The 72089-nt window shown below is 35.3% G+C and overlaps 4 protein-coding genes, 2 long non-coding RNA genes and 1 pseudogene across 7 annotated transcripts; 2 read left to right on the top strand and 5 right to left on the bottom strand.

Moving 5' to 3' along the window:
• The first annotated feature begins 21055 nt into the window (after positions 1 to 21055).
• LOC131613907 (F-box/kelch-repeat protein At3g23880-like) lies at positions 21056 to 22800 on the top strand (annotated as a pseudogene).
• A 3150-nt stretch (positions 22801 to 25950) lies between these two features.
• Positions 25951 to 27666, bottom strand: LOC131613905 (uridine kinase-like protein 3). Its single transcript, XM_058885543.1, has 10 exons — positions 27658 to 27666; positions 27299 to 27493; positions 27112 to 27195; positions 26972 to 27032; positions 26823 to 26883; positions 26622 to 26712; positions 26454 to 26530; positions 26289 to 26345; positions 26135 to 26215; positions 25951 to 26020 (listed from the first exon to the last, which is right to left on the bottom strand). Exons 1-10 carry the CDS (start codon positions 27664 to 27666, stop codon positions 25951 to 25953), a joined length of 786 nt encoding a protein of 261 aa, XP_058741526.1.
• A 1124-nt stretch (positions 27667 to 28790) lies between these two features.
• LOC131613904 (protein FAR1-RELATED SEQUENCE 5-like) lies at positions 28791 to 29234 on the top strand. The gene has a single exon (XM_058885542.1). It carries the CDS (start codon positions 28791 to 28793, stop codon positions 29232 to 29234), a length of 444 nt encoding a protein of 147 aa, XP_058741525.1.
• A 3948-nt stretch (positions 29235 to 33182) lies between these two features.
• Positions 33183 to 36754, bottom strand: LOC131609242 (GDSL esterase/lipase EXL2-like). Of its 2 annotated transcripts, XM_058880918.1 has the most exons (7): positions 36434 to 36754; positions 35369 to 36328; positions 34753 to 34883; positions 34401 to 34634; positions 33968 to 34096; positions 33755 to 33830; positions 33183 to 33393 (listed from the first exon to the last, which is right to left on the bottom strand). In XM_058880918.1, exons 2-5 carry the CDS (start codon positions 35643 to 35645, stop codon positions 34076 to 34078), a joined length of 663 nt encoding a protein of 220 aa, XP_058736901.1. In that variant the 5' UTR covers positions 35646 to 36328; positions 36434 to 36754; the 3' UTR covers positions 33183 to 33393; positions 33755 to 33830; positions 33968 to 34075. The 2 variants fall into 2 exon arrangements, with proteins under 2 accessions (XP_058736901.1, XP_058736900.1); XM_058880917.1 differs by having other exon boundaries at positions 33968 to 34634.
• A 10890-nt stretch (positions 36755 to 47644) lies between these two features.
• On the bottom strand, positions 47645 to 53983 carry LOC131609241 (G-type lectin S-receptor-like serine/threonine-protein kinase At1g11300). The gene is made up of 7 exons (XM_058880916.1): positions 50817 to 53983; positions 50039 to 50146; positions 49513 to 49745; positions 49204 to 49414; positions 48772 to 49009; positions 48552 to 48702; positions 47645 to 48442 (listed from the first exon to the last, which is right to left on the bottom strand). Exons 1-7 carry the CDS (start codon positions 52099 to 52101, stop codon positions 48137 to 48139), a joined length of 2532 nt encoding a protein of 843 aa, XP_058736899.1. The 5' UTR covers positions 52102 to 53983; the 3' UTR covers positions 47645 to 48136.
• Positions 53984 to 56095: 2112 nt separating this feature from the next.
• On the bottom strand, positions 56096 to 56551 carry LOC131611685 (uncharacterized). The gene is made up of 2 exons (XR_009287088.1): positions 56450 to 56551; positions 56096 to 56332 (listed from the first exon to the last, which is right to left on the bottom strand). It is a non-coding gene; the product is annotated as an uncharacterized LOC131611685 (long non-coding RNA).
• Positions 56552 to 66381: 9830 nt separating this feature from the next.
• Positions 66382 to 66837, bottom strand: LOC131611684 (uncharacterized). Its single transcript, XR_009287087.1, has 2 exons — positions 66736 to 66837; positions 66382 to 66618 (listed from the first exon to the last, which is right to left on the bottom strand). It is a non-coding gene; the product is annotated as an uncharacterized LOC131611684 (long non-coding RNA).
• Between the last annotated feature and the right edge of the window lie 5252 nt (positions 66838 to 72089).

Here is a 72089-nt window from a genome sequence, read left to right as displayed (position 1 = left end):
ATTCTGAAGAATATCAGTATGGATTTATGCCCAGAATGAGAAGATGAGAAAATCTTATGTATGGCTATCTTCTGAAATGAGATTGGATTAATGTTTTATAAGAAGTTCTGATCTTAAATCAATTAGAAGTAGTGACTCGTTTATTACTAACGTTTCATTGTCTAAGTGGATTCAGAATATCTTTTAAAGTAAATACAGCTGTATCTAGCTTTCCAGATGGTAACACGTGTCTACCCTATTTGGACAAGCATGCGTGCAGTTGAGGAGGCGCCTTTCCTAGGTAACTGTTCTATCACTTCATTTGTCATAGTTTCTCTCTCCTCTTGTCACGTAACATTAAATGTCATTCATCATTTCCTTTACTTTCTTTTTTGTTTTATATCTTGTCAAACGTTTCCCTTCCCTAGAACGTTTCCTTCCCCACGTTTCCTTCCCCAAATATCGGGGATCGCTGACTTTGATTTCAAGACAGATCTCTCAAGATTCCAAGAAGTCTCAAGTCAGATCTCTTCTGTGATGCTGTTATCAACATTTATCCAAAGGAAGAAGACTTTCTTGAGATACTGGATGAAGTTAAGGATCATGTTCTTGACTTCTATGTTAAGAGAAAGCCCCATTTGCGACATTAGCTCTCTTTCTGTGAACTGTCTCTCACTTCCTCCTTGAATTCATGCATCTCTCCTACAGTGGAGGTTCAAGTCTGGACAGGCTTATGACTAGGCTAGGGTTGTAGTCCTTGTGTCCTTGTAGTTTTCTTTGCTTATTGCACGTGTGTATCAGCATACATCTTTTGTAATTCTGTTGGTTTAATCAATGAAAAGCTTTTTCTGCATAACTATTGTACTTCTGCTTATTTTATCAATGACTATTTGTTTCTCTTTCCATTTGTCCTGTGGTTACATCTGAATCTTTTACATTCTTTTTGATGTTATGACAAAAAGGGGGAGAAATAGTGATAAATGATTTGATTTATATTAGCAGTTGCTGGGAAGAAAGCCCCCACATTACTAACAGAAGCTGCAAGCTTCATATCTTTCTAAGTTGTTTTGCAGGATTGAAAGCTCAACATTAGAAGCAAAATCATGAGGAATCGCAAATTCTGTAAAAGGAATATGCTCATGGAAACTGAAGCAAGCTGAGTGCTATGAAGCTTTAGAATCAGAAGCAGGAAGAAAGAAGTGTGATGATATTCTGATAGAATATGAATTAACTTATTTTCTGTCCCTAACATGTTCTGATAATCCTATATCTTATCATATATAATCTGATGCATTGTGTATGTTCTGATATATATATATATATATATGTGTGTGATAAGTTATGATTTATTCATGCTACAACTTTTGTTGTGGAGTTTGTTCTGTAACATTTCAGAATGTAGAAGATGCTCTGATGATGCTCAAATACATTCAACAATGTTCTGATACAATCTAGCATGGAATAATTCAAGAAGAAATTCAAGCTCTGAAGCTGTCCGCTGGAAGCAAGAATCAAAAGCTGTGAATGTTCCGAGGATCAAAGAAATTCAAGTTCTGAAGCTGTCCGATGGAAGCGGGAATCAGAAGCTGTGAATGTTCTGAGGATCTAAAGAAATTCAATGTTCTGAAGCTGTCATATGGAAGCAGAAATCAGAAGCAGTGAATGTTCTAAAGTTCAAGCATATGTGAACGTCTCTACTGAAATACTCAGGGAAGTCTTTTATTTATAAAATTCGTCTAGTATTAATTTCAGGGGGAGATTATTTATCTCAGGGGGAGATTGTTAATCTCAGGGGGAGACACATTCACATTATGTTTATATGCTTATGCTATAACTGTGTAATTGTCTTTTGCCGTCTGTTATTCTGATTGCAAATTCATATCATTTATATATGTTTTTGTCATCATCAAAAAGGGGGAGATTGTTAGAACAAGAATTGTTCTGATCAATAATCTTAGTTTTGATGATAACAATGTATATGAATTTTGCTCAAGATAATGTGGTACTCTAATCCTATGCAATTTCCTTTTCGGGAAATATATAAAGAGTATGCACAAATCAGCGCTAAGAAGCTTTGACTCAGAAGGTTCAGTATGCAACTTCAGCACATGGTCTGGCAAGACATCAGAAGATGGTCAAGCAGAATCAGAACATGGTCTATTAGAAGCATCAGAAGAACTTGAGTTCAGAAGCAGAAGCACTGAAGTCATGGAATCACGCTCAGAAGCATATCAAGATCAGAAGATCAGAAGATGCTCTGCACCAAGCTGTTTGTACTCTAATGATATTCAACGTAGTATTTACAAAGAACAAATCAGAATCAAGTACTAGATGGCAAGCTACGCTGACTGACAAAAGGAACGTTAGAAGCTATTAACTGCAACGTCAGTAGTCACAGCAAACGCAAGGCTCGAGGTAGTTGACAAAAGAGTGAAACATTAAATGCAATGCTGTACGGAATACGCAAAGCATTAAATGCTCCCAACGGTCATCTTCTCAAAACGCCTATAAATATGAAGTTCTGATGAGAAGCAAGGTTACGAATTTTGGACGCACTTTGAACGAATTCTGAACTATCTCTGATACTATCTTGTTGTTCACTTCAAAAGCTATCAAACTTCATCTTCAACCTCACTACATTACTGTTGTAATACTTTAGTGAGTCTAAGCTTAAATCTGTAAGAGAAATATCACAGTTTGTGATTATCGCTTTTAAGAAGCAATTGTAATACTCTTAGAATTTGTTTACATTAAATTGTAAAGGACTAGAGTGATCGGGTTGTGATCAGTATACTCTAGAGAAGTCTTAGAAGGTCTCTAAGCAGTTGTTCCTAGAGTGATCAAGTTGTGATCAGAAGACTCTAGAAGACTTAGAAGTTGTCTAAGTGGAAAACCATTGTAATCTCGTGTGATTAGTGGATTAAATCCTCAGTTGAGGTAAATCACCTTGTATAGGGTGGACTGGAGTAGTTTAGTTAACAACGAACCAGGATAATAATACTTGTGCAAATTATTTTTATCTTACGAGTTTTTGAAACTACACTTATTCAAACCCCCCTTTCTAAGTGTTTTTCTATCCTTCAACTGTTGTCGTGGTGAAAATCAGGAGAGACACCAGATGCCTTTTATGGGCTCGGGCTCAAAAAATGATTTATTTTGTTTTTGGGTCACGACCAAACTTTTTATTGTTTCCAAAGCAGGAAAAGGGAAAAAAGTTGCACAAACCTTAAAAGATATGCAATGCAAATAATATAAAATTAAAAGCAATGCAAGGGGGAGAGATTCCGGGTAAGGGGTTGGTTATACGAAGGGAAGGTATTAGCACCCTACGTATCTATAGTACTCTATAGGATCCTTTGTTATACTTGTTTGTTTATTTCTTGCTATACTATTAGGGAAGTTTCTCCTTTATGAGATAGGTGGGGACCTAAATTATTTGTTTGATTATGCTCGCAAAGATTATCGCAATCTTCTGCATACATATCCCTTAGAGGGAATCAGAGCAATTGTAGCTCGAGGTTTACGGGAAGCTAAGGTTTGAATGGTTTGAGGGAGATAGAAGTATGCTCGCCAAGGATAAGAACTTGTGCCTACGTATTCTCAAAAGGATGTTGAGAAAGTCAGAGCAATCGTAGTTCCCACTTATGCTAGTGGAAGCAAAGGATAAGAGACGAATTTCATCTCAATGATCGATGTATCTAATCTATTTCATCACATACATCTGTTGATTTTGTTTGAATCTTTTCATTATAAGACCTGGGCTGTGCCACTTATGGTTCTTAGAATGATAAAGATGTTTTGTTTAGCCAGCCTTATGGAAAAAAGTATGATTAGCCAGCCTTGTGGAAAAAAGTTTGATGAGCCATCCGTGTGGTAAAAGGTTTAATTGTGATGATATAGAAGATATAATCCGGTCATAGAGATGATAAGTGTCTAATATCCTAGGGTATTTGGTTGTGATAGGGAATATCTTTTACGCAGGTAAAACTGCTAGAACCATAACAGGTAATCCGTTTTACGCAGGTAAGCTTGTTAGAACCATAGCAAGTATTCCCTTTTGCGCAGGTAAACTTGTTAGAACTATAACAGGTGATCCCTTCCCCATCTAGGATGTACACAAGGGCTTACTAGATATATAGTAAATCCTTCCCTTTACACAAATTACGAAAGCTTACTAGAACTATAGTAAGTAAATTGTTTACAAACTGCGAAGGCTTGCTAGTACTATAGCAAGTGGATCATCTTCTACACAACAAGCTGCGAGTCTTTGCTATGTAAGTCTCAGGATTTAGCGGGACGATTCTCTTCTTTCACAATCCAGTACAAGGTAAATTTAGGGGTCTTCTGATCGGTAAAATAGCAAGTGTACTATTTTGCCTCTGTAGTAATAATAGGGAAATTCCCCGAATGTCGATCTCAAGGACTGCACGTTAATATCGAGTTTAAATAATGGTTCAATTAAACAAAAAAACTATATTTGGAGTTTTGTTTGCAAATTGTGACTAAAAATAATTAAATTAAGCAGAAAAGTAAATTGGCTTTTTGACAAATATGAGTATTATGCTAGGGTAAAGTGTGTGATAGTTCCTGTAATAACCTTGGATTTAGATCTCTTCAACAAGTTCATAACCTTTAATTACCGCCCTTTAGATTATTTTCCCCTAAGTCCTTAGTGGGAAAACCTTTGAACATTCATCCTAAATCCTAAGTCCTTAGAGAATTATGATGAAATCAAGCCTTTATGTTATCAAGAGTTAACCGGTAACTATAGGGTATCCCTAGTCCTAGGTGATATCTACTATAGTCTAATCGTACAAAAACCTTAACAACCGCTGTCCAGCTGGTTGTTAACCGTAAATCAATCTTGTTGGTCCGACAAAGAAAGCATAAAAACCTTGTATAATTAAATTAAATAAGAAAACAAATCTATTGATGAACTCAGGAATTCAAAATCATTACAGAATCAAATCAGGGACACCCCCTAGCATTAGGGTTTAGTTACTCATATTGTTCAAAGAAAACAAAATATAAAATAGAGACATTACAAGAATTGAGATGAAAGTTGATCTTCAATCGCTTCCGTTCATGAAAACCTTCATCTCTCCCAAACCCTTGTTTTCTCCAATCTTCAATCTTGTATCTTCTCTCGGTCAAAAAGTCCCCTAATTCATCGTTAAAACTCTTCTAAATAGTGCAGACTCACTTAGGTTGGTTGGAAGTACCCAAAATGCCCCTTGGGTCAACACTTAATAAAAAATCACAAAAAATCAGCAAAATCAGCGTTTTAGCCAACACTGGCCGTGTCAGGCAACACGGGTGGCCGTGTTGGCCTCCTGAACTTAATTTTTCAAAATCACACTCAGCACTGCTAACACGGGTGACCGTGTTAGGTAACATGGGCCGTGTTGGTCCTTAACTTCAGAATTTGGATTTTCGTTCTTCATGAAAGTTGTAGCCCTCTTCGTTAGCAAAATTTTGCCACCGGAACCGCGTCATTCCGAGTTACGAAACTCCAGTTATGATCCAAATACTACACGCCTGTCACGATGAGAAACATGCTGAAAATTTCTAGATCTCACACTTGCTAACACGAGCCGTGTCAGCCCCATGAATTTCATCTCTTTTGCATTTTCTTGGTCACGCTTCATCCTAATACGGCCAGTTTTAGGTGACACAGGTGGTCGTGTCAGACCTCATGTAGCTTGATTTTTCACTTCCTTCGAAACTCTCCTTTTTGTACTTTTTCGCATTGATTTGTCTCGATTTATTCCTTTGAGCCTGCAAACAATAAAATACACAACCATAGCATAAAATGTAGAAGAATGAAGTAAAACACTTGACAATATAAAGCAAAGACGACTAAAATCAACGGTAAATAAACGTGTAAAAACCACTGATCAAACTCCCCCAAACTTAAACCGTTGCTTGACCTCAAGCGACAATTACAAAAGTTAATGAACTTCAAAGCACACGGTGTTCATACGTGAGATATCCGTCTGTATTGATCAAGAAACAGTTGGTTCGGCATTCACATGACGCGACGAGTTTCTGTTACCACATTAAACCTCAAGCTCCCGTTTCGGATACCTCTCCAACTATGCTTTGCACTCAAGTCTTTTTCCGATTTTCCTCCTCTTTCATTCGGACAATCATATTAAGGCACTGCATTTCTTATAATAATCATCACCTGCATGAGACGAATCGAGGCTTCTTATTTTCTTTTCTTGGCACCAAACTAGCAGCATTGGCTACTTTTTATTACCGTTGAAATTTTCAAACTTTGCAGTTATATATTGTCCTTTTGGACGACGTTTGGGGATCAATCTCCTTTGGGCTGAATAACCGGGTGAGGGTTACCCAACTTAGCGAGCCGATTGCCTTTTACCGCCTTTTCATCATTTGGTGCCAACTTTATATCTCTTTTTTTTTTCAACCAGTCATCATGCAAGTGAATCTGAATTATGCCAGACTGTATCAATAAACTACTCGAGAAGTACTTCTCAGGAGACAAGTACTATGGTGCAAATCTACACGTTAAACTCGTATCGCTTTTAGGGAATCAAGGGTGTTTAAACAAACCTCTTCTTGTCACATTATTCCGAACTTCCTGTCCTCAAACAATCCTCGCTTCATCTCTATATACTATTCCCGATCGCTCTTTAGGATCAAAAACTCTTCAACAAAAATTAAAATTTCGGTCAAAATTTGGGAAGAACTCAATGTTTGGTTTTACACATCATAACAAAAACATAAAAATAAAAATGCAAGAGTAAATTCTCCCCCAAACTTGAACTAAACATTGGCCCCAATGTTTAAGAACAAGCCCGAGAGGGGTGACTCACAGAGGGTAGTGCAACTCTAACTGCAACTTCCTAGCATTCACCAGAAAGTCTCCCTTTTTATTTCCTGAAACAAAAAAAACAAGCAAACACAAAAAGAAAAATAAGTTGTTAAAAGCATGGGTTGCCTCCCACGAAGCGCTTCGTTTAACGTCGCATGGCTCGACGATCCATTCCCCTTGTTAGGGTGGCATATATGACACAAAGAACACATCACCTTTTTTCTTTCTTTTGTTTGGTAGCAATCCCATGAACTTAAAGTACTGATGATGTTGCTGCCAAATCCATTTTAGATTGATTTTATTGAACAAGGCATAAATGTCTTCCAGTACTTTGTCAATTTCTTGTCTTTCATCTGCCTTGTTGTAAAAATAGTTTTTGGGGATACTCTCTTGTTGAAGATTTTCTTGTTGGGTGACCACATCTTCACAAATTAATAAATTTGTGGTTTTATCCAAAACTCGATCATCTTCAAGTTTCTTTATTTCTTCTTCCCTATATTTCTTTTCTACCTCAAATTCTTCTATTCTTACTGCATCCTCTTCATCTGATATTATGCATTTTTCTTCTGGTTCCACGTATTCTTCTTCCAACTCTAACTTTCTCCAAATAAACCTATCTGGATAAAAGTTAGCTTCCTTACATTCATTCATAAGGATTCTTACCTCTCTCTTATATGCTTTAAAAATTTTAGTCGCCTCTTCCAAGGTGACTCCTGAATCAGGCGACCAACATGCAGGAGATACAGGTGGCAATGTATCAAAACAATACATAGCTTCAAAACTCAGACAATTTGTTAGTAGCAAAGTATAGAAGAATTCATGAAACAAAAATAATCTGACTTTTTTTTCTTCTTTTTTTTTATAATAAAATCAAATTCAAATAAATAAAAACTGAAAACAAAATTTTAGTTGACAAGCAACAAAATTTCAATTGAACTAAAATTAAAACTCTATATTTTGGCAGTCCCCGGCAACGGCGCCAAAAACTTGATCGGTAAAATAGCAAGTGTACTATTTTGCCTCTGTAGTAATAATAGGGAAATTCCCCGAATGTCGATCTCAAGGACTGCACGTTAATATCGAGTTTAAATAATGGTTCAATTAAACAAAAAAACTATATTTGGAGTTTTGTTTGCAAATTGTGACTAAAAATAATTAAATTAAGCAGAAAAGTAAATTGGCTTTTTGACAAATATGAGTATTATGCTAGGGTAAAGTGTGTGATAGTTCCTGTAATAACCTTGGATTTAGATCTCTTCAACAAGTTCATAACCTTTAATTACCGCCCTTTAGATTATTTTCCCCTAAGTCCTTAGTGGGAAAACCTTTGAACATTCATCCTAAATCCTAAGTCCTTAGAGAATTATGATGAAATCAAGCCTTTATGTTATCAAGAGTTAACCGGTAACTATAGGGTATCCCTAGTCCTAGGTGATATCTACTATAGTCTAATCGTACAAAAACCTTAACAACCGCTGTCCAGCTGGTTGTTAACCGTAAATCAATCTTGTTGGTCCGACAAAGAAAGCATAAAAACCTTGTATAATTAAATTAAATAAGAAAACAAATCTATTGATGAACTCAGGAATTCAAAATCATTACAGAATCAAATCAGGGACACCCCCTAGCATTAGGGTTTAGTTACTCATATTGTTCAAAGAAAACAAAATATAAAATAGAGACATTACAAGAATTGAGATGAAAGTTGATCTTCAATCGCTTCCGTTCATGAAAACCTTCATCTCTCCCAAACCCTTGTTTTCTCCAATCTTCAATCTTGTATCTTCTCTCGGTCAAAAAGTCCCCTAATTCATCGTTAAAACTCTTCTAAATAGTGCAGACTCACTTAGGTTGGTTGGAAGTACCCAAAATGCCCCTTGGGTCAACACTTAATAAAAAATCACAAAAATCAGCAAAATCAGCGTTTTAGCCAACACTGGCCGTGTCAGGCAACACGGGTGGCCGTGTTGGCCTCCTGAACTTAATTTTTCAAAATCACACTCAGCACTGCTAACACGGGTGACCGTGTTAGGTAACACGGGCCGTGTTGGTCCTTAACTTCAGAATTTGGATTTTCGTTCTTCATGAAAGTTGTAGCCCTTTTCGTTAGCAAAATTTTGCCACCGGAACCGCGTCATTCCGAGTTACGAAACTCCAGTTATGATCCAAATACTACACGCCTGTCACGATGAGAAACATGCTGAAAATTTCTAGATCTCACACTTGCTAACACGAGCCGTGTCAGCCCCATGAATTTCATCTCTTTTGCATTTTCTTGGTCACGCTTCATCCTAATACGGCCAGTTTTAGGTGACACAGGTGGTCGTGTCAGACCTCATGTAGCTTGATTTTTCACTTCCTTCGAAACTCTCCTTTTTGTACTTTTTCGCATTGATTTGTCTCGATTTATTCCTTTGAGCCTGCAAACAATAAAATACACAACCATAGCATAAAATGTAGAAGAATGAAGTAAAACACTTGACAATATAAAGCAAAGACGAATAAAATCAACGGTAAATAAACGTGTAAAAACCACTGATCATCTTCCATTATTTAATAACTCTTCGATCCGAAAAGCGTGAGACCTGCGTATTCTCACGTCATCCGATCCAAGATAATTAAATAGGGGCAGCTGTCATACCCCAAAATTTACCTGATACGATTCACGTCTATTAATTTATTGCGGGTATCAAAATTAGAAGTTATGGGGTTTAACATTTGTATTGTTATACCAAATCTCTTATAAAAAAACCTTCTAATTGAATATGGGGGTGTATCTATAGGATGTCCTTTGAGCCCAATTGAAAATTTAGGCCCATTAACTTGTTTCTAATTTTTAATTTTTAATTTTTTGTTTATATTATATATTTCAGTTTTTCCCTATTTAAAACATTTTTTTTGGCAAAATACCCTTTTTCGTCCCTTAACTTTACCTCGGGGTCCATTTTGGTCCTTTAATTTTTAAAAAGTTCAAATAGATCCCTTATCTATTCAAAAGGTGGCACGTTAGTCCTTTCCGTCTGTTTGATGCAAACGGACGTTAAACAGTGCATACGTGGCGTTTGGTACATGTTTTGCACGCGTGGCTGGTTACGTGGCATAGGTTGTTTCCAAGGTTCAGAAAATATTCAAAAAATTTATCCTCACCAAGGTTCGAACTAGGGACCCTTTAGTAAAGGAAAACCTTGCTAAACCACTAGGCCAGGCACGCTTTTATGATTTAATTTACTTCTGTAACTACTTATTTAAAGACTACAACCATTTTCTATCACTCACCTTACAAAATCTTGACTATTATTATTATTATTATTATTATTATTATTATTATTATTATTAGTATTAAAATTTTGGAATAATAATAAATGGATGCAATATTATTACTATTTTATTATTATTATTATTATTATTATTATTATTATTATTATTATTATTATTATTAGTATTAGAATTTTGGAATAATAATAAATGGCTGCAATATTATTACTATTATTATTATTATTATTATTATTATTATTATTATTATTATTACTTTTATTATTATTATTAATATCATTAGAATTGTGGAATAATAATAAATGGCTGTAGTATTATTAATATTGTTATTAGTATTAGTACTTTTATTATTATTATTATTATTATTATTAGTCTTATTATTTCTATTATTATTACTATTTTAATTATTAATTATTATTATTATTATTATTATTATTATTATTACTATTATTAGAATTTTGGAATAATAATAAATGGCTGCAATATTATTACTATTATTATTATTATTATTATTATCATTATTATTATTATTATTATTATTATTATTATTATTATTATTATTATTATTAATATCATTAGAATTGTGGAATAATAATAAATGGCTGTAGTATTATTAATATTGTTATTAGTATTAGTACTTTTATTATTATTAATATTAGTCTTATTATTTCTATTATTATTACTATTTTAATTATTAATTATTATTATTATTATTATTACTATTATTTTTATTACTATTATTAGCATTATTACTATTGTTATTTTAATTGTTATTTTTAGTATTATTATTGTTAATATTATTATATATGAAAATGGAGTCAGTGCCTATTATAGTTCATTAATATGAAATGTGTCTCTCCCAGCGAATATGAAATATTATTACTGAAGTAGTTAATTATTATTAATATGAAATGTGCCTATTATAGTTTATTATTATTATTGCTGAAGTAGTTAAATAAATAGGTCCAGGCGGAATAAAAATCAATAAACATGCGCATGGCCTAGTGGTATTGCAAGTTTTTCTTTATCAAAGGTATCCTGAGTTCGAACCATGGTGTAGATAAAATTTTTGAATATTTTGTGAACCTTGGAAACAACCTATGCCACGTAACCAGCCACGCGTGCAAAACATGTACAAGTCAAATGCCACGTATGCGCTGTTTAACGTCCGTTTGCATCAAACAGACGGAAAGGACTAACGTGCCACCTTTTGAATAGATAAGGGATCTATTTGAACTTTTTAAAAATTAAAGGACCAAAATGGACCCCGAGGTAAAGTTAAGGGACGAAAAAGGGTATTTTGCCTTTTTTTTTCTAACATTAATTTCTTTTTATACAAACTATATATAAATTATTATCTTTATTTTATTATTTAGTTAGTATTATCATTAAAACCAAATTTATTATATCAATTATATTAATATTACTATTAATAATAATTATTAATAAAATCAAATCTTATTTCATGAATCAATTTACAACAAATCAAATATATTACAATCAAATACAAATCAATCTAATCTAATCAATCTAATTTACAACAAATTGAATCATTCCTAATATGAATTAACCATAAGGCTATAAATAAGAAACCCAAGTCTACAGAAAAGGGGATGAAGAAGAAACCCTAATCTAAAACACGGAGAAAGAGAGATCGGAGAAGGGTGTTGAAGCGCGAAGCCTTCAACCTTGCGCCGACACCTGCAAGCAAAAAAGAAGAGGATTAATAAGGAGATTGGAGTTACACGATCCAAAATTCAAGATAAAAGGTAACCCGAGACACTTAGCTTAGGTTTTTATGTCGAATGCATGTGTGTTTTGATGTTGGTTTCTGGAAATTTAGGGTTAGGGTTCTTCAACTTAGGGTTAGATTAACACCCCCTGGATTAATATTATACAAAAAAATACACCTCTTGCGTTCTAGTTAAAAGAAAGAATAATTAATTGTTTTAAATTACATGATAAATTTTAAATAATTGTTATTTGGTTCGATTATGTTTAATAGTCACGCTGATTAATAATATTTCTCCAGATTAAAAATATTCAAATTGATATTAATAATTGGATATAATTTTACATGCACACTTAAGGTTTAATTCGTTAATTGTTTTAATCGAATCAATCGATTACGATGATTAGCGACAAAAATTAATTTTTGTCAAGATAATTTATATTAGGGTCAATTTATTAATTGTTTTAATCAAATCAATTGATTATGATGATTAATAATCAATTGTTAAATTTACTTTAATCTAAATAATTTATTCAAAATAGTTCAATTTACTAAAGGTTTTAATCGAATCAATCGGTTATGATAATTAGTAATTCTTTACTAATTTGTTAATTATTTTAATCAAACCAATTGATTATGATGATTAATAATAAATTATTCAAGTTACTTTAATTTAAGTAATTTATTTAAACTGTTTCTATTTACTAAAGGTTTTAATCGAATCAATCGGTTACGATAATTAGTAATTTTTTTTACTAATTTGTTAATTATGTTGATCACATCAATTTATCAATGCGATTAGTAAAATTTCAAAATATTAAAAAGGGTTGTATGCCATATAATAAACTTTTAACATCTTCACAAACTGCAAATTACACAAAACTGCGACAATTACCAAACTGCATACGGTAATTTAAAATACAGTTTAACATACAAACTTCAAAGGCATACAACCTCTAAAAAGCACCAACATATCCCAAACTACGTAGACTTTGATCCTCCATAAGGAGATACGTAGGCACTTGGTAACAAGGCGAGTCCCCTTCCCCAAAATTTCAATAGGTTTAAGGTTAGCCCTATTTAACTTTCTGTCACCTTTCTTTATTAGCCATAAACCTTTACCTTAGACAAAACCTTAGGAAAGGGTTAAGGGTGCCTAACACCTTCCTTAACCTGATTATAATAACTTATCCAAATCTCTAAACTTCGTAGAGTTTCCTATTCGCCCTGGCAAAATAGGTGGCGACTCTAAAATCTAAATTTTTAGGGCAAGTTGCTACAGCGATCAAGGCAGTGGAAGCAGTTTGTAGATCCTTTCTATGGTCGGGATCAGAGAAAGGTTCGAGAAAATCTCCCATTACGTGGAAAAAATATGTTCCCTCAAAAGACAATGCGGTATAAATATCATCTCTCTTTATGAATGGAATAATGCCAACCTCATGAAACTTCTATGGAACCTTACGCGTAAAGCGGATAGCCTTTGGGTGCGATGGATCCACTGTTACTATACTAAAGATAATGATATCTTGAATATTAATTTAAAGCAATATTTTTCGTGTATCTTGAAGGCGATTTTAAAGAAGCGACAGTACATCAGTTAGAATATGACATGGGGGAAACTTATGCAGCAAAATCGTTTCAGTACTCGCATTATGTATAAGGACATGTTGGAGCAACACCAATATGTACTACTAAGGAAAATCATGTGTGGAATCTCTTGTCGTTCTACCCCTGCCCCCATGTCCCTTTCGACGACATTCTGTCTGGGTGGTTGAGCTTGGTTAATAGTTGGATCTTCTTGAGTTCCTATATGGTTTCGCCTACGTTGTCCCGATGGTTAGGGAGCCCCGAAAAAATCCGTTATACGCGCCATCTGCGCTTATAATTGTTGATAAGACTGAGTATTTTCCTGATTGGTCCTATTGACATTTTGGATTAAAGGGGAAAATATGGTGTTCATCTCACGAGCAAGGACCCCAACCATATCATGGTTGCTAGCGTCCATTTGTTGCCTAAACGCTGCCTGATTTTTGGTTGTTAGTGTAGGAATTTGGTTCGACGGACCTTGGTTTTGGGCATTTCGACCTAGAGAGCCAGCATTTTGGATTGGCGAAAAAGTGGCCATATTAGGTTGTGTATATGTGGACGTGCCATTATGTAATCCTGTCATATAAGAGGATGGCATTCCATATGGCTGTTCCCTCCATGGCCTAAAAATCTCAAAACCTGGTGGCCTAGGGATTGAAGGTTGTGCCTGGTTTCCAAGATACGTTGAAAAAGGGCCAACTTGAGTATTTGATGGAATATTTGTTGTACTCAAGAAAGGAGGCGCAGTGGTCAAACTAATTGTGGGTATAGTTCCTGTGGACATTGGTATAGAATTATTTGTAGCCATAGATCCCGTGGATGTGGGCATGGCCTGAGAACTATTTACGGCCATAGATCTTGTAGATGTGGGCATGGCCTGAGAACCTGGCATAGAGGTCGAAACATTGGTCGAACTTGCAACGACCGTGCCTGACCCTTGTGGTGGATTTTATCCTCCTTGATCATTGGCAGTATTTTCCATTCTCTTATTATATTTTCTTTTAGGTACTGGTTGTGAACTGCTAGTAGTTTTACCACTTCTGAGGTTCATACAACGTCTTGGTATATTCTAAACTAAAAACAACACAAGCATGTATAAATGAGACTTATGAACCCTTAAACTTTTCGACACTCGTCCCACTGGGTATGCCAATTTGTTTACAATGATTTCTGGTAAACAACCGCTAGTCTTCAAAACTATTAAATATATTTTGGTAATTTGCAGGATCGACTAGAATGATCCTAGGACATGTGTCTGAAAGTTTATATTTTTTATGACTGAGTTCATAATCTAAAGGAATATTTTGAATGCTTAACTAATGTAAAGATAATGCAGTATGTAAAGACGAAATTTGAGTAAAAGACTTAAAAGGCTTCGAAAATAACTATAAAAGACAAGACTCGGAAAAGAAATATATGTAAATGACTTGAATTTGTAAAATTGAGACAAATGTAATTACAAATGGTGTTACACATACATTCTCAATGAAAATTCTTTCTCTTTCACTTGGTACTTGAGCGATATTTTGAGTGATTTGTACAAAATGAACACCCCTGAATCCTACCACTAAGATCCATATTTATACTATTTCGACCCTAACGGTCTTACTCTAATAAAATGCCACGTTGTCTCTTTGCATGCGCTTAGATTTCCTGACGCTTCCACGTGTCTTTCTAACCAAATGAAACATTTTTAAAATTCAAAACATTCCCGCTCGAAGTTCTGAAGTGGGAAACAACGTGACTTCGCCAACATGTATCTTTCAAAAATACTTCGAAATATCCTAAGTCTTTCGTCCCTTCGACTTCGAAGATATTACAACCCATGCCTTGCTTCGATTTAGGAGAAACTTTGACGTAAAGAAACTTAAAAACAATGATGCACAATGATCTTTACTACGATAACGCATCTTCCCGACACATAGCTAGCAACTCTTCATTCCATGAAAGAACGAAACACAATGATCTAGATTGTCATCTGGTTGAGAAAAGCTACGATAGAATCGGTTCCACCTTTTACCTGTTACTTCCCAACAACAACTTGTAGACGTTTTCACCAAACCATTAGATACTACTCCCTTCCTGAACAACATCACTAAACTTGGTCTTCACTTCATTTACCCCCAAGCTTATGGGGGGTATTAGATACATAGCTTTTTTGGTTTTGGGCCTCTAACTGCTTAGTGGGCTTACTGTATTATATATAGTTATACAACAAAAATTATACCTCATACCCCTACTATTATCCCTCTACCCCTACACTTTTTAAACTATTCCAATTCTATCCTTTTAATTTATAAAATAATTTTATTATTTAATATTAACCATTTCACACCCCTACCAAAGTGCATCGGATAACTTGCTATCAAGTTTTCTGATTTGTAATTCTTCTTCACCGGATAACTTGCAGTCAAGTTATCGAGTTTGAAATTTTTCTTCACCGGATAACTTGCAGTCAAGTTATCCGGTTTGTAAATTTTCTTCACCGGATAACTTGCAGTCAAGTTATCCGGTTTGTAATTTTTCTTCACCAGATAACCTGCAGTCAAGTTATCCGGTTTGTAATATTATAAATAACTATTTTATTTACTTTTGGCCACGGTTTTTCCTTGTTGCCAAAACTTTTTTACTTTTTATTTTATTTACTTTTGGCCATGGTTGTTCCTTGTTGCCTGAACTTTTTATTTTTATTTTCGGGTTAGTTAAGAACTATGCACCATCATCATTTTTAAATGGTTTTAGATTTTTTTCCTAACAACCCTTTCATGTTTTCATCATATTTTGACTTCATCAAGATTAAATGTAGTGTCTGCAACGTCCCAAACTACTTTCAGGATTACCGACTAACCCCACAAGTCAACACGAGTCTTTTCATCATACGTTTTCCTTACTCACACGTTGTGGGGTCAGTCAATAATCTTAAAAGTAGTTTGGGGCGTTACAGATACTACATTTAATCTTGATGAAGTCAAAATATGATGGAAACATGAAAGGGTTGTTAGGAAAAAATCTAAGACCATTAAAAAATGATGATGGTGCATAGTTTTTAGCTAATCCGAAAATTAAAAAAAAAAGTTTAGGCAACAAGGAACAACCGTGGCCAAAAGAAAATAAAATAAAAAATAAAATAGTTTAGGCAACAATGAAAAAGCCTGGTCAAAAGTAAATAAAATCGTTATCTACAATATTACAAACCAGATAACTTGACTGCAAGTTATCCGGTGAAGAAAAATTACATACCGAATAACTTGACTGCAAGTTATCCGGTGAAGAAAAATTACAAATCGGAAAACTTGATTGCAAGTTATCTGATGCACTTTGGTAGGGGTGTGAAATGATAAATATTAAATAATAAAATTATTTTATAAATTAAAAGGATAGGATTGTAATATTTTAAAAAATATAGGGGTAGAGGGATAATAGGAGGGGTACAAGTACCCCTATTATTATCCCTCTACCCCTATATTTTTTAAAATATTTCAATTCTATCCTTTTAATTTATAAAATAATTTTATTATTTAATATTTACCATTTAACACCCCTACCCAAATGCATCGGATAACTTGCAGTCAAGTTTACCGGTTTGTAATTTTTCTTCACCGGATAACTTGCAGTCAAGTTATCCAGTTTGTAATTTTTCTTCACCGGATAACTTGCAGTCAAGTTATCCGGTTTGTATTTTTTCTTCACCGGATAACTTGCAGTCAAGTTATCCGGTTTGAAATTTTTCTTCACCGGATAACTTGCATTCAAGTTATCCGATTTGTAATATTATAGATAACAATTTTATTTACTTTTGGCCACGGTTTTTCCTTGTTGTCTAAACTTTTTTATTTTTTTAATTTATTTACTTTTGGCCACGGTTGTTCCTTGTTGCCTAAATTTTTTTTTGATTATCGGATTAGTTAAAAACTATGCACCACCGTCATTTTGAAATTGTTTTAGTTATTTTCCTAACAACCCTTTCATGTTTCCATCATATTTTGACTTCATCAAAATTAAATGTAGTGTCTATAACGCCCCAAACTACTTTCATGATTACCGACTACCCCCACAACGTGTGAGTGAGAAAAACGTATGATGAAAAGACTCGTGTTGGTTTGTGGGGTTAGTCGATAATCATGAAAGTAGTTTGGGGCGTTGTAGACACTACATTTAATATTGATGAAGTTAAAATATGATGGAAACATGAAATGGTTGTTAGGAAAAAAAAATCTAAAACCATTTCAAAATGATGATGGTGCATAATTTTTAACTAATCCGAAAATTTAAAAAAAAAAATAAAAAGTTTAGGCAACAAGGAACAACCGTGGCCAAAAGTAAATAAAATAAAAAATAAAAAGTTTAGGCAACAAGGAAAAACCGTGGCAAAAAATAAATAAAATCGTTATCTATAATATTACAAACTGGATAACTTGACTGCAAGTTATCCGGTGAAGAGAAATTACAAACTGGATAATTTAACTACAAGTTATCCAGTGAAGAAAAATTACAGACCGGATAACTTGACTGCAAGTTATCCGGTGAAGAAAAATTACAAACCGGATAACTTGACTGCAAGTTATCCGGTGAAGAAAAATTAGAAACCGAAAAACTTGATTGCAAATTATCCGATGCACTTTGGTAGGGGTGTGAAATGGTAAATATTAAATAATAAAATTATTTTATAAATTATAAGGATAGAATTGGAATATTTTAAAAAATTAGGGGAGGAGGGATAAATGTAGGGGTATGAGGTATAATTTTCTTATACAACCCATATCTTTGTAAGGAATGCAAACACAGATTCATTTTTCTAATTTCATCTTCCGTAATTCTTTTTTTCTAATTTCATCTTTCCCAGGACCGGCCCTGGGCCAGGGCAACCAGGGCCTCAAAAAAAATAGGGCCTCAAATTTTTTATTTATGGGCCTTATAAATAAAACATTAAATTTTATATATAGAATTTGGGTTGAGATACTAACAAGTATATGACTGTAGCCTAGCGGAAGCGTATAGATGCTTGTGTTTGAAAGGACTCGAGTTTGAATCCTGTTGTCGGTGCAAATATGTTTTGCTTTTTGTTTTTTTCTGTCTTTTTGAATGTGTTTGAAAGGACTCGAGTTCGAGTTTTTTTCTGTCTTTTTGAATGTGTTTGAAAGGACTCGAGTTCGAATCCTGTTGTGGGTGCAAATATGTTTTGCTTTTTGTTTTTTTCTGTCTTTTTTTAATGTACTCAGCGCCATTAAATTTGTTATGGACACACCAAATTTGCAACAATTCTCCATCTTTATTGCCATTAAATTTGTTACTGGATATACTTTTTTTTTGTTTTTTTTTAAAACTAATAAATCTTAATATTAATATATAGATAAATATTAACCTAATAAAAATTCACCTCTTTCTCTCTAACAAAAGGAAAAATAGTGACTTTCTCCTCTCTTCTTCTTTGAAACAAAAGGGAAACATAAAATTCAAAAATCAAAATTCAAGGTTAGTTTTCAATTTTTTTTCTTTTTAAATTGGTAATTTCTTCTTCTTATTTATTGTTTATTTTTCAATTGGTATAAATTCTTCATACAAATTAAATTTCAAGTAAATGTTAATTTTATTTACTAATTATTTTTTAATTTTTTATTTATCAGTTCAACTTTAACGTTGCGAAATTTATCGGTTCAACGTCAACGTTGTGAAATTTATTGGTTCAACTTCAACTCTTCGGGATTGAAGTTGTTGAAGTCTTACTTGCGGGCTACCATATTACAAGAAAGACTTAATGGATTAGCATTATTAGCGATTGAAAATGATTTGTTGGAGAATATACAATATGAAGACTTGATTGAAAAACTTGCTTCAAAAATTGCTAGAAGGAAGACTTTTTTTAAGTAGTTGGAATGTATTTTGATAATATTGATTAAAATATGAATTTTTTTTGGTGGTGCTATTGATATTATTTTTTTTTAAAGAAAATTATATTATATATTAGGGGCCGTTTTCATTATTTGCCCAGGATCTCCAAAAAGTCGGGACCGACCCTGATCTTCCCGCTATGCATAACTTCATCTTCTACCTTGCAGCCATACTTCAAGTGTAATAGATTGGGTGATTTTCACTGCAAAACTAAATTATCATAACTATTGAAAAATCTTTATAAACGGTTGTTTAATATGTCTTGTATCTTTAATTCATCTCTAAATGTTCAAAAGTTTTTTATTAATATTTTCATCTTTATTTAAAAAACAAGAAATATAATACTACAAAATTCCATTCTTGTGGAAGAGAACTGTGTGTAATTAAAATTTTAAATACCTAAAGAAAATACATAAGAGAACTGTGTGTAATCAAAATTTTAAATACCTAAAGAAAATACATAGGTATCTGACAATCATAGTGAAATCTAAATAGAAAGCAAAATACTTTTTTGTCCTTTATTTTAACCTCGGAATTCATTTTGGTCTCTTAACTCCAAAAAGTGTTATATTGGTTCCTTAACTTTTCAAAATGCGTCATTTTAGTCTTTTTTTTGTCACATTAGCGACGAAAAAACTCAAAAATTGGTCGATAAATCAGTCGCTAATATAACAAAAAGACTAAAATGATACATTTTGAAGAGTTAAACGACTAATATGAAATTTTTTGAAATTAAGAGACCAAAATAACCGCGAGGCTAACATAAGGAAAAAAAGATATTTTTCCTAAATAGAAATATGGTTTCCGAGGCACAAGTTTATATGAAACAACGAACTTCCACAAATGTCATATTAGTACAAGTATTGAATATAGTGAATCTTTTTAATTTTTGTTATTTTATAACTACATTTGACATAGTATCAATATCAATATCATGTGAGAGACACAAATTCGACATAATATCAAACAAACAAAAAATAATTTTGGTGTGTCGATTTCTAACTTAGAATCAAATAAAAATCGTTCAACAAAATAATGCCAACAATCATCGTTGTCATTGAAATTATACCATTAACATATTTTTATAAACTCACAATTTAGCTTTAAGTTATACTATTTTTTTGTGATATATAACTTGTAGTATTTTAATATGGGAAAAAAGGAAATGCACTGACAGTGTAAAGTATTTTTACACTCTCAACCAATGAGAGACATGCATCAGAATAAAGTCCATTTTTAATTTTAAAAAACTGTAATTACATGGCAAATTAAAGCATTTTGATTGGTTACACTGACAGTGCACTATCTTTGAACTCTTTTAATATTAAAATTTTATACACATATATGATATATATTAATCTATAAAAAAGTAATACTTTATTTTAGTATTAAACTTCTATACACAATTATATTTTATTAAAATTTTCAATTTTAATAAATAACTTAATTACTATAACTTTTGTTCTAAAACTCATTAATTGAAAAATAAATTTAATAAAATATATTTTTAAATATATAAATAAATTCAAATTAATGAAATTTTTTATCATTTTAAATAAAAACGCCGTCATAAAACGAAAGAAAATATTATTTTAAAAAAAAACATGAAGTATGAAACAATGCTAATAGTTGTTACCAAAAAATAGCAACAAAAGTACTATTAGTAAATCAACGTAAGCAACACTGTAATTAGGGTTCAACTTTTTAGCTCCAAATTTTCTACTCCCACATGAATCTCCTTACTTCCAACATGCCACCGTTGCGGGTATTCCTCCCGGAAGAACTTGTTGTTGAAGTGCTTTCCTTTCTTCCTGTCAAAACACTCCTGCAACTGAGATGTGTCAGTAAGTCATGGAAATCACTCATCTCGGATCCAACCTTTGTCAAACGACACCTTAATCTGCACGGAATGCGGACCTCACACTTGTATCTTCTTCCTTGGGTGATGTATCCTTCACCGCTTTTCCTTTGTTGAAGAATCCTCCTATCACTATCAATCTTCCCAAGGATCCTCACCATCAATTGAATGATAAGGACTTCTTCTATATGGTTGGTTCCTGCAATGGTCTGCTCTGCTTATTATGTGATTCTTGGGCCAATGGTTATATGGAGTGGTATCTTCATTTTTGGAATCCCGCCACGAGGACAATATCAGAAAAATTAGGGTATTCTAGTTACGAGAACCTATGTTTCTATTGTAATTTGACATTTGGTTATGATGATTCATCAGACACTTATAAGGTGGCCTATTTCATTCCAAATAGAAGAGAGGTTAGGGTTTTTAGTTTGGGAAATAATGTTTGGACAATTATTCAAAATTCTCCTCTGGATCATTATCACAGGATGTATGTTGTTAATTTGAGTGGTAGCTTTAATTGGTTGGCGATTCATGATTACACCGGTAAAGGGGAAATTATTTCACTGATTTGAGGACAGAGACACATACACAGTTTCACATACACAGTTTCTACCCCCTCAGGGTTTTGACAAACGGCTAACTATTGAATCAAAACTAAGTGCGTTAAATGATTGTCTTTGTTTTTGTCATGATTTCAATCAAACTCATTTTATTATTTGGCAAATGAAGGAATTTGGAGTGGAAGACTAGGGGTGGAAATAGGCTGGGCCGAGCTAGGCTTTGCCAAGCCTAAGCCTGGCCTGTCAAAATAAATGAAGTCTAAGCCTGTCCTGTGGCCTATCGTAGGCTTATTTTTTAGGCCTGAGCCTGGCCTTTTCGAAGGCCTAGTTAGCCTGTTAGCCTATATAAAAGCCTATTTGTTTTAGACATATGTATATAAGCAATTAAAATAATATTTAAATAGACTAACTAACTAAAAGACCAAGAGACTAAAAATTTATTTGCATTGACTTATTTTAACTTACCTCTTAGCATAAGTTCTATGAGACTATTTGTTTAAGAGAACTCATGAAAACAATGTTCATCAGATGTTTTCATCTTATTTTCAAAAGTTTTTCAAGATAACCAAATTTTATTTATGTATTGTAATTCAAAGTATAAAACATATCATAATGATAATAAAAAATATTCATATTTATTTAAATAGGCCGGCCTGATAGGCTTAAAAGGCTTCTTTTAGGGCCTGAGGCCTAGCCTTTTTAACTAAATAGGCTTATAAAAAAGCCTAGGCCTTTTCTATTTAAAAATAATGTGTGGTCTGGCCTGAGCCTATATAGGCTAGCCTGTAGGCCTCTGTTATTGGCCTGGCCTATTTCCACCCCTATGGAAGACTCTTGGACTCAATTCCTTAAAATTAGTTATCCTAATAATCTTCTTCAAATAGATTTTCCATTTAATGAAATCGACCATTGTTGGTTGCCATTACGCCTTTCAGAGAAGAATGATACACTATTATTGATGGACAAAATTCCAAGTCATATAATTCTGTATAATTGTAGAGATAATAGATTTAAAGGAGTACAAATATTTTTGCAAGACGTTGCAAAGGATTACGTTGAAAGTTTGGTTTGGTATTGTTGAAAGTAAGTTTCTCTACAATGATTGAGTTGTTTGAATTTGAGTTAATACATTTTTGCTATTGCTATATAACATGTGTGACCATTTTCTTATGATGACTTTGATTTGATTGTATTGATGAGTGATTATGTATCGGTTAAAACAGTATGACATTGAATCTGTTTTGCTCTTTTTCTTTGATGACATAACACCCATTTTGTATTGCTTATGCCTAGATAGGAAGTTATTCGGTTCCAACTCAGATTTCTTCAACCAATTCTTATTTGGATTTTTTCTATATTTGTAGGCTTCCAAAAGTATTAAGTTTCTAAGCCAGTGATATCAACAAATATGTATGGGACACGGTGGCTATGGTTGTTTTTCTAATCTTAATGAGCATAGGTTGCTTCTGTAGCAAGCTTGATGAGGCTAACAAGGCTTTCATGTCTTCAAAATCTTGTGTTCTATTGTATTATGCTTTTCATCTAAAGAGAGAGTATGTTGTTCAGTCTTGATTTTGTTGAAAAATAACAGCTAAATAAGACCTAATATGATTGTCAGTCTATAGTGATGAAACTATTTTGTAGTTGCAAGCTTATTTTGTAATATCTCTTGAGTTATGCTTTGTTGTTCTTCCAATGTGGTCCTACTAACCTTATTTTGCATTTCTCTATTATTTCTGTTCCATTTATACTTCAATGCTAATTGCTGCTTGTTTGCATGGCTAACAAGTATCACTGAAAACATTCATTTAAACTTGAACTCCATCATTTTTTAAGTGATTGGTAGTTTATCCAATGGAATTCAAAATGAAGATCAAGTCTAATTCACACAAACAGTTTTTGTATTTAAAACAAACAACACAGCAGTTATTGGTTTTACTCAATGGCAGGAATTGGTAGTGAAAAGACTATCAAGAAACTAGCAATTTATTAAGATCTTTTTCTACTACGCATTTGATATGTTAATTTTCTATCATAATTGACGTATTTAGTTCTCATTGAGATCTCCATTTTTTCATTAGAGTCGACAATCTCTGACGTCTAGAATATTCTTGTTTGTGTCAATTCTTGTATTTATCAGTGTCCCTTTCATCATCCCCTTTTAAACTCAATATACTATGTAGAACCAATTAGGTGGAACCAATTAGAGCATTTTCAATGGTGCAGACTATTTTTAGATACCCATTATAAAACACATCATCTATAAGCAGCTCATCCAATTTTCATTAGTGCACTTCTACATAAGTCATATTAGGTCTCACAATTTTTTATATATATTAATATTTTATTCAACTAAAATGTTAAAAAAATAATAGTTGTTGCTGAAAGACGATTCTGATTTTATTACTGTTTTATTCCAAGGAGACGTTGCAATGCGTTGCAACGATTGATCAGGTTGACCAACTCCTGCAAGACAATTTTAATTTTATTATTATTTTATTTCAAGGAGACGTTACACTGCATTGCAACGGTTGACTAGGTTGGCCAACTCTAATGGCTGAAAAACAGAACAATATGTTTGCCATGTCGGAGGACTTTAGAAAAATCTCCCATTGCAACGGTTGATCAGGTTGGCCAACTCCAATGGCTGAAAAACAGAATAATATGTTTGCCATGTCGAAGGACTTTAGAAAAATCTCCCATTGAAGGCACTCTTAGGTAAATCAAAGTATTATTTAAAACATTAAAAAGGTTGTGGGATGCATGTATTGTTTTGTTTCTTTTTGTTTAGTCATATGCATACATTTGCCTTTTAAGTAGAATAAAAGTACGGAATTATAAAAAAAAATTAATAATTTAATTTACTATCTATTTAATTATGTTGAATTAATAAAGAATAATATTGAATTTTTTAAATTTTAATTTATTATTATAAAAAAATAGAACTAAACACAAATAATAATGTTTTATCTTTTATCATATATATTTAATAAAAATGAATTTATCATAGAATAGATCTTTTTAAATATAATTTATATATATTATTTAAAACATTAAAAATGTTATGGGATGCATATATAGTTTTTGTTTCTTTTTGTTTAGTTATATAAGTACATTTTCTTTTTGGTGAACACTCCAGTACCCATCACATTTTAGAGGGTACCGATACCCATGTGACATGTATTGTTTTGATTGGTCCACCTAATTAATGTTATTAATATTATTTTCATTATAAATAATTATTATATTAATAAATATTATACTATTAAATTTATAAAATTATAATATTAACCAAACAATTTCGGTTTCTTTATTTTTTCTTCTTCTTCTTAATTTGTATTATTTTCAAGCAGACTCTTCTCCTGTTCTCCACAACCGCCGACTGACTTTCTTCTTCCTCTTTTGCTAAATTTCTCTGCAACCCCACATCACTGAACACCATAAGGGAACCTCTCGCAGTTACAGCGACACATCTCCGCAATCACACTTCATTGAACGTCATAAGAGAATCTATCGCAGTTACCAGCGACACATCCTTCCACCACACCTCTTCTTTATCGAATTGCACTTTGTGGATTACATGTCTGAGCATTTCTTCTGATGTCAGTAAGTATTCATCATTTTCTCTTCAATGCTTCTTCCAAAACCCTAGAAAGTTGCAAATTTTTTGATAAATAAAACAAATTTATAACAGTGTTAATGGTTTTGTTTTGTGTTTGTTGGTTGTGATTGATTTTAGGAATAAGAGTTAAGGAAGCTGTTGAAACCAAAAAAGCACCAGCACCATTGGACCATATTCCCAAGCAAACAAAGTCAATAACCTTCTCTTTATATCTGGCGTCCTTCACCTTGTTCCCAAGGTTTTCCTTCTAGCACCATCTTTATAATGTATACCATATGTTTGTGTTTTTGTGTGTAAAACTGCAAAAGATTTATGTGAGTGAACTTTGTTATGTGTGAACACGTGAGCTAGAATTGCAAGCCATATAAATTTCTTGTTAACAACGAGTCGACTCAGTAATAATACTAACGAGTGTTGTAGCATAGTAAGCCAGTATATGTTAGTTCTCGTACGATTTAAATATACTCCCAAACTCAACTATGCCACTGGTTAATGTTAATAAGTTAGTCAGAAATGAATGTATCATTGTAAGAAAGTCCCACGTCAAAATAACTAGCCGAAGTGAGGACAACAGCCACAAATGTACGATTTCTCGTGAGCCGGGGTATCTTAAGATTTTCGAATAAGGGAAAATGTGGGTTCCTTAACTGACTGCCCTGGAGTTGGTGGTATCTCTTGACTGCAGAAGTGTCCCCATCAAACATATTATCATAGATAAATAACCAAAAATAGAAATCAAAATTTAATTACCGATAACTCAATCAGAAAAAATAAAAAGTTGAAGTCTGTATACCTAATCTCCAAGGAAAATGTATGTCCTTCTGCATTATAAGAAGTATTGACTTTAACAATAGGAGTCCCAGCCTGAGAGTACCTGTACATTTGCCGATCAGTCATAGTATGAAATTAGCATAATAATGCTGGAAAAGAAAACCCAAAATACAAACCACGATAAGGATTTGTACATTCGAACATGATTGTTAATGTTTTCCAATCTTATGTAGCTGTGATTATAATATAGTATTGTTACTCAGAATAAACTTGTTGTATATATAGTGAGACAGTGTTAAAAATGATATTATGGTGAATAAAAAGTTGTGACTTCTGATAACTGACCTGTGCCAAGTACTGGGTCCATGAGAAGAACATGTCTCTCTGAAATGTCTTTAGGGAGCTTCTCATAAATAAGCTTATAGAAAGAAAACATTGTGATAAGTTACATTTCAAGACTTAACTAACAAATTCAAGAAAGAATAGAGTAAAATATGGAAACTGATTACCTGAGTTTCATCACCTCCACGGTGGATGAGAATTTTTCCTATTTTTATTCCTTTACAGCATGCACGTAAAGCATTTTCCATGCTTTCACCACTGTAAATTATGGTAAGTTATAAATTTTCCTTTCCTTAATGAATAAAACAGCTGAAGAAGTAGTTGCTTATCAAAAAAATAAAACTGAAGAAGTCGTTAGAAAAAAATACCTTCGAATAACAAATACTCCACACAGTTTCTTACAAAAATCAACTCCAATATAAATTGATCCTGAAATGTGGAAAAAAATGATGTAGCAGTCTTTCTCTTTGTGATAAATTTAATCAATTGAATGATATATCCTCTTCCTTAGACAAACCTGTAGGTGTGATAACTTGTTTTTCTGTAAATGGCAAGTAACCAAGACCATCTTCCACAACCTGTTATGTCCAGTGATAATAATATTAGTTTGTTAGTGGAGGTTGTAAACCCTGTCACATTGTATAAAGCATGACCTACCAAACGAATTAGCCGATCTGAATAAAAAACAAAGTCATGCTTGGATATTTCTGTATCCCGAATAAGAGTGTGCATGCCTCTAGTCTGTAAGAAAGCTCAAACTTTAGAAGTTTGCATGATAAATTCTCCTTGGAGCAAAATAATAAAACAGAGTTTTGTAGGAGGAAATGCCGAATACGAAAATCACCTGGAAAGTAGATTGTATCACATGTAAATTTGGATATATCTTACAGAGGTTATGTTGGCCAAGCTTAGTGCGGATATGTTGAACGATCAAGTCAATTGCTACACGATTATCTCCCCCACGAGGTATGATTATGTCAACATACTTTTTGGATGGAAGAATAAAATCATCGAAGGCAGGCTTAACAAACTTAGCATACTGAAAATTTAGTATGATATTCCGTATCAGCCACAGAATTTCATGTATCGGTCGACAGTCATGAAATAATGTTGTACAAAGGCAAAACCAAATGCTTGTTCAGAAAAGAAAAACAGAACAAACCAAATTCCAACATGCACTCAACCTATCATGTTAGTAGTTACTAGTGTCATTCTCGAAAAAAAAGCAACGCATAGATGTGTAGAGAAATATAGGAATAGGATCGCAATACAAGCAAGAAAAATATTATATTTTTTATGCTAAAATAACATGTCTTTTTTTCATTTAAAAAAAGAAGAAAAACCATTTGATGATTTAGTGCACTATTGTATATTTAAGACATGAAACATCATAATGCAAGAGTTTCAGGATTAGTTGTTCACTTGTTTGCATATTATATGGCAATGCAATTTTGGCTCAAAGCATATCTTCCTTTACAATTAGTGGGACTTGTTGTATCTAACACTAGTTTGTCTCTGCTACTTCTTTGTTATCTTGCTAACAAAAAACATATTTTATCAATTGTAAGATATAAATAAAAATAAAAATTGTTACTTTTTACAAGAGAGGAACAATGGTAGCGTGAATAATCTTAGTTTTCTCCACAAGAGAGTATTTGCTCATTCTAACTTTATATATATATATATATATATATATATATATATATATATATATATATATATATATATATATATATATATATATATATATATATATATATATATATATATATATATACTCCAAGAGTAAATTAAAAATGTTACTCCAATTCACAACTATTGATTTTGTTTTAATCTTATGGTCCTAAATTATGCTTAATTATTGTCATGTGATCAATCTCAAACCGTATCTTCTTAAAAGGGATTAAATCTTAAACTGAATCAAATCTTAAAAAACGAAATCCCAAATATCCATGGTTGTCTCATATATGTATTGCGTTGTTGTTGGTTTGGTGATAGGTTTGTTAGTGTTACTTTATATTCATTCCCTTCGTGATTTTACATTAAAACACCGTAAGAAAGCAAGGAATTATCAAGGTCAGAACTTGAAAACAAATGAGTCATTTATTTTTATTACTTTTTCATGTGGTGCAGACAATAAATGCGGTAGGAGTAACGATTGTAAAGTAGACATTCAATTCATAAAGATTATAAATTGTGTAGCAAGCATGGATAATGGTGAAGATGCTGATGATGTCGGGAGGAACAATGGTAGTTATGTGGATAATGAATAAGGAAAAGAGGATTTGGATGATTACAAAGATATAGGTGAAATCTCAGATGATGATATAAGAGATATGAAATTTGAATCAGAGAAAAAAGCTTGTGAGTTTTATGAAACATATGCAGAATATCATGGGGTTGCTGTAAGAAGAGATGAGATTGACCGTGATTTCAAAAAAAATATTATTATGCGCCAATTAGTTTGTAATAGAGAGGGGAAAAGACATAAGAAACATATGTTAAGGGTTGATCGACATAGGGGGCCAAGGCCAATCACTCGAACAGGTTGTCTTGCTCGGTTGTGTGTGGCATATGATGTAGTGACTAGAAGTTGGAGAGTTGTTGCATTTGAATCCGCTCATAATCATAAGTTAACTCCACATCGGTTTGTTCATTTTATTCCTAAGTATCGTCGACTGAGTGAAGCTGATAAAGCGCTTGTTGATGGCTTGCATACATGTGGTGTTAGAACATGTCATATTTTGGGTTTTATGTCGTCTTCACTGCAAGTTCATTAAATAAAATATATTACATCCACCATCTATAAATTTATTGTAAACACATTATAAGAAATAAGATGAGTACCTATCCAATATGACCAAAGAACTTCCTTTATACAACAACTTTTTGTTTCGGTTGGAGCGTGACGTAATTGATCCGTCATCATCTTTTCGTTGCCGCTTTGAATTTTTATCTTTGACCATACCTGAGTAGAAAAAGCACATGCATAATTTTTTGTTGTGTTTCTATAGTACAAAAAATTTGGGTGAAAATGATATTACCTGTAGAAACAAAAAGTGATGTGAATAGAAGCAAAACTAATGCTAAAATATGGAATAATTATTTATACCTACGTTTGAAGTGAATGGTTGTATGGTTGTAGATACTAGAGTGGTGTGAGTGGAGGAGGAAAATAGGAGTGGGGTGGGCCCAGTTAATAGTTAATGAGAGGTTATATTATATAGTATATAAAAAAGAGGAGAACGTGTGTTATTGAATGGATAGTAGGAAATGGTCTAAATGACAGTGGAACCATAAAATCTTCAATTAATTCAATTTAATTGAAAATAATTATTCAACTTATGCTAGAATTCACCATAAAACAAATAATAAAGAAATATGTGAAAAACATCTAAGGGGGAATGTGGCTAATTTTAGCTATTACTTTGTATTCATGAATTATTGAAATAAAAAGTATAAAGTAATTAAATTAAATAAAACAAATGACAACTAAAGATAGAAAAAAATTGCAAAATAATTAAAAAAAATAACAAGACCACCCTAAATTTTAGTTCCAAAACTTAGCGCGTGTTAGGTTCTATGGTGAAAAAAAATTGATTTTGAGTGAATTAATTATTTAAAATTGATTCTGGATAAAAATGAGTTAAAGATAAAGTGATTTATATTTGGAGAAATTTTTGCAAAAGTGAGTTGAACAATAATTTCTAGTATAAAAATCACATTTAAAAGTCACGTTTGATTAAAAACTACAAATTCTAGCTTCAAGTAGAATCAATTCTGAAAAGTATAATCAATTTTGCTCGAGACTACTGTAGGTACTCCTTAGCAAAATGGTCTAGCTGAGAGATTCAATCGAACAATTCTAAAAAGGATTAGTTGAATGTTGGTTAGTGACTAACAACCTTGCACGAGCAACCGCCGGTGACTAACAACCAATGACATGTTGAGTGATCTGATTTATGGTATCACTTACTACATCATTTGTGGGAGGTTATTAAAAAAAATGATAATTTCAGTAACTATTCAATAAAATCGCCCCATTAACTCTAATTAAATCAAAATAATTATTATTAATTAAATAACTATTCATACCATATGTTTAATAAAAATATTTCAAATAATATTGATACGATTATGTTTACATTCCTTTTGGTACGGTTGGTGAATTCGATAAGTCGTTGGCTTTGAATTGGGGTTCAGAAGTACCTTGCAAAATCAAGGCATTCGGGTGGAGATGTCTTATTAATAGGCAGTGAACCTTAATCCATTAATCACAAAAGAAGTGCATCAATACGAAGGCGAATATTGATCATACAATTAGAGTGGCTCTCCATACTACAAAGGTCGCTTGGGAACACATGCTTATCTTTCTATTGTTCTATGCTATCAATAAAGAATAAGAGAAGCAAGGTCCATAAAAGTTTTAAATACGCTCGACATAAATTTATAAGATATGAAATAGTAAGTTTGGTTCACCATGTTCTACCATTATAGGGTCCAATCATACTAAAAAAAAGGAGTTTGATCCTAGCTTAGAAGGAACACTAGCTATATGCTTAACACATGCAAATGTTTTTACAAGAAAGATATATAGTGGTGGTGTACATAATTTGTTGTGGATTGATATCTTGACAATATCTTGAGCATTCTTTAAGTTGGATGCTCACTTCAAAGAAACTCTCTTGTATGGAAGAGATTCACTGACCTTTGAAGAAGCCCCTAATGACAAACCCCATAATATCCACCATCAGATTCAGAAGTCATCACTAGCACAGGTTCAACATCAGAATCTTCTCTGGCTATGTTTACTTCTTCTAATTTCCTTTCTTTGTTTTACCAACCGTCCTTAGCAAATTGACCAAACCTATTACAGTTGTAACACTGAACCTTTTTCTTGTCAAGCTTCTCATTTCCCTACTGATGTTTCTTTTCATCACAGTTGGAGGCTTCTGACTTCGGAACACCATCACCATGTCCATTCTTGGCTTCGGACCAAGACTTCTTCTGACTCTTCTTACCAGAAGACGCCTTTAGAGCTTGTTCTACCTCTCTTTCAGAGGTTCTCTCAGTCAAATGCAACTCTTGTACCTCTAGTCTACTCTGCATCTCTTTAATTCTCATGGTGCTGAGATCTTTAGAATGATCAATTGCATTACTGTTGTTGAACAACGCCTTCTAATTTTTCTTCCTCATATATATTTGCGCGTTTCTCTGTTCCTTCGTCGCATCTACTGCAAACGGAACGCAACCATCGGTGACAAGATCAAGAACGTCTTGAGGACCAAACAACACACGCATCTGAATCATCCACTGATTCTAATTTTTTCCATTAAACACTGGAAGCTTTGCATTCAAGTTATTTCCACCGTTTATCTTTGTTCTTGTGCACTGAAACTCACTTAGATCTCACCAAAAACTTGTGTTTCTCAATCCTACAAAATCAAGAAATATAATTTTGTTACGATTCCGATCGTGAATTCAAGAAACAAAATTAATCACACACGCCTCACGTACACTCGTATTTCCCTAGGAATCAAACCGTATCTCTAGATACCAATTGTTGGTGCACAAGATTGAAGATGGAAGAAGACAGAGAAGAGAACGTAACAAATTCTCAATGGTAAAAAATTCAGTTATAGTTTCGCTTTACCTGACTTGTTTAAATACAAAAGATTAAACTGCCAGGTAGGCACAACTAAAAAATGCTGAGTAGTTTTTTTTTTTATAATAATGAATATGTGTAATAAAAAATTATTAAATAACTAAGTAAAACAAATAATAAAGAAATGGGTGAAAATATCTTATGGAGAACGTGGTTAGCTAAATTTAGCTATTTTTTTATTACTAAATTATTGAAATAAAAATTATAAAATAATTAAATTAAATAAAATAAGAATAAATAATTAAAGTGACAATAATATCCTTAAAATTTTGACACAAAAAATTGTTAAAAGACTTAATAACTTTTATATATAATATAAGATAAAAAAATAAAAATAAAAGAATGTTAGTAGTAAATAAATGAATATGAAAAATTACTAAATAGTCTCAAACTTTTATCAAAAACAAATTATTAAAAAAAGAAGAAAAAAAATTGTTAGTGAAATAATCGGTTACATATTTTAAAATTTTAAAAATAATTAATAAAAAAATAATAATAGTTAGTGGAATAAAAGTTAGGTTTTTTTTATAGTTAGTGGAAGAAACATTAGTTTTTTAAATGATAATTAAATAAATAAATAAAGATGAAAAAAATTGCAAAATAATTTAAAAAGTGACAAAACTATCAAAATTTTGGCTCCCGTTAAGCATTCAAAATTAAGAAAATATTTTAGATTCAATGCATTGAATACACCTAATCTTTTTTAAAAAAATTAATTATTTATATTTTTAATGCATTTAATACATATATTTTAGGTAAAAACATATCTTTTTACTTTATTAAACAATTATATATAACAAGTATATATAAGATTAAGGTAGTGATTCAATAAAATCTTCGTTAACTATTCAATTTATTGTATCATTTATTTGGTCCATTTAAAGCCATCGATGCAAGACAAGACATTATAACTTAATCTAAAAGTTAAGACAATAGGCTGTGATGGAATGAAAATAAACTAGTAAATGAAATAAATATCATTCAGAATTACGGTGGCAACAAATTTCAAGGATAAAGCACACCGGGCCACACATAAGGCCAAACAACAACCCAGTTTATAACATAAATACAAAAACTACTGCTAAAACAACAAGACCCAGCCTAAAAACCATCTGCCTGCTTCAGCATCTACAATATACTAAATCACCCTAAAACCGCAAAACAAATGATGTTACACAATTGAAATTATGGAGCTACCACCAAGAAAAAGACCAGCACAACGGAACACCGGCGGAGCTAAGATCCAACGCAGCTCCGAACCGAAGGGCACCATACTGCAAAGATCACCAAGCAAACGCCTCAGACTAATACAAACGACAGATTTGAACCGAAAAACTTCACTTGCAATAAAAATAGATAAAATGAATTTAGCATGATAAATGGAAATATATCTACCGTCATGAATGTAAGGTGGGGGATTGTAAAATTATATTTATTTAAATAACCGGTCATTGTCTAGGCAACTCAACCCGTAATTGCAATTTTTCATATCATACAAATTAATGTATCTATGCATAATTTCGCATTTCAACATATATATGAATATATACAGGTCATTATCTATGCATATATTCAGGTCATTATCTATGCATAAATTTTGTATTCAAATTTCAAGCAAATATCAAAATTCACCACCTTATGCATATATTCAAATCCTGAAATGTAGAGTAGGAACCATCTGAGGAATAATATAAGGTTGATCATCAGCCATCTGCAAAGAAAGCAGCAGATACGCCATTTGATTACCACATCACGGAGTAACATTGAAAGATCAAAGATGAATGCAGAAAGAAAAAAATGCTTTAAAGAAGTTCGAGGAAATCAGAACATAGATCTTTAGTATAGCACCTGAAGAAACCTTTCCAATCTTGTACTTTATGAAGCATAGTAGAGAAGTACAATATTTTATGCTATCTGACCAAAAGGTTGCAGTCTTTCCCGTTCTAGTAGTAGCTCTTATGCCAACTCATATCCATCCTGCATTGTCAGTTACATCGCAGTTCAACTTTCCTTATACCCGATTTTCTAGATACATACATCTGAAAGTTGCATAATGTTACTTTGACCCAACCAACCACGAATTCAATCTACTTTGGTTCTAAAATTGTTTGTACACTATGATTTGATTCACTAACCAAAAATAACGGTTCAGTTATTTTAACTTCAGTACAGTTTGGTTCGACGGTATAGTTCAGTTCCTAGTTTTTTTTAACAGCCTTAATAACATGTGTTGAAAAAATTAAAAGTGGATGAAATATTTTCGATGAAAGTTCAAAATTACCTTGTAGAAGCTATAAGCTGAGTTGACTAAGAAATCAGAGTAAGTAGGAAAATCATATTCCACTTGTCTCATATGAGACAAATAGTATGTGTTAGAAATATCATTGCTTCCTAATACCACAAAAAAGAGACTATTGGCTAAGATGAAATTTGTTCTATCTTCACCAACAAGTCTTTTAAGTCTCAAAATGTAATCTTTGAACAAGTATAGTTGTCCAGACATAGATATAGCTACCTGCTTAAACAGAGTAAGGAAGAATAGTTGATAAACAGAGTAAGGAAGAATAGTTCATAAATGAAAATACCAATTTTTTTTAGTAATATTTTTGGGGCTGATGAAAAAAAATGTTTACCTCTAATTTTGATGTCATAGGATCATATCCTGCACCACCAGATGCAAAGTTCACACCTGTGAGCAATTCACTAGGCTGCAGATTTGGATCCAAATATGCTGGTAGATACTCTTTTATTCCTAATTCTGAAACTGATAGTACAATTTAAAATTAAAAACAAAAAACAACTATATTAAAATTCACATCTTAGATTAAATTATTTAGTATTTCTTTTGTTTACTTTGGGTTTATCATATAAGCATTAGTAGCACTGCTTAAAATAGCTTCTTATGACATGTTAATAAACTATTTTCAGCTTATTTTCACAAACTATGGTCAAAGTCGTATTAAACTTTTATCTATAATTTAACACAGACAAATTAATTAGATGCACTATTTAACTACAATTGAACAATAACAAATATTTTATGAGATTCTATTTAGTTAGGACATTCTATTTGGCTACGATTTGTCACAAATTTTTTAATTTGACCATTTTTTTATAGAAAGAATTTATAATAAGACATAGACATGTGTTATAAGTGACCGAATCACTCAATACAATATTAAGATTTTAGCCCTTGTCATTTCGATTAGTAATTAAAAGAAAATGAGAGTAATATAAAACTTATGTTACCTATAAAATCAGACGGAACTTTTCCGTTGCTAAATCTTCCGTATGGAATTCCTCCTTTAAAATCTCTTCCATAAGGAGGGTAATTGCACCGAGACGGTGTTGACATATTGTTGTTATTTCCAGTATCCATGATTGAATCTCCAAACACAAACACCGTTGTAACCGAAACATTTGGCAGCAGTTTCAAAACAGCCTTTGTTTTGCAAAAAATAACTAAAAATATTGTCAAACGGAGAAATGTAGTGGAAAATAGATAAGAATGTGTTTGGAACTTCATAATGTATAGAAATGGTACACTACTAATACAACTGTATATAGTTTTTGTTTAGAAAGTTTTCTCCTTCTACTTCAATATCAATATGAATGTAGATCAATAATAATAGTAGTAATGACAAAAATTGAAGGGTATTTATTTGTGCTGTGATGAGAGATTGTTATGCAATGAAGGTAAAGTTTTGTCAGTAGTTTACTAGATTCAGTATGAATAGATTGAATTGGCATTAAATAAGTTGTGCGACTATGCCTAAAGACTTAGTAAGTGTTACTTTCAAGAAACCCAATTGGGTTGGTATAAGGACCCACGCTAGACATTAGTGAATTTGTTTTGTAACTTCCAATAATCAATTGCCACAAATTTTTACCAGGAACTCCTTGGTTCAATTCTGCTGCAGTGAATCTTCTTTCTAAAGCCAAGCATAAGATTAATGGGACTTCGAGTCTGCAGTACCAAATTCTTCACTTGATAGATGCTCTGGATTTTGCTGAGATTGTTGATAAGAATAGGGAAACAAATGGTTGTGCTAATGCTCTTGCTCAAGAAGGGAGAATTTTGAAAGAGGAGTGCCAAATTTTTTGGGATCCTCCTGATTTTGTGCTTCAGAATCTTAAGGTAGATTTAGAGGGTGTGTTTGTTGCTAGTCCTGTAGTGCAGTAGGTTCTTTTGTTTGGGCTTCGGCCCTCCTTATGACCAAAAAAAAAAAATTATGCATGGAACTCCATTCAGTTTGACTGGTAGGAGACTCTTTGAAACTAAAAATTGGTAAAGTGGATGCAAAAAGAACTTACAGGGTAGACTTAGAATTTGATTTTGTGGTTCCGGCGACGGAGCTATTTGCGATTCGATACGGCGTGGTGTTCATGGCGTTGAATCGGGGGAGATGGCCGCGTATTAGGCTGCCTGCGTCGGAATCGGAAGCGATTGCGGTGGCTGCAGGGTGGAGTCGGAGCTTCGTCGAAATGGATGGAGGTCGCGTCGGACTCCCGGCCGGAAACGCTGGCTGGTGGCTGGGAGCAGTCCAATCATGGGTGTTTAGGTTATCTCTATTTGATTTTTCTGAAATGCAAAATTGATTCGATGGAAATGAGAATAGAGTAAACCATAGGTTATCTCTGCAATTATATAGATTTTTTATTTATTTTGTTTAAAAAAATCATGAAATATCAATTAAGTAAGACAAATGGTCATTTTTTATTCGTCCATCTAAAACAACAGGGTACCTAACAAATGGTCATGAAATACCAGTACCCATTTAAAACAACAGGGTACCTAAGAATTTGCCTTTCTTTTTTAGTAAAATAAAAGTAGGAACTTGTAATAACAAAGTGTCCGAGATTTGAACACACGACAAGCTTGCAAAGGAAACATTTGCTCCGCTACGCCACTGCTGAAACATATGGAGTAGACATTTAACAAGCATTGTTTTCATTGGTTACTAGTAAAGGACTCATGCGTTCATACGGATCGCGCAAAATCGAAATAAATATTAAATAGTTATAAATAAAAAAATGTATATACAAATATATACGAATTTAAAAAAAATTAATGATAATTGTCACATAAATATTAATTTCATTTATTGAGTTGTAGTAATTGTCAATATATATATATATATATATATATATATATATATATATATATATATATATATATATATATATATATATATATATATATATTATGTTGAAAAATATGAGTATATGGTCTAATACACTTCACACACATATAAAATCGATTATCTACTCGTGTGTTTGCATGTATATAAAAGATATATGTTATGGACTGTCCCAATTACTAGGCATGGCCCAATCTGCTCATGCTCGCCGGACGGCCCAATATGCCTTGACCCAATGCCCTAAGGGCAAGAGAAACGTCATCTCCTCTGCCCTACGGTCGGGCTCGCTCCCTGAGTATGTCTAGGACAGCTAACCAACAGTGTGACCGACCAAGTCGCCTCCGCGCGCGCAACAGTTACACGTCCTGCTCCCCGCCGAGGAGCAGAACCACCCCTGCTCGTTAAACCTCTCTGCCAACCAGAGTTGTTCTTCTGCCCGACCAACGACTAGTTTCGGGCAGCCTCCCAGGATTCCTAAACATACTCCTAGATTTCTAGCAGTCGCGCGTTTTCGGTCTAGATCCGCGATCCAATCCAAAACGTGGACCAATGGCCAAGAGCTGAGGGACAATATAAAAACCCTCTCATTTGAGAGGGCCAGGTAACACAATTTCAAACTCGTGAAACATTCTCACGTATCTGTGTTCCTACTTACTTGCTCTTCGGAGTGCCTTGCAGGTGCACCCCCCCTTCTCCTCTTCATCAACACCGTGCAAACGTCTCTGGCCCACTTTCTAATTCCGACCACCCTGGCTTCCAAGAAAAGCAAAGAGAATCCTTAGGCAGAAACCCGACGAACACCTCCTCAAGATCGCTTAAGAAGCCTTTCACCCGACGAGACCGAAGACGTCGGGGATCCCCTGCTCGGTCTCCTAGCTTAAGCAACGAGGACGAGCCTTGCAGCCCGTTGTCAACATATATCTTGGCCACCCGACTACCCAAGGGGTTGGAGAAGCCTCCCCCTTTGGGCACATACGACGGCACTACCGACCCTGACAAGCACATAAAGAATATTTATGCTCTCCTCGACTATCATGGCATCAGGGGCGTGATAAAATGCAGGCTATTCCCCACCACTCTGAGGAAAAAAGCAATGACCTAGTATAAAAGTCTCCCCGACGGGTCCAACACGTCTTGGAGGCAGTTGGGGAGAACCTTCTCTCGATATTTCACAGCTTCTCGGGGCCACCCCAAATCTGAAGCGTCCCTTGAAGCCATCATGCATGGAAAAGATGAATCCCTTTGGGCGTTCATCGAAAGTTTAAATAAAGAAGTCATCCAAGTCTCCACGACGGACGGTGTGAAAAATATTTGCTCGAACGCGGCCTACACCCGCGCAGTGATTTTGCAAAATTCGTCGGCATAGAGACTCCCTCTTCTTTGGACGCCCTCCTCTTCAAGGCCCGGACATATATTCAATACGAGGATAAGTAGGCGGCCAACACCGTCCGCGATACCCGACAGTGGGAGAGAGCCAAAGTATCAAGATCAGAATACCCCTCGACATCCCATCAGGGAGGGGACAAGAAGAGGGACGATCGGACCCGTGATTCACGGGACTACAGAGGACTAGCCGGTCGGTTGCACGATTTCACACCCCTCGTGGCCTCTCGCAATAAAATCTTGTTTGAGTGCGCTAATGCCGAATTCAAGCAGGCCGGGGACCGTTTTCCTTGACAGAATCAAATCGCGACTTTATGAGTCTATCGGGATACAAACTGCAAGCGCACAGTCTAATCGCGTAGTTTTAAAAAGATATCGAACCCACAAGGACTGAGGATTAATTTAGTACGATCTATGTTATTAGGTAAGCTAAAGCTATGATTTCTTTGATTTTATAGGGAAACGAGAATTAAATATAGTTTGGATTAAATAATCAAGGATTAGACGCCGGTATGCAATAATTGGACTTCAGGGATTCAATAAGTCATTAGCATTATTTTAAGTATAAAAACACTCTTCAACAGAAGTTATTGATTGAAAAACCTATATCTCACACTCTCATGTTTATTGATTCGGATTATATTATCATATCTAAACGCTTGCTCTCGCACTCTCATTTAAAAACTGAAAATACTTTTTGAAAAACAAATAAAATCTAATTAACCAGAAAGTGCTCTCGCTATATTTAAAGTTAATGTTTGATTACTACTATCCGGTTAAAATCTCAAACTCTCATTGTCTTGATTTTAACCTTAGTCTGTATTTTACTCTCGTAACAAAACAATTTAATATTAATTATAAAAACCAAAACTAGAAAAGTATTTAGTTAATATTTATGCCAAATTATTGTTGAACCCCTTCGGTTATGTGACTTTACATACCGGTATCGGGAATTTCGCCGAACATATTTCCGAGTACAAACATGCAACAAAGAAGAGCTCCCCGACGAATCCCCTAATGTGAGCATTTTGCTCGTCCGTGCTCAGATGGGAAACTTCGACGTGCGCGGAATCCTGGATGACCAGGGAAGCTCGGTGGATACCATGTACTCACAACTCTTCTCGACACTCCAGCTCGATGAGACCCATCTGACTCCCTACGTAGGATCTGACCTACAAGGTTTCAACGGTGTCGTCACGAAAACTTGGGGCTACGTAGAGCTCATTGTCACCTTCAGAGCTGCTGAAACTACCAAATCCATCAAGGTCCAATTCTTGGTAATAAATTTCCCGCCCCTGTACTAATGTATCCTCGGGAGATCCACTCTCGTCGAATTGACTAACGTGTACTCTACGGTCCATCCAAAAATGAAGTATTACACCTCTAAGGGCCTCGTCGCCACTCTACACGGGGATATTGAGGAAGCAAGAAGATGCTTCGAAGTTGCATCAAAGGGACTAAAGTCCATCAACATTGCGAGCAAAAGCAAACCGTCCCTTCCCACCAGCTCAGAGGCGCCCAAACAGTTGCCCCATGTTGACTTCGTCGACCACGATAGCCGATTCTCTTGAGACTAGTATAGAGACTAGAAAGAGCACGAAGCATCATCGTCTACAACACGCAGTGATCAGGAGCTGGCAGATCCCTTTCGTCCTATCCTCGACGGAGACTTCGAAATTATCCTCCTCGGGGACGATCCTATTAGGGGAGTGAAGATCGTACCGGGCATCCCCGAACTCACTAGAAAACAACCGAAGGCCTGCTTCTCAGAGAACACAGACCTCTTCGCCCGGTGTGCCTCACACATGCCCGGACTTGATCCAGAGATTGCTTGCCATCACCTTACTTTAGACCCATCCGTTAGAGTCGTAGCCCAGCGTAGATGCCGACAGTCCCTAGAAAAAATGGAGGCTGCCGAGCAGGCTGTTAGGGATCTATTAAATTCTAATTTCATATCTGAATCCAAGTATACTACTTGGCTGTCCAGCATTGTATTTATAAAGAAAAGTAATGGAAAATGGCGCATGTGTATCAATTACACTAATCTTAATCGGGCTTGCCCGGAAGACGCTTATCTCTTGCCGAGCATAGATAAGTTCGTTGACAATTTTGCAGGTTTCAAACTTTTTTCCTTCATGAACGCATATTCTGGCTACAACCAGATCCCCATAGCAAAAGTGGACAAAAAATATACGGCCTTCATGACCGAATTAGGCAACTACTACTACTACAACGTAATGCTTTTCAGACTGAAGAACGCTGGAGCAACATACCAACGGTTGATGAACAAAGTCTTTCGAGGAGAGATCGGAGATATACTCGAAGTTTACATGGACGACATGATCGTGACGTCCCGATAAGAGTCCGACCATGCCACCCATCTAAAGAAGGTCTTCAACCAGGCTCGAAAGTGCAAAATACGCTTCAATCCTGAAAAGTGCATGTTCGGGATACGTGCAGGAGAGTTTCTCGGTTTTTACCTAACAGAACGAGGAATTGAAGCGAACACCGAAAAATGTCGGGATTTCTATGAGCTCTCGATACCGATCTCGAAGAAGTCGATTCAAACTATGAACGGGATGCTCACATCCCTATCCCACTTCATGGCGAAATCTTCCCTACACGCTTTCCCCTTCTTTAAACTTCTCGGGAAGGAGGCAGCCTTCGAGTGGACAGATGAGTGTGAGCGAGCCCTCCTCCATATCAAACAAGCTATATCTAAGCCCCATGTACTCGCTAGACCGAATAACAGCGAGACCCTGTATCTCTACCTCGCGGTCGCCTTCGAGGCCATAAGCGCCTTCCTCATACGGGAAACACTCGAAGGGCAAAACCCATATATTTCACGTGGAAAGCTCTACAAGGCCTCGAGCTCAGATATCAACAGATAGAAAAGGTAGTGCTGGCCCTCATAAACGCAGGTAGAAGGTTAAGGCATTACTTCCTCGCCCACACCATCATAGTGCGCACCAACCAATCCGTAAAACAACTACTGGGGCAACCGGAAATGGTCGGTCGAATGCTCAAATGGTCGTTGGAACTTTCCAAATTCGTTATCAAATACGAAAGCATAAAAGTCCTCAAAGTCCAAGTCTTGGCCGACTTCATCACTGAAATGATTCCACCAACGTCCCTGACCCAAGGGGCACGCAAATGGACAATCTTCGTGGATGGAGCCTGCAGCTCAACGGGGAGTGGCGCGGGCATCTTCCTCGAAAACATGGAAGGTGTCTTAGTCGAGGTCTCCTTGTCGCTAACCTTCCCAACATCCAATAACCAAGCAGAGTACGATCTCTTCCTCGCAGGCCTCCGACTAACAGAGGACTTAGGAGCAAAAGAAATCGAAATCTGCACTGACTCCCAGCTGGTCGCCCTCCAAGTACGAGGAGAATATCATGTCAAGAATGACACCTATCTGAATACCTCTCCCTGGTAAATGAAAAGATGTCGAAATTCCTTTTTGGGGAACTGAAACACGTCCCCCGCAAACATAACGTGTGGGGAGACGTCTTATCCAAGCTCGCGAGCACGAAGAAGAAGGGAGAAAATAAATCGGTCATCCAGGAAATCCCTCCCCTACCTAGCATCGAGAAAGTCGTGGTCGTCCTCGACGTGTATACTATCGGGACAACAACTGTTGGATGACTCCGGTATACCATTTCCTCGTGAAAGATGAAGTGTCGTTGGATCTAAAGGAGGCCAGTATAGTCAAACGCATGGCTTGCTCCTACGTCTAGGTCGAAAATAAACTCTAGAGACGGGGATTTAGCAATGCCCTCCTCAAATGTCTCGAGGAGTCCAAAAATCCCCCACGTACTATGCAAAATTCACGAGGGTATAAATGCCCAGCACCTCGGCGGTAGGTCCCTAGCACAAAAAGCATTGCGGGCTGGATATTACTGCCCAACCATGTAGCTAGACGCCAAAGAGCACATACAGAAATGCGAAATATGCCAGCGGCACACAAAGATGCTCCTCACGTCGCCCAACGAGCTCAAGACCCTTTCGTCCTCGTGGTCGTTCACGTGGTGGGGCCTCAACATCCTCGGGAACTTCATGGTAGGATCCAACCAGAGCATATAGCTCATCGTGGGAGTATACTACTTCACCAATTGGATAGAGGCGGAAGCCCTGCCCAAAATCACGACCCAAAACATCTTATGATTCTACAAACGCAACATTTTTGCCCGTATTGGCATCCCCCAAGCTATCGTCACTGACAATGGGACATAATTCACGGACAAAAACTTCCAAGAGTTCGTAGCCAAGCTCGGAACCATGCAGCACTTCGCTTCCGTCGAGCACCCTCAAACAAACGGTCAGGCAGAAGCAGCAAACAGAGTCAATTTACACGGCCTCAAACGAAGGCTCAACGAGATCAAAAAGAGGTGGGTCGAGGAGCTACACAATATGCTATGGGCCTACCAAACGACAACCCACTCAACCACCAGGGGAACCCCATTCGGACTAGCATATGGAACCGAGGCAGTGATCCCCGTCGAAATTTGTAACACCCTATTTTTATTAGATTTTAATTAATTAGAATTATTTGATAATTGGTATTGTTGTGTGTTTATTTAATTATTGTTTGAGTAATAATTATTTGATTTTGTGGTAATCTGTTATTTAGCTAATTAATAAATGTTAGAATTATATTAGAATTAGCTATTAGGCTTAGTAGGAATTATAATGAGAATAGTGGATGGGTTAAGTCCAATGAGATAATGAGAGTTAGAAGGGAATTTTATGAGTTAACCTAAAATTAGATAGAAAGATAGAAAGAAGAGTAGAGAAGAGAAGAAGAACATAGAAGAGAAGAAGAAGGAATTTGTAGATTTCTTGAAGAGGGTGAATTTAAGAGTAGAGGTAAGGGTTAGAATCCAAGTTCTTATAGACTATATGATTGGGTAATGTGTGTTGTTGTGATTATCTCTTCATCCTTGCAATTTCATGGAAACATAGAAAAGTTAGAGTTTATGAACAAATGCATGAATTTATGATTTGAAATGTGTTTTAATTGATGTTTGATGATGTTATGATGTTAGAAGATCCATAATATGTGTTATATTTGTGGTTATAACATGTATTCTATTGTTGTTCGTGATGGTTGATGTTTTCAGCTTGATTTGGTTAAGTTTAGGGGATTTGGGATGGAATTCGTATGCTGTTTTCTGTGATTTGGGATTTTTTGAAATCGCCAGTTTGCGCCGCGAACTTTGTTCGAGCCGCGAACTGCTTGGCAGAAACTCAGGAAGATTTGATTCACTCAGTTCGCGCCGCGAACTTTGTTGGCGCCGCGAACCCTGTTTTACAGAACTTTTTCCAAACTTTGAAATGTCATAACTTTTGAGCCGTAACTCCTTTTTAGGTGCCGTTTGAAGCATAATGAAGCTTAAATAATTGTCTATATGATAGAATAGAATGGATTGGAACTTGTTTGATTAATTATGATGATAATTGGGAATAACATTACCTATGTGTGTATGTTATGGATGAATCTTGTATGATCATTGTTCATGAATGCCTTATGAGATGTTAATGTCGCGAATTATGTGATTGATTGCTAAATGCTAATTGATGTTTGGTATTGGATTGAATGTCATGTTGTGTAATATTGTGCAAAGTTGTAAATATGTGATTGTGTAGTTTAAGAGATAGAGAGATCGTCTTAAATGCATGAGTCTTGTTTTGTTGCACACGTACACAAGCATGAGTCTTTGAAAGTGGCAATGTTGGGTAATCTCGCGAAGGTTATTTACTTGTCCTAAATCTAACGCCGAATGAGATTTGAAAGCTTAACGTGGAATGAGGCTTTTGAGGTGGTTATCTAGTCTATAGAGGAAAGACAATCGGCATGACCGGAAATGATAACGGATGGGATCCACATGCATGTTGCATAGAGTCACACTTGAGTTGCACGTGTCGGTGTGAATAATGTTTTGTGTGATTTTGCAATATGATTGACTTGGATTGATTATGTGATGAGTGATGCATAATGTGGATTTTATGTGATAGTTGTATACTAGATGACATTTCCTTAGTGGAATATAATTGTTGAATTAGTAATTAGATATAATTACTAGAATGATGGAACTTGGTGATTTAATGATGAAACATGTTAACTTTGTTGTATGGTTATAAAAGCATGTTTTTATGAAGAGTGATGAATTGTGAAATGTAAACTTGTTTATGTTGCATTTCCCATTATTATGTTTTCTATAAGAAGTTTAATTCTCACCCTTCTGTTTGAATGTTATCCTTCGTTGATAACGTGCAGGTTCCGACGAGTAGTAGCTTGTCCGAGGATCTAGCCGAGGAGTTCCTGAGTTTGTTATTGGATTAGGTAGCGAGTCATATGCTCTGATCATGTAACAGTTGGGGGGATTTTCTTTAGACTTATGCTCATGTTTGGATATTGCTATTTCCTATGTTTTGTTGGATATTCTGATGTATTTGTTTGAGATCTCGGATATGTTGTTTAAGGCTATGTGGCCAAGATTGTGGATTTCAAATTAGTATGTGGATTTAAATGTTAATTGGAATTTGGTAGATGAATATAGTATGGGATATATTCATTGAATCTTTTAATAGCAATTCAATTGTTTTTCGCAAGCGTTTATGCATAATGTATGGAAGCATGAGATTTACATTGTGTTACAATATGATCTTTGCATATTAAGAATATTGAATATTTTGTTTTAGATTTTCATTGTGATGAAAATAACATGTGACATCCTTTTTTCTTTATGCATGCTTACTATGTGTGATTGAATGATATATTTTGGGGTTAGAAAAGGGGTGTTACAAAATTCACATACCTTGTAGGCGGACAGAAGCTCCCATGGACACGGAAGATAACGACGAGGCCATAAGAGAGGAACTTGACCTGGTCGAAGAAGTCCGGTCGGGGGCATCCCTTTGGGAAGCCTCTCTCAAACAAAAAATAGCCATAAGGCACGACGCTAGAGTCATACGGAGAGATTTTGAGGTCGGCAGCCTTGTTCTAAAAAGGAACAACAAAGACTCCCGCGAAGGAAAACTCGCAGCAAACTGGGAAGGTCCATACCGAGTCTGAGCAAAAACAGAAAATGGAGCCTACTACCACAAACGTTTAGACGGGGAAGAACTCGCTCGACCGTGGAACACCGAAAAGCTTAAACAATATTACAGCTAAGGCCACGAACTATCGACTCGCTCAGCCAGAAGACATCTCGAGCAGAACCGAACAGGTATGCGTGCCCAGGTACAAGCGCTGCATCACAACATGAGACGAAAGGAAAGACAACACTCCTATAACGAGAAAATCCTCTGCCCGATGGGGAACACTCGATCGAGCCCCACCATTGTCGTACCACGTTGGCAGAACACTCAAGTCGCAAAGGGTCGTTCATGCCAAGGAACTCGGACCACAAGCGAGGTCTCGAGCCCCTCCCATAGCTCAGAATATTATCCCACCCGTTTTGATCGTTTCCCCTTACCGTCAAACAAGAATATCATCGAGCAAACCTCTAACAACTTACAAAATGATTCAACGATCGAATATGGCCCTCTGACGGGGATCACCGACGAACATTGTTAAAAAACTTAGCGAAACAATTAAAACATATAGTTTCCTCGATGGACGAGTAGAATAAACATTCACACACAAACATAAGCAAAAAAGCGACCACCAAGGTCAAAACGACATAAGCGATCACAAGAACCATTGTGCATAATTACATAAAAAGGGGCTGAAACCCCAACAGAAATTAAAATGTGGCCACGAGGGCCACGATTGTATGAAAATTACAATAACTGGGCCAAGCCCGAACGACACGGATAAGAACATAAGCGACACGCAGGCCAGACAAATAACCGAAAGATCTACTGAGTGATCGGCTAATGCTCCTCGGCGACGAACTGGACAAGTAGGGCTTTCATCTTCAAGCGCCACAGCCCGAAATCATTCACCAGTGAACTTTTCAATCTCATACTTTGATGACAACGTCTTTTTCACGCTCACCACACCAATTTTTTGTGAAATTGATGCCAATAACAAAGTATAATAGGTTTACTTTCTTGTAAAGAAACCCACAAGGGTAGGAGAAAGGGAAGCAAGAAAAACACAATAAAATTGATTATAAACTGTTATTCTTTACTTTCTCTTTGAAATAAGATTACAAGTGTTACAGAATAACAAATAACCTCTCCCACCCTAATTAGGACTTGCAGTATGCAATGATGAGAGACTAGTATGTTATTTATAATAAACCTAACATACTAAATTAATGAGCTTTTTCACAAAATACTCATTCCAAGCTAACTTAGGATACAAGCTAACTTGAATAATTGGGCTTAACAAATAGGCCTAATTCAACATGTTAACAAACCTAGGAATATCTACTAATGCATGTTAGAACAACTTCGACTATAACACGCACTACTTCGACAACAGCATGCGAACAAGCTTCGACCTCATGCTTATTCTCTATCGAACTAGAAGCTACCATTCAACCATATTAGAGTTTGATCCAATATCTCACAGAAAAATAAACACACCTATTGACCCAAGAAGATACTATAGATTAGTTAGAAAATTGATTTACTTGGTAGATACGCAATATGATATTGTCTTCTACGTTAGTGTTGTCAGTCATTTGTCCAGGTCCCTTATGGAGAACACTTAGGGTGTGTTTGTTTAAAGGTTAGAAAAAATATTTCTAGGAATAGGACTATGGGAATCCAATATTTCTATGTTTGATTCAAGTTTAAAAAAAATATTCCAAAGAACTTTTTATTCCAAGGAATCTTATTTACACTTGCTTTATTTCAAGGCTTAAAGGGTGGGAATATAATATTCTCATGGGAATAACTTCAACCAACTATAACTTCCCACTACTAATCACAATTATTTTTTTTTATTTTTTTTTTGTAATTTTAAATTAACCAAATTTACAATTATTTCTAGGAAACATTAATCTCTACCAAACACATAATCCAGGGAATAATAATCCTGAAAATACTATTCATTTGAAACCTTGAAACAAACACACCCTTAGAAGTCATTAATTTATTATGGTACTTGGTGTAGGAAAACTAAGCAATAATTAGTTTCTAGAAAAGCACTAGCACAGAAGACGAGTTTAGAGAAAACTCAGAATTTGTGAGAGTAATTTGATTCATCGAGTTCTAAAGGAGCTAAGCGTGACAAAGGAACTTTCATTGAAGTTGTACCATTAAACAAGACCACAAAACCACTTCAACAAATTGAACTAAGCATATTGAAACAAATTGTCACTTTATAAAGAAGAAAATAGATTCTTGAATAGTCTAGACTACACTTGCGCCTTCAAATCAATAAACAATAAAGATTTCGACCGAGAGCTTAACAAGAACAAATTTTGAAATTTTGACATGATGGATATAATTGATATCTATGCATAAATCTATAGAGTTGTTTTAGAGTTGACCATATTTATTGACATTAAAAACATTTCTTAGAGCCCTTAGTGAGCTATCTGCCACGGATTTCTGTAATACTGGCATTATTGATCGAACTAACACTTTGACATTCTTCAGGCCGCTTTGAGTTCAACATATTCTCCATCAGGATAAATGCAGGTTTACTTGGAGGAAGTAATGCAGCTTCACTGTTAAGCATATAAATTACTGCAGCCATAGTAGGCCTATCTACAGCAAGTTCTTGTACGCACAAAAGTGCTATATGTATGTACCTTAAAATGTAACTGTGATGACTAGGATCATATATTTCTCGATCTATTAGCGATAAAATATTGTTTTCCATCCATTGCATCCAAACCTAAATGAGATAAAAAGAAAAGAGAATGGAAATAATCAAATATTGGAATGTTGAGTCAGCAAAATAAAAAAGGCCATAGTTGAGCAAAAATTAGCTTGTTGAGGCTTACAAATCCTATAAGGCTCAATGAACGCTCGTTGTCACAAAAACTAGAGTTCCTTCTCCCCGTAAGAATCTCTAGTAACAAAACACCAAAGCTAAAAACATCTGATTTCTCTGAAAACAATCCTTGCATTGCATATTCAGGAAACATATAGCCACTGCATTAAGATATAAAAATTTATTCTCAAATTAATACTACTAAAATATTGGATAAGGAAAGTGCTTACTAGGTTCCGACAATCCTGCTAGTATTGGCCTGATCTACTCCCCCTCCAAAGATTCTAGCCATACCAAAGTCAGATATTTTTGGATTCAGCTCCTCGTCTAACAAGACATTACTTGCCTTCAAATCTCTATGAATAATTCTTAGTCTAGAATCTCTATGAAGATATAGCAATCCTCGAGCTATTCCTTCTATTATGCCATACCGTGTGCTCCAATTCAGGAGATTATTTTTTGATGGATCTGAAAAATAGGAGTAGCAATATATTATTTGAAGTTAAGTCATCAAAATCACTCGCTTCCAGAAAAAACATCTCACGAAGTGAAACAATTGTTTATTTTTAAAAATATTTTATATTACAAGCTAAAATAAAGCAAAGGATGAAAGTATGTAATTGTGCATGAGAAAATGTTAAAGGGAGCTTCAAAGAACTAACCAAAGATGAATGCATCCAAACTTTTGTTTGGCATGTACTCATACATCAACATCTTTTCATCGCCTTCAATACAGCAACCAACAAGTCTTACAAGATTCCGGTGTTGAAGCTTACAAATCAAAACTACTTCATTCATGAATTCCTCCAGCCCTTGTCCAGATGCTCTAGAAAGTCTTTTAACTGCAATTTCCCGACCATCTTGCAGTTTCCCCTAGATGAAAATATAGAACAACTGCTATAGACAATGGTTCTTTTATTGACAAATGATTGTGGTTTTAAAATAGTGTAACTTTATTTCATTTGAGATACCTTGTATACTGGACCAAAACCACCTTGTCCAAGCTTGTTGGACAAGTGGAAGTTGTCTGTGGCAGATGCAAGCTTTTCAAAATCAAACATTACAAGCTCTTGAAGTTTAACTTGGGACATTTCTCCAATTACATGGTCACTAGCATAACCTTCTGGTGATCCACCTTTATTAAATAGTTGGAAAGATTTGTTGTTCTTTTTCCTTGCTGATTTAGTTAAGAGCCACAGTTTAGCTGCAGTGAAAACAAATAATTAGAGCTTAGTTTCTCATCAATAAATAGTAAATTTTAAACAAAATACATTTTGTGGTCCTCTAAGTTAAACGTTTGCTACAAGTTAGTACTAAAAGTTTTTTTTTGTAACAACTTAGTTCTTTTAGTTTGTAAAAGTGTACGTTATCGACCTTTATTTTCAAAAAAAAAAAAAACATAACAAACTTATTTCAGACATTCAACTGAAATGATTGCAACATTTATTTGACCTAAAGTTTATGACTCATGTTGAATATATGAACATAGTATGTTACCTGGTTGGTTTGATGGCCTTCTCCACATGATATATGCACAAATGACAATTATGAAAGTTCCAATTATCACTGTACTTATAATGATGATTGTCTTGTTTTTTCTTTGATCTGTATCAATGAAAATTTAAATTTAAAATATGAGAAATACAATACAATACTAACTCCTAAGAGTGTGTTTGGATGAAGCATTTAAATGAGGTAATGTAATGTTTTGAGGAAATTTAAAATGATTTGCACAAAATTCATTGTTTGGATACAAAAATGAAGAATTGTTAAAATGATGGAAATTTATGGAGTATTTCATCTTAAGTTAAATTTAATCATTTTGAAATGACACCAAAAACCAAAGAATTTGAAATTTCTCTCATCCTCCATGTTACTATTATTTCTTCAAATTTTGCAAATTGGTCCTCATATTTTTCAAAATTACATAATTGACCCTAAAAATTTTCAAAAAATTTCAAATTGGTCCTTAATAATTTTTAAAATTTACAATTTGGTCCTTAAAAATTTCAAAAATTGCAAATTAGTCCCTACTTTTCAATTTTGGTCCAATTTATAAAAAATAACCCTAAAAATCTAATAATGAATTATCTTAATATTCCATCCAAACAAAATAATTTAAAAATGAATGGATTTCAATTGAATCATTTGAATTGCTTTGAATTTTAAATTTCTTTAAAATTTCCAATTACTTCATCCAAACACACTCTAAGAGATAGAATCAAGTTAATGATCTATGTTTCAAATGCTTTAACAAACAACAACTAGAGCATACCAAGTTCTGCATAGGCTGCGCGAACATATAGATCAAGTCCTCCATCTTGGAGTTGATGTATGTCAAGTAGATTGCCGGTCCAAGACATACAACCAATCCCATCAGCGAAAGAGTACGCAGTGCAAGAGCAATTACTCAAGCATAAGCTTATGCACATTTCTTGTGGAACAGCTAAGCCTTCTGCAAAATCCGGAACTTTAACCTTTTGCAATTTCAAAAACACGTCTTCCTTTGTACTTGTGGTTTTATTGATGGCCCTTTCGCACTGCAAAGGTGTCCTCCTAACACACCCGCCAGTCCAGTTATGTTTATTCCATTCTTGTATGTTTCTAGGCTCAAACCCTCTCAAACAGCTACATATTGGGGAACTCAATGAATTACAGCTTGCAAATGCCCCACATATACCGTATACATCACACTCGGATTCCCGGTTTGTCCATGTAACTTGCATTTCTTTCTTTTCATCATCCCACACCGTTTCTTCTAATTTTCCTTGTGAACTCAGACGATAGATCAAAAAACTCTCATCATTTGATATTGTATAATATACATTAATATTCCCTTCACCATCATCTCCTCCTTGAAAACCAAAAAAATATGCAACTGACATTGTTTGTATTCCAGTTAAGACCCTGCCATTCCAGGGACCGCTGCGCCAATATGGTCGAGTTCCATTCAAGATGAACGCTTCAATTATATGTAGGCGTTCAACAGTACTACAAGAGAAGTTGCCAACGGATGGATCAGTAGGGCTTTTCCATGATTTGAGTTTTATACTCTTACCTGTTTTTTTGTTGGTTGAAAGTTTCATGTAAGGCAGTAATGTATCTGAAGGCTGATGAATACTCTGCCATAAGACATTCCCTGTTGTACTTTCCAAAAGGACGAGGTTACCAAAGTCTGAAAACTCAGATCTTGTATTGGATGCTATGTTGGAAACATTTGATGTCCAAATAACTTGTTCTTGTCCATTTAATACCACAAGATTGCCATCTTCAGATATTGTGATAATCCCATTAGAATCATTTAGTGGTTGGTTTCTGTTTGCCACCCATATGACTGTAGATTGAGACTTCCACCAAATTCCAACGTATCGTTTTGTAGAGTTTTTAGGGCTAAAAACTCCCAACGTGAAGTTACCATCTTTGGAGATTAGAGTTTCATTGCCCTTAATATTGATATATTGAGACGATGTGATGGTGTCTATACCAACACTAACATGTAACAAATAGAAATACAAAACCAACAAAACAGAGAACAAATATGCACAGTAGCTGAAATCCATTACGGAGAATAACAGTATGATCAACAGTTACACTATGATAGATAAACAGACACGCTTTCTTCTTTATTAGGATTCGATACTTCTTTTTTAAAGTCAGTCTCGTGAACCATAAGGGTTCTGAAGATTGCTATATTTCAAATAACAAAGACTGATTGATTTAATTATGTCAGATGCACACTAAGATTGTAGAGACAAAGGTTTTTTGATTCAGTCTCACAAATCATATTTAATAAGGTTGTCCCTTATCACTTTGATGTATTCAAATTTTCCTTAGGTAAGTGCCTCACATAATTGATAAAATAATACCAATTGTCTAGTGCTTTCCAAAACTATACCTTTGAATCATTCATTTTTTACATCACAGGAAACCTCATCAAGTTTAGTATAAAATGGTTGATTAATTTGAACATAAAAAGTCAATGATATGATAAACTATAAAAGTTAAAATGAGTGAATAGGAAAACGGATCCTCGAAATTGTAAGTATTAGTCAAAGTAGGATAAGCTATAAACAGAATATGCAAAACAATCATTTTATATCAAAACAGAAATTGTGGATCATAAATAGTTACCAATCTGCTTCCATACAGTCCTGGCCATTGGCCACCTCAAATTTAATCACTTTTATTTTTTATAAATATCCAAAAACCGTACTGGGATCACATAACTAATAATTGTAACACAGTTTTCAACATCAACATTTATCATATCACTCTCTATTTCTTTCTCTCTCAAGGTGTTGAGTAGGTGTATGGGTGTACAAAAATCATTTTCCTTTACAAATATCATCACAAAAAGAAGAAGAAAAATGCATGTTTCCTCGGTTAGAACAAATCAGCTTATAAAACTTAATAATCTATTACATATTACTATTAGTTATCATAATAGCATATGAATGTTACTACATATGGGATCCATAGGCATAAGAAACCTCACTTTTTTAAGAAAGTCAATAAGGTAAGAAAGACATTACCAACCAAGTTCTTAATAAAAGTTGTCATTTGTCAATTCCTAGCAGCTCTATTTTGAAACCCTCAATTGAGGCCAAGGGATCTACTCCATAAATATTTATACCATGTCTTATTAAATTGAGATTTGAATGCATGGTTCTCACCGGTGCTATTTTGACCCAGTGATACTTATTTTTTGGTTAAGTAGCCTAGTGTTGAAATTTCACCTTTTAAAGGTAAATAAGTGGTATGTCTCTGCACAGCTACCAACCAAGCTGGCTTAATGGAACTATCCAATGATACTTATATTACCCTGTTTATGATTCAGGCCAGATTGCCTAAAGGCCAATAGCAGAAAACATGAACAATATGAGTTCTTTAGTCACAACTCACAAACATTCCCCTAAAGTCAGGACCTTCAAATTACTCAAACAATCCCATGATAAGAAATCTACTGATACTCAAAAATCGATAATAACCTCTGAAACATTACAGCCACTCGATGATTTAGCAATCAACATGATGCCTAAAACATTACTAAAAATTCATTTCAATGCAATGATTGCAATCCCGATTTGAAAGTACCAGAAACAAACAGTTATATTGATAATGATTGATAACATTGCAATTAACCCTAAACTTCACAAAAAGTAGCCACAAAACCACAAAATCAGAACTGCAAAAATGTTGTTGTTTTATTACCTAAGCAAAAATGTGAATGCTTCAAACCATATTTGGAATCTTTAGCTTGTTAGTAGAATTTGCAATCATTTTCTCGTAGTTCGACGATTTCGGATCTTGTTCACGGTCTCGGGATCGTGGTGATTTTGATCGCTTTGCCGCGGAAGGAAGAGTTTCAGTACTCATTGTTATTGTTAGTTAGGGGCCGCTTTGGGAGAATTTAACCAACCATCCCATTTCGCATCCCATATTTTTTTATAATTTTCAAATATACATTTGAGTTAAAAACTGCGAAATAGTTTATTCAAAAAAATTGGTAACGGATCAAAATTATAAATTTCGCTAATTCATTTTTGAATTGTCGGTATAAATTTTATCTGAATTTTTGAGATTTCCGATCACCATACATTTTGAAATTTTTGGTAAAAAATACAAAATATTTTATAAAAAATTTCAAGGTAAAAATTTTCAATAGTGGTAATCGGAAATTTTCAATGTAATTTTGAAATTTGTAAAAGTTATGGTTTTTTACTAGAAATTTTGAAATTTCGGATAAAAACTCAAGAAAGTTATGATTTTTATCGGAAATTTCTGATACTTTTCCAAAATTTTCCGGAGGTTACATTACAATTGATCACATTTAAAATTTGCGTGTGCATTTACCTCAACTAATATTTAGGACGGTTCATGGTACAGTTCGTGAGAAAAACTGAACCAAACCATAGTAAAAATTCACTCGAACTGAATTGAACCATTTTAATTTACTAAAAACCGAACTAAACCAAAATTATTGGTTTGGTATATCGTTTTAAAATTCTGAACAGTTAAAAAACAATTTTTCTCAAACTAAACTGTTTATCAAAGAACCGAACCATTAAGCTATTTTTTTTTCATTTTTTTAATTTTCAGTTTTTGTATACTTGTTCTAAGCATTTTTCATTTTCAGTTTTGGTTCGGTTCAGGTTCAATTTCATTTCGGTTCGATTTTAGTTATGGTTCAATTCTAGAACTATTTGTGCATAATAGTTTTGTCCATTAACCAAACATAATGGTTCAATTATTTTAACTTCAGTTCGGTTCGATTCAATTCTTGAATTTTTTTGAACAACCCTACTAATGTTTAAGGATTCACAACAACAGACGTTAAGGATTCATCTCAATTGAAACTTAAGGATTCGCCTCATTGACAACTGGAGGCTTACCCCAACTCAAGTATGTCTGAGGGACCCATCGTAAGTATGCTTGAGGGAGTCGCCCCAAGAACGCCCTGAGAGACTCACCCCCGCTGTGTTTGAGGAACTTGTCCAGATAAGAGGAGGCGAATAAACTAAATCACTCTGCCTTTTACAAATCCTCATGCATAAGGGACTGTGTACTGGTATATTTGCAAAGGAATCATATGAGGTGACACTCGATTCATCAAAAGTGAAAGTATATTATTTGTCACCCAAAGCAAGGTAGTTTGTCACCCACTTATTATTGTGTGCGCCCATTTATCACAATGTTCTTCCATTTCTTAGTTATATGGTATGTTGCCTGTATTGTTAGAATTTTAGGTCAAGAATGTAATATTACATGTGTTAGGTGTCATACCCCAAATTTGTCCTACCCTTTATTTTTTACTGGCTTAGGCTTTACATTCATGTACATATCTCCATTAGGACATTAATATGATTCATGCATTCATTAATCAATAATTTGGCATTGGGATCAAGGATCTTGAAGAGCTAAGGTTGTTATGTTACTTTGAAGCTCTCACTCTCGTTAAGAAACTCCTCAATCAAGGCGTTTTACTTGTGATTCAAGTCATTCTATTGGGCTCTGATCAAAAGACATGAAGTATGTGCTTATTGACTATGAATAGAGATGTGTTTATATGCTTGCATTCACCGGTTGACCTTAGAAGTTGAGAACGACGTGGGGATCTTCTCATCTTTGGAATTCATTTGGTTTATTAATTAAAGAGTGGTGTACTCTGAACTTGGGATTTCACAAGAAGATTAGACATACTTGAAACATCATTCTAATGCTTAAAAGGTTTTGAGCAGAAACTTTGACTTTTGATCAAAGTCAACCATGGGAGGGTGATTTTTTGTCTAAGTCTTTCATGAAAAATATTTGTGGGCTTTCATCTTGTCATCATATGGTTATTATCCAAGTTTGCAAATTTGAAGAGGAAATTCAAGCTCAAATCAACAAAAAAGAGCCAAACAGTGACTCGCTGGAAAAAATGCAAGCTCATCTCAATTCAAGGATTGTTCAGAATCTTAAAAATCAAATAAGATCATCCATAATTCATACAGTATGTTCATTCAATTCAATAAATTCTACTTCAAAGTCCAAGAAAACATGTCATCCAAAAGAGGAGCATTTCACTATAATTCTAAGTTATAAACAAAGTGTACACATTCAGTTCCGTTACGAAATTCCAAATCCATTACAAATTTCAAGTCCATTGCGAAATTCAACTATACAAAAAGAAAACAACAGCTGACTCCATAAATTAGCTCCGCTTCAGTTTCACCACAATGTTAACTAGCTTTATGATCAAGTAATCCATATCTTTTAGAACCATTCTCCATAGTTCCATTTGACATAAACCTGCACATTTAAAACCAAATTCATTCTGCATATTCATTTCAAAATATAAACTCATACATACACATTCATAACAACCAATACAAGTCAGCTTTCAGATAACTAACAGAGATCCAATACCATGAACCGTTTCAGCAATAACCGCTTTCATCAGCAGAACTTCTCCCCGTACCAATCCACAATCCATATTGAAATGGTCCTGTACATACAATTCAAAACCAGTCCCGCATCACATATTCAAACACAAACAAAATCCTGCAAAAGGGAAACCAAATGTACAGAAACAATCCACAACTTGACACTTAAATCAAACCTGCAGAAGAAAACAGTGGAGCTCCAGGTTTAAAACAGTTTGTCATGCCATTCCACTTCACATTCAAGTTTGGTTCGCAGCCGAGTTAATACCATTCAACATCAGTGCATCATTCATAAAGGTTAACTGACGATCCCGAAGCTCTTCCCTTGCTGAAATCCTCAACTGCCAACTGCCATTAACCATAACAAGCACATGTTAACAGAATAGAACAGCTCCTAACTGACCTTACACTAACTGTTATAACAGTCCCCTAACCAATTCAACTCTCCACATAACTAACTTCCAACAACCTTTAACCATCTTTCAATTGCCCCAGTCAACCCATAACAGAATCTCTACACAAAACCAATTCAGTTAACAACCAACTGTCATAACAGAAATTCACCCCAACAGTAACTAATTCAAAACCACCTTCTAACCAAAACCTAACTAACTAACAGAATTATAACAGTACTGCATAACTGAATTCTAACAGAATCATGTAACAGAAAAATCAGAAGAAAGAGCTAACCTCCAAGCTATATATAACAGAGCTCGATCCCTTCATCATGGGCCTTCACTCTCACAATCTTCTTCATTCATCTTCATAACACCCACGCCATTTTCACCTCATCCACATTCCTTCTCCAATCTTCATCATCTTCAATCTTTCTCTCCCAATTCAAGAATCAATTCACTGCTCCGATAATCTTCAATACTCCAGAAAATCATCACCAATAATCACCTTCCATTATCCATTCTTCAATCCTGAAAAGAAGACGAAACAGAATTATCAGAGGAGGAGAAATTTTCGGTTGTAACAGAAAGAACACCTTCAATATCACCACCGTGGATTCATCAGTCTTCAACGCGTCACCGTCACGATCTCCTTCATCGAAGTAACCTTCAGGTCACGACTCCATCATCACTGATCCACGCATCAAGCTTCGACCGAAAAATCATCAGCTTCACATCATCGAACCTCCATCACGCAACCAACGGCATCGATCTCCATCTTCATCTAACATGGCAAACCTCGACACACCTGTAATAATCCTTCATCAATGTTCATCACCACATCAGCTTCAATCTGCGACGCCGCCATTATCATTACGATCTCTGTCTTCGCTTCACATCGCTATCTTGACGAATTTGCAAACAACAACCACACCTCAAACGCGGAAGAGAGAAGAAGAGTTTTTTTTTCAGAATCTTAAGCAGAAGGTGAAGCGTGTAGGTCCATGACGAGAGCGATCGAAAGAGAGGTTAAGCAGAGAAGTCGCCGGAGATAGAGAACTTGGACGGAGATGTCGGGAGAGAGAGGAGAGGCCACCGTCGTGGTGTATATCATGGCGGAGGTGAAGTGTAATCGAAGAAGGAGAAAGCCGTCGCGTTCTTCGAAGGAGAGATTGAAAGTGGAGACGAGAGGTTTGAAGTGGATGAAGACGTCCCGGTGCCATCTCCGGCCGTCGCGCCGCCTGAGCCCATGGGAGCAGAGGAAAAGGGAGGAAGTTCAATAGACACTCAACAGGTAACCCTAAAATCCCTCGCCCTTTTCATTTTTAGTTTAATTTTCCTTTATTTTTATTTGATAAAAATCTGATTCAATTAGAAAATGAATAAAACCTGAAAATAATTGAAGCTGGATCAAAATCTGAAACGAATCTCCTTGGGCCTTACACGATTTTGCACACCAACATCCCACCATGAGCCCCATACCATCACTTTTTTGACACAAAATCTGAATGAACAAAAACCTCTTTGGGCCACATTCTGTGGGAGTCCTGCGCCCAAAATTCTGACCTATACCATAATTGTTGGCATGCACCCCCCTGACTCCATATAAATCTTGTAGATTTTATGTTTTTTTTTACTTAGTTTTTTATATTCTTTTAGGTGGTAAAACATGATAAAGAGATGATAAAACCATTAAAGTTGTTAGATTTTTAGGTCACTTTTGGGTTAATTTTAGCCTTAGATCTCTTCCATTAAAAAACTCATAAAAATAGTAGACTTTTTAGGTTGATTTTGACATTAATCTTTTGACTTCTCTTTCACATAAAATGCCATAAAAATAGTAGTTTTAGTTCAATTTCACATTAATGCTTGAATCGTTTTTGTGCTAGTTCCATGTTATTTTTGTATGATGCTTGTGTGATTTTATTGCTCGTACTTTTGGCCTTATTTTAGGCCTATTTTCGTTAGTATCATTTTAGATCCCTTTTGTACATAAATAGGAATTACAAATTAGACTAGAATTTAGGATAGTTCCTTTCTTTCATTCTTTTTTCCTTTTCAACTCTAAAATACTTAATAAAAACCTGACAAAGATCATACTGTCACACTTCTGATATATGGTGGGAAAGAAATGATTGGGGCGTAGGCCCCGATGTACGTTCTTCCCCACGTAGTAGAAAAGAAATGATTGGGGTGTAGGCCCCGATGTACGTTCTTTTCTACTAAACGGAAAAGAAATGATTGGAATGTAGATTTCGATGTATTTCTTATCCGTCATTTAGAGAATCGATTGTGGGGTAGGCCTCGATGTGCGTTCTCTAAATATTCAAAAAAAAAACAAAACTCTTTTGGTATGATCTAAGTCACAAATTAAAAATCCCCATAAAAAACACCAACCAAAAACACTTCAAAAAACTTAATAAATGGTCAGATTTAACACAAAGTGAGGAAGTGATGCGAGACCTTGTAGTAGGTCCTCGTCATCATGGAATTACCCTAAAAGACACAAACCAATCTCTTTTCTTCTTTCTAAGGGCATTGTTATCTCCGTTCCATTGCATCCTAGGTTGTCCCCTTGTGCAAGAACGCGAGCGTTAACGCCGCCCAATTAAAAAACACAAAAACAAACAGAAAATCGTGAGCCGAGCTACGGTAACTCTGATTCCTGAAAAGGATACGTAGGCAGCGGGGTAGGGCCCGTGCGAGTACAATTATTTATTTTCCCTACATTTTGCATTCATTTCGCATTTAGACATAGACATAGTTATACACCCTTTAGATAGAAACAAACGTAGGTGGATACCATCGAGTACGATGGGCGCGAGGGGTGCTAATACCTTCCCCTTGCGTAACCGACTCCCGTACCTTGATTCTCTGGTCGCGAGATCCTGTTCTTATCCTTTGTTAGGTTTTCTGATATTCCTTTCCCTTTTGGGATAAATATATTGGTGGCGACTCTGTTCATTTTTCGCGAGCGTGCGACAGCTGGCGACTCTGCTGGGGAAGTTGCTAGACCTGTTGCTGGTCCATCCATAGCGAGTCGATCCTAGCCTGCGTTTGTTTGTTTATTTACTGGGTGTTTATTTGTTTTTATGTCTATACCTTGTATGTATGTTTGCATGTTTATTTTTCTGCTTGCATATCATGTTTATTTCTGGTTGCACATCATGCATATGGATTATATTCTGTGTTCCTTGGGGTCTTCTGTTCTGTTTTGCAGGTTGGGTGGGATGTTCTATGAGGTAAAAGGCCCAATACCCAGGCCAGAGTGACACATAGGATACCTAGGATAGAGTGGATAGTCATGACGCCGATGAGATGTCAGGTCTTGTCTAGTGCGATCATGAGACCCACGCCCAGTCGAGGTCCAAATGGGGTATCATTGTTGGCATGTAGATGCAACAACATTGGTGCCTCAGGAGGACTGATAACGCTGGTTGCCATTTTGACCTACCCTGACCTAGACTACACCTGTGAGTGGGGAGGGATATACATGACAGGTACCGTTGGTGACTATTCTGTTCTGTTGGTGACTATTGGTTCTCCTGGTATTCAAAAGGTGTCGGACCTTTGATCTCATGACATCTGACCTACATCAGTTATTCAGAGGATTGCACAGTGGTTACTAAGATTATATGGACCTTGATCCCATGCTGTTGCATTGCATAACATCATTTCTTTATCCACTTCATTTATGGGGGATCCTAAAGTCTATTTCCAAAAAAAGAGAAAAAGAAAAAAGGAAATAGAAAAATAAAAAAAAAAGAAAGAAAAGGTATTCTATACAAAAAAAGAGAAGCTTTGATTCCAAAAAAAAGAAAAATGAAAGTGTATGAAAAGACTTTAGGATCTCTCATAAATGAAACATGCATTCATACTATCATGCATTTCATGGTTCTATCAGAAGCTTATGGAGCCCTTTCTATTCAGACTTTGACATCAACAACAGATTTGACTTCTCACCGTTATGTGCTTGAAAGTTAGCATTGGAACAACTCCGTGAGGTTTTTGAGTGAGATGAGAACATAAATGGAGACTGACATGAATCAGTGTATGGAGGTTATTCAAGCCTTTTCTCTTTGACAAGAAGAATTGAGACATGTTCCTCAGAGGCCTAATGGAATGTTAAACTCACCTCAAGAGAAGGTCCTATGAATCAGAATTTCTGAAGTATTGCTGAGATTCCTATCACTGTTAAGGAGGAAATACACCATTGGAAATTGAAGTCTTCAAGTTCCCGATTATTCAAATTGACAAAAGGTTTTACCTCTTGGAAGAAAGTTTGGAATCCATAAAAAGTCGTGACTCCGCTGATTCAGATGTTATTGATTTGTGCCTAATGCCTGATATCAAGAAATGCAAGGATCATCCACTCTCACTCCTAATGATGGATATTGAAGCTAAAATGGTAATCATATCTTGTACATATGTGGAAGTTGCTTGGGGCTCCCGCACGAGGGATAAGCAAGACGTACTCTTATCTTGAGCATTGCGCCATTTGCATTGCTCGAATCCCTAAAAGCATTACAAATTCCTATGTGACTTCGTCAGAATCTTCTTCCGTGTGGTAATCAAGAGTGTTCTTCATAATGCTTCTCATCCTCAAGGTTCTACTTCATATCTCAGTTGCCTTTTCTCATGATTTCCCTCTCAGTGGCCCTTGCTTGTTAACAGAGAGAAAAATAACGTGAGAAACAAATTGATGTGATTCTATTGCCTTGTGCCCAGTTGCTTCCTCGTTTGTCAGAATTTCAATTGGTTAAGATTCGTGTTTTGGGTCTTCTTCACCACAAGTAGCTCTCTTGAGTTTAATGACCATACCAGATTCTTTCCATTTATGAAGGCGAATACTTCTTCAACATCTATGCTTGGGGCTCCCGCACGAGGGATAAGCAAGACGTACTCTTATCTTGAGCATTGCATCACTCGCATTGCTCGAATCCCTAAAGCAAGGCAAAAGTTTACAATTCATGGGTGACTTCGTTGGAATTCTCCTTTTGAAGTAATCTGAAGTGTTTGGAAGGAACTGCAGAAAGTATTCAAGCTCAACAAGTCCAGACGGAGTCAAGTCTCCTCAACAACGACACTCATTTAGTTTCTTACTGCATTCTCATTGTAATTTTTCATTTGTGTGTTTAAGCATCGATAGCATGTAAAAAACTTGTTAATTTCTGAATGAAAATCATAATACATTGTTTATGTTTGTCTTGAAGTAATCCATTCGTTATCACTCATAAAATGTTTTTGGCATTGCGATACCAACTTTACTAATTGTTTGCTTAGGCAAAAAGCTGAGGGAGAATGATGAAAAACAAAAATGCAATCATGTGTTTTTGAATAAAAACCCTACTGAGGATGTACAGGCATTATTTCAAATCCCCAAACACCGGAGATATAAGGGAGATAGACCCTCGTTAACCCCTTTGGGCCTTGAAGTAGGAGTTTCTTTTCTAATCATAAACAAAAAAAAAAAACCCTTATTTTAACCTTGGGGCAGGGTAGTGTTCATTTAACTTGATCGAGTGTTCAAAACTCACCAGAAGGGCATGCATTTAAGGGTACAACAATGGTTATCCTTCAAAAGGTTGAGGAATGTCAAAACCGCAATGATTATCCTTATTCCATCAAGAGATCAATAGATGACGATACCACAATGGTAATGCTTCATCAAATCAAAGGAGCGAGGCAGTCGCAATCACCGCCAACAAATCAAAAGCAACGCAAGATCACGCGACTTGTTCAAAAAGTGAATAAAAAAAAGAAAGCCCGCTAAGTCAAAAACTTGAAATAAGTGACTTAGGCAAAAGTTAGGGCATCCCGCTGGACTCCAAAATAAAATTCAAGAGAATTTGTCCAGGCAAAAGTTAGGGAAAGCAGAAGCGAAAAACAAGAATTACAAAATAAAGATCCTCATCAAAGGAACAAAGTCGTGTGACGATCAATCAGAAAAATGCAAGTGAGTGACTGCCATGTCCGAAGAACCTCATTGATTCCTCAACCATTCCAAATTCCTTGTGGGGAATGAACACTCATGTCGAGTTAATTGAACCTAGAAATGGAGAACATCACGAAGGGGGTGGGTACCAAATAATTTTGAGCCTAAAATCCTTTGTTTTCTGAAAACCGTGAACCCGGCCAAGTTACAACCCTTAAAAGTCCTAATTGAAGTAGGGTTTATTTCGAAAGCACACTCCGATGAGATAGCGTTTAACTGACTCCCAATGAAGCGAGGCACATATCCATGTTGGTATCGTAGGCTTGCTTTATCTTCTATATGCAAAAATCGAGGTTGTGTCAACTAGCGATTCAATCACAAGAGGTCGCAACCTCATTTCAATAAAAAAGTTTCTTTAAACTTCAAGACTAACATAGGCTTTGCATTAGAATTATCATTCTTAGAATTAACATTCTTTTGCATGCAAAATATGTGCTTAACATCAAGGAAATTTTCAAGGATGAGAATCAGTGAGCAACTTGATCATGTCAAAATACAAGAGACTTGAGAACTCCGAGGAGTAAAAGCCAATCATTTCAAATGTCGACCATCAAGGGCAAGTTATCCAAAGAACTCCATTGGGCATGAACAGTTAATGCTTTCCTTGATTACCCTGAGGGGAAGAGTTTGAAGACTCCGTTGAGCGTGGCAAAGTTGTTTCCACGTTTATTTGACTTCAAAACAAAGAAAGCTTGAGGATTCTAGTAAGATGTACCTAATCAGGGGCAATTAAGTCGAGGTTTGACCTCTCAAATTCAGCATATCTGGGGCAATCATGTCGATAAATCTCTTCAAGCTTTGATCAATCTGGGGCAACCATGTCAAGGAATCTCTCTCAAGTTCAACCAATCTGGGGCAGTTACGTCGAGATTCGACAAATCTCTCCAAAGATCCATTGGGGCAAATTCCTCCATAAGTCACGAAGCTTGGGGGCACAATTCTGAGTTTTTTTGTCGCTCCATGACCATAGGAGTTTATTTCTCCTAGAATTTTGGTCTCTCCCCAAGCATGGAGTTTATTTCTCCCGAGAGTTTGTTCCATTCCTTAAGCATAGGAGTTTATTTCTCCTAGGAGTTGTCCTACTTCCCTAATCAAGGCTCCTTATCTGGATTTCTCATCCCCAACATGGTGAATCAAGGGAATCTCCTTAAGTTGAAAATCCTCCAAGCAGTGGCACATGGTGAGAAGTCAGAAATCATTCTTCAAGCTAACAAACTGAAGGTGCTCTTACAAGTTAAAGTCCAATATCTTTTGGCACCTCTACATGGTCCTTAACACTAAGGGGATTCTCCCTGGTGTTTACCTCATTAATGCCTTTATTTGGCATCATGCATATAGTGTTCACTGCATATAACATTGCATCCTCCAAAGCGTAGCCTATCCGTCAAAGTGGATCATTACGCCATAGAAAAATTCAAACATGCATACAAAGCATAAGCCAGATAACACAAATCATCCCTCAATCAAGACAATGATACATCCCCACATAAAATGTCCTTACAAACTCCAATTGATATCTGCTACTCCTTTACAAATCTCCTCCACCCATGGTGCCGATACTTGGTTTTACCAATCCCCAATCCCTAGTCTAAGTGCTTTTCAATAATCTTCTTATGGATCGTAGGTCCGTTGACCTTATCCTCGTCTTTTTCATTTCTTGTGGATCGTAGGTCTGTCAACCTTATCCTCGTCTTTTTCATTTCTTGTGGATCGTAGGTCTGTCAACCTTATCCTCGTCTTTTTCATTTCTTGTGGATCGTAGGTCTGTCAACCTTATCCTCGTCTTTTTCATTTCTTATGGATCGTAGGTCTGTCAACCTTATCCTCGTCTTTTTCATTTCTTGTGGATCGTAGGTCTGTCAACCTTATCCTCGTCTTTTTCATTTCTTGTGGATCGTAGGTCTGTCAACCTTATCCTCGTCTTTTTCATTTCTTATGGATCGTAGGTCTGTCAACCTTATCCTCGTCTTTTTCATTTCTTATGGATCGTAGGTCTGTCAACCTTATCCTCGTCTTTTTCATTTCTTGTGGATCGTAGGTCTGTCAACCTTATCCTCGTCTTTTTCATTTCTTGTGGATCGTAGGTCTGTCAACCTTATCCTCGTCTTTTTCATTTCTTGTAGATCGTAGGTCTGTCAACCTTATCCTCGTCTTTTTCATTCCTTGTGGATCGTAGGTCTGTCAACCTTATCCTCGTCTTTTTTTCATTTTTTGTGGATCGTAGGTCTGTCAACCTTATCCTCGTCTTTTTTCAATCCTTGTGGATCGTAGGTCTGTCAACCTTATCCTCATCTTTTTCATTTCCTGTGGATCGTAGGTCCGTTGACCTTATCCTCATCTTTTTTCATCCTGGTGGATTGTAGATCCTATCATTCCATCGAACCCGTATTTTCCAACCACAGTTTCATACAATAATCACCTCCTTTGAGAACCTTGTATTGGCACCTTGGCTACGTTACAAGCTACCCCATTTCAACCCCTTACCAAAAACTTTCCCATCAGAAAAAACAAAAAATAAAAAAAACAACCATTCTCTTTCCCCATTCAACCATTACATACCATAAATCATTCCAAAAAAAAATTCTCTTTCCCCAGCAGATATCAAAAAAATAAGGATAACATTTACACCATCTTCTCTTCAGGACAAATTTCTGGTACTTGGATATTTAATCTTCTTCTACCTCGAATGTTCGAAAGGCTAGCGCCAATCTCACCTTCGGGTTTAAGATGATTAAATAGGGGCAGCTGTCATACCCCAAATTTGTCCTACCCTTTATTTTTTACTGGCTTAGGCTTTACATTCATGTACATATCTCCATTAGGACATTAATATGATTCATGCATTCATTAATCAATAATTTGGCATTGGGATCAAGGATCTTGAAGAGCTAAGGTTGTTATGTTACTTTGAAGCTCTCACTCTCGTTAAGAAACTCCTCAATCAAGGCGTTTTACTTGTGATTCAAGTCATTCTATTGGGCTCTGATCAAAAGACATGAAGTATGTGCTTATTGACTATGAATAGAGATGTGTTTATATGCTTGCATTCACCGGTTGACCTTAGAAGTTGAGAACGACGTGGGGATCTTCTCATCTTTGGAATTCATTTGGTTTATTAATTAAAGAGTGGTGTACTCTGAACTTGGGATTTCACAAGAAGATTAGACATACTTGAAACATCATTCTAATGCTTAAAAGGTTTTGAGCAGAAACTTTGACTTTTGATCAAAGTCAACCATGGGAGGGTGATTTTTTGTCTAAGTCTTTCATGAAAAATATTTGTGGGCTTTCATCTTGTCATCATATGGTTATTATCCAAGTTTGCAAATTTGAAGAGGAAATTCAAGCTCAAATCAACAAAAAAGAGCCAAACAGTGACTCGCTGGAAAAAATGCAAGCTCATCTCAATTCAAGGATTGTTCAGAATCTTAAAAATCAAATAAGATCATCCATAATTCATACAGTATGTTCATTCAATTCAATAAATTCTACTTCAAAGTCCAAGAAAACATGTCATCCAAAAGAGGAGCATTTCACTATAATTCTAAGTTATAAACAAAGTGTACACATTCAGTTCCGTTACGAAATTCCAAATCCATTACAAATTTCAAGTCCATTGCGAAATTCAACTATACAAAAAGAAAACAACAGCTGACTCCATAAATTAGCTCCGCTTCAGTTTCACCACAATGTTAACTAGCTTTATGATCAAGTAATCCATATCTTTTAGAACCATTCTCCATAGTTCCATTTGACATAAACCTGCACATTTAAAACCAAATTCATTCTGCATATTCATTTCAAAATATAAACTCATACATACACATTCATAACAACCAATACAAGTCAGCTTTCAGATAACTAACAGAGATCCAATACCATGAACCGTTTCAGCAATAACCGCTTTCATCAGCAGAACTTCTCCTCGTACCAATCCACAATCCATATTTAAATGGTCCTGTACATACAATTCAAAACCAGTCCCGCATCACATATTCAAACACAAACAAAATCCTGCAAAAGGGAAACCAAATGTACAGAAACAATCCACAACTTGACACTTAAATCAAACCTGCAGAAGAAAACAGTGGAGCTCCAGGTTTAAAACAGTTTGTCATGCCATTCCACTTCACATTCAAGTTTGGTTCGCAGCCGAGTTAATACCATTCAACATCAGTGCATCATTCATAAAGGTTAACTGACGATCCCGAAGCTCTTCCCTTGCTGAAATCCTCAACTGCCAACTGCCATCAACCATAACAAGCACATGTTAACAGAATAGAACAGCTCCTAACTGACCTTACACTAACTGTTATAACAGTCCCCTAACCAATTCAACTCTCCACATAACTAACTTCCAACAACCTTTAACCATCTTTCAATTGCCCCAGTCAACCCATAACAGAATCTCTACACAAAACCAATTCAGTTAACAACCAACTGTCATAACAGAAATTCACCCCAACAGTAACTAATTCAAAACCACCTTCTAACCAAAACCTAACTAACTAACAGAATTATAACAGTACTGCATAACTGAATTCTAACAGAATCATGTAACAGAAAAATCAGAAGAAAGAGCTAACCTCCAAGCTATATATAACAGAGCTCGATCCCTTCATCATGGGCCTTCACTCTCACAATCTTCTTCATTCATCTTCATAACACCCACGCCATTTTCACCTCATCCACATTCCTTCTCCAATCTTCATCATCTTCAATCTTTCTCTCCCAATTCAAGAATCAATTCACTGCTCCGATAATCTTCAATACTCCAGAAAATCATCACCAATAATCACCTTCCATTATCCATTCTTCAATCCTGAAAAGAAGACGAAACAGAATTATCAGAGGAGGAGAAATTTTCGGTTGTAACAGAAAGAACACCTTGAATATCACCACCGTGGATTCATCAGTCTTCAACGCGTCACCGTCACGATCTCCTTCATCGAAGTAACCTTCAGGTCACGACTCCATCATCACTGATCCACGCATCAAGCTTCGACCGAAAAATCATCAGCTTCACATCATCGAACCTCCATCACGCAACCAACGGCATCGATCTCCATCTTCATCTAACGTGGCAAACCTCGACACACCTGTAATAATCCTTCATCAATGTTCATCACCACATCAGCTTCAATCTGCGACGCCGCCATTATCATTACGATCTCTGTCTTCGCTTCACATCGCTATCTTGACGAATTTGCAAACAACAACCACACCTCAAACGCGGAAGAGAGAAGAAGAGTTTTTTTTCAGAATCTTAAGCAGAAGGTGAAGCGTGTAGGTCCATGACGAGAGCGATCGAAAGAGAGGTTAAGCAGAGAAGTCGCCGGAGATAGAGAACTTGGACGGAGATGTCGGGAGAGAGAGGAGAGGCCACCGTCGTGGTGTATATCATGGCGGAGGTGAAGTGTAATCGAAGAAGGAGAAAGCCGTCGCGTTCTTCGAAGGAGAGATTGAAAGTGGAGACGAGAGGTTTGAAGTGGATGAAGACGTCCCGGTGCCATCTCCGGCCGTCGCGCCGCCTGAGCCCATGGGAGCAGAGGAAAAGGGAGGAAGTTCAATAGACACTCAACAGGTAACCCTAAAATCCCTCGCCCTTTTCATTTTTAGTTTAATTTTCCTTTATTTTTATTTGATAAAAATCTGATTCAATTAGAAAATGAATAAAACCTGAAAATAATTGAAGCTGGATCAAAATCTGAAACGAATCTCCTTGGGCCTTACACGATTTTGCACACCAACATCCCACCATGAGCCCCATACCATCACTTTTTTGACACAAAATCTGAATGAACAAAAACCTCTTTGGGCCACATTCTGTGGGAGTCCTGCGCCCAAAATTCTGACCTATACCATAATTGTTGGCATGCACCCCCCTGACTCCATATAAATCTTGTAGATTTTATGTTTTTTTTTACTTAGTTTTTTATATTCTTTTAGGTGGTAAAACATGATAAAGAGATGATAAAACCATTAAAGTTGTTAGATTTTTAGGTCACTTTTGGGTTAATTTTAGCCTTAGATCTCTTCCATTAAAAAACTCATAAAAATAGTAGACTTTTTAGGTTGATTTTGACATTAATCTTTTGACTTCTCTTTCACATAAAATGCCATAAAAATAGTAGTTTTAGTTCAATTTCACATTAATGCTTGAATCGTTTTTGTGCTAGTTCCATGTTATTTTTGTATGATGCTTGTGTGATTTTATTGCTCGTACTTTTGGCCTTATTTTAGGCCTATTTTCGTTAGTATCATTTTAGATCCCTTTTGTACATAAATAGGAATTACAAATTAGACTAGAATTTAGGATAGTTCCTTTCTTTCATTCTTTTTTCCTTTTCAACTCTAAAATACTTAATAAAAACCTGACAAAGATCATACTGTCACACTTCTGATATATGGTGGGAAAGAAATGATTGGGGCGTAGGCCCCGATGTACGTTCTTCCCCACGTAGTAGAAAAGAAATGATTGGGGTGTAGGCCCCGATGTACGTTCTTTTCTACTAAACGGAAAAGAAATGATTGGAATGTAGATTTCGATGTATTTCTTATCCGTCATTTAGAGAATCGATTGTGGGGTAGGCCTCGATGTGCGTTCTCTAAATATTCAAAAAAAAAACAAAACTCTTTTGGTATGATCTAAGTCACAAATTAAAAATCCCCATAAAAAACACCAACCAAAAACACTTCAAAAAACTTAATAAATGGTCAGATTTAACACAAAGTGAGGAAGTGATGCGAGACCTTGTAGTAGGTCCACGTCATCATGGAATTACCCTAAAAGACACAAACCAATCTCTTTTCTTCTTTCTAAGGGCATTGTTATCTCCGTTCCATTGCATCCTAGGTTGTCCCCTTGTGCAAGAACGCGAGCGTTAACGCCGCCCAATTAAAAAACACAAAAACAAACAGAAAATCGTGAGCCGAGCTACGGTAACTCTGATTCCTGAAAAGGATACGTAGGCAGCGGGGTAGGGCCCGTGCGAGTACAATTCTTTATTTTCCCTACATTTTGCATTCATTTCGCATTTAGACATAGACATAGTTATACACCCTTTAGATAGAAACAAACGTAGGTGGATACCATCGAGTACGATGGGCGCGAGGGGTGCTAATACCTTCCCCTTGCGTAACCGACTCCCGTACCTTGATTCTCTGGTCGCGAGACCCTGTTCTTATCCTTTGTTAGGTTTTCTGATATTCCTTTCCCTTTTGGGATAAATATATTGGTGGCGACTCTGTTCATTTTTCGCGAGCGTGCGACATTAGGGTCATTATTTAATTAGCCAAAACTAAAGTGGTCTAATTGATATTAAGTCTATGGCTAATGGCATATATGTCATGAAAGGTTATTGTGTAGATACATAAGTCAATATCTAATTTGATGAGGGGTCAAAATAGAATATTGAAAACTAAGAAATAACTTTACGATTATTTATATGGGTTATGGTCCCCATCTGTAGAGCAATTAACAAAAGACAATTTATCAGGATTCTCTCTCTATCCCCATCAGAAGAGATCCAAGGAACCCTAAGAAACTCTACTAATCAGAATATCACATACCCGCAAATCTTTAACTATTTTAATGGCAAACTCAAGTATGCTTCAGTTTTTATTCTCATATTGAATTCTGGTATGGGCTTAAGAGATGCGAGTTGATGGCATATTTGACTCATAGGAATTAGTTTAAATTTTTGTTCTTGATTTTTATATCGATAGAAATCACACGATTATGAATAAATTTAACATGTATTACTCTCCCGTTTATGGAAACGCAAAGAGTGACACATTTCTACCCATAATGGTATGAGAGAGAAAGTTAAAAGATGGATGCCATGTTCTCTAGAGTAATAGGGAAAGTACATACCCATTTCCCATTTTCCGAAGAGAGAAAAATGTTGTTACTATTCTTTTGGGTTCAAAGACTCAGACCTCAGAGGCTCGTATACATATATCAACCTTAAGATTGTGAAGGACATTGAATTCACTCTGAAAATACTGTAAATAAATATTCTCATTATCCCTTAACACTACAATAACTCTAAAAACTTCTAAGAACTCTACACCCCTACGGATTTGTCATGCATTATACTTTTAGCAAATACAATTTTCATCATGATAATTTCTTGCTCAATTTTTAAGAAGTGTATGGTTTTTAATTTTCTGCAACATATGTAAGATAATAACATTTTTAGATCATGTTGGGATTATTTGAGACGTCTCGAATATTGAATTTGTTTTAATTAATATTTGGATTTGGGGTATATGGGTCGTCTTGTGGCTAAGGGTTATACCCAAAAGGAAGAGGTTGACTTTAAATAGACTTTCTCCCCGGTTTCATCGAAAGACTCTTTTAGGACGATCATGGCTCTTGTTGCACATTATGATTTGGAACTCTGTCAAATGGATGTCAAGATGACATCCCTCAATGGCAACATTGATGAAACAATATATATGGTGCAATCTGTAACATCCCAATTTTATTAATATTTTTATTAATTATATTAGTAATTATATTATTTGGTGTTTTTAATAATTACTTATTTATTTAGTTATTATGTGATATAATAATTATTTAAGTATTTATTTATGTGAGTGTTTGTGTTGTTTGACTTAATTGAGTTATTAGAGAGATATAACTAAATGGGCCTAAGTGATAGAAACATAATGGATGGAATGGTGGGTTAAGCCCAACTCACATAAGAGAGATAGTAAGAGTAGAAAGTTAGGGTTTTAGAGTTGGAGTCTTATAACTCATTTTGGGGAGAAAGAAGAGAGAAGAGAAAGAAGGGAGGAGCACTTGAGAGAAGAAGAAAATTTATGGAGGAAGCCTCAATTTTCGCAGCAAGTTTCAGCATAGAGTCACCTTGGAAAAACAGGTGTATCTCTCAATCCAATCGTTGGATCATTGCGGTACTTGGACACAACGTTCCTGACTCGTAGGGGTAAGCTCTGACCGGAACGATTTTGATTTTGAGGGTTTTAAGTTTGTCTGATAAGCTGATTCCCGAACTGGTTTTTAGGTGTGTCTCCAAATGATGTTAGAAAGGATTTCTTTTGGAGAAAAGCTTAGAGCTATGGTGAAAGAGTCCATATTTACCAATGTAAGGGTGGAGTTCTTTCATGATAAAGGGGTGTATGATAGTGAGTTATGGTGGATAGATTCTATACTTGATATCCATGTTCTTCTATGTTGCAATTTTGGGTATTTGGTGGTTTGTTAA

The sequence above is a fragment of the Vicia villosa genome, linkage group LG6 (assembly GCF_029867415.1).
Source record: "Vicia villosa cultivar HV-30 ecotype Madison, WI linkage group LG6, Vvil1.0, whole genome shotgun sequence".
NCBI lineage: Eukaryota > Viridiplantae > Streptophyta > Magnoliopsida > Fabales > Fabaceae > Vicia > Vicia villosa.
Note: the sequence above shows the minus strand (reverse complement) of the source record. Positions and strands in the feature narration are given on the sequence as shown.

Bases quoted from the DNA above. Each gene is read 5' to 3' on its own strand.
- LOC131609241 (XM_058880916.1), bottom strand. From the start codon at position 52,101: ATGGATTTCAGCTACTGTGCATATTTGTTCTCTGTTTTGTTGGTTTTG. The intron at 50,147-50,816 runs GTATGCTCTAGT...TCATTGATACAG, and splicing joins CGCAGCCTATGCAGAACTTG to ATCAAAGAAAAAACAAGACA. The intron at 49,415-49,512 runs GTATCTCAAATG...ATTTTCATCTAG, and splicing joins GTTTTGGTCCAGTATACAAG to GGGAAACTGCAAGATGGTCG.
- LOC131609242 (XM_058880917.1), bottom strand. From the start codon at position 35,645: ATGAAGTTCCAAACACATTCTTATCTATTTTCCACTACATTTCTCCGT. The intron at 34,884-35,368 runs GTAACATAAGTT...TTGTACTATCAG, and splicing joins AGTTCCGTCTGATTTTATAG to TTTCAGAATTAGGAATAAAA. The intron at 34,635-34,752 runs GTAAACATTTTT...CTGTTTAAGCAG, and splicing joins CTATGACATCAAAATTAGAG to GTAGCTATATCTATGTCTGG.
- LOC131613904 (XM_058885542.1), top strand. From the start codon at position 28,791: ATGAAATTTGAATCAGAGAAAAAAGCTTGTGAGTTTTATGAAACATAT.
- LOC131613905 (XM_058885543.1), bottom strand. The intron at 27,033-27,111 runs GTAGGTCATGCT...TGGACATAACAG, and splicing joins CAGATCGGCTAATTCGTTTG to GTTGTGGAAGATGGTCTTGG. The intron at 26,216-26,288 runs GTTTGTATTTTG...GCAAATGTACAG, and splicing joins ATGTACAAATCCTTATCGTG to GTACTCTCAGGCTGGGACTC.